This window comes from Lygodium microphyllum, chromosome 14 (genome assembly GCF_053477565.2).
Source record: "Lygodium microphyllum isolate KBCC chromosome 14, Lygodium_microphyllum_v1.1.10, whole genome shotgun sequence".
NCBI classification, from domain to species: domain Eukaryota; kingdom Viridiplantae; phylum Streptophyta; class Polypodiopsida; order Schizaeales; family Lygodiaceae; genus Lygodium; species Lygodium microphyllum.
Genome location: NC_141148.1, coordinates 57,976,920 through 58,049,008, shown reverse-complemented (window position 1 = coordinate 58,049,008; position 72,089 = coordinate 57,976,920). Strand labels below are relative to the sequence as shown.

Here is a 72,089-nt window from a genome sequence, read left to right as displayed (position 1 = left end):
AGTTACTAGCCTTTCAGCAAAGGAGAGGCTATCCAGTGAAGCGAAGGAATTCCAAGCTATCTTAGATGACAAGCTTTCAGCTTTACAGATGGCTAATGACACAGTGGCCAACCAAGCCTCCCAAATCCAGCAGTTGCAAGATCAGCTTGCAAAGTCCCGCTCTGTTCCTCCAAGCCCTCCTGTTCCATTAATTTCTTCTCTTTCACAGCAGGATTTGGCTGCTCTACAGAGACAGGCTACTTTGTGCCCTCTATTCCAAGATAAAGTGGAAAGATTGCAGTCCAGAATGGACTTGTTACGGTCTACCTTTGAACAGTTTCAGGACTATGTCTTACCAGACCATTCTTTCTTTGTCCACTACCACTTACAGAAGTTGGTCTTCTATATGAAGCTTTCCACGATGGATTTACCTTTTCCAGAGGATGGCTGGAGTGGAGCTTGGTCTGCTAAGTTGTTGACAGAGGTAGTCAGAATGGTCTTTGAAGATTCTGTCACGCCAGATACCATGTTGATGTCATACATGTATCTACGAGGAGATTTGTTAATTCCAGATGAGATAGATATGGCATGGTATGTGGGGGATGTGGTCTTACAGGCTGTTTTATATGTCAATCATTTGGAGTTGCGCATAGCTGATATGTTCCAGAGTTATTCCTCCAAAGTGGCTGATTGTCAGGATAGTTCGTGGCATCCCATGATTGATTCGGTGGTCCTAAATCAAAGACAAAACACAGCTCCTACCTTTGCCCAGAGTACTAACCAACTGAGGATGGATCTCTTAACCTATCTTTCCAAACATAATCCATTTGATGCTACCTTCTTTGATACCTATCATAGACGGTCTCTCTTGGGACCTTCTGTTCCTACTCTCCTCTATTACCAACAAATGGCTCACCGCTATGCTATATATCTTTCCCTTTGTCAGTCTAATTCCACAATTATTTTACCTCTTCTTTTCCAACCTTCAAATTTCCCTCAAATTCCTATTTTCACTTACTGTTCCTTTATTGAGGATAGGGTATTTTCCCATTCTCCACCCTGTTCTTCACCCCTCATTAATGTACCCTCCACATTTCCTATTTATCAGTTAACACCGTTCCTTAGTGATTCCTTACAAATTTCTGACACTCCTTCTTTAACCTTTTCTTCCTTTTATGATTTTTCCTATCCTTCCCTTCATCCACTTTCCCTTATTCCACTACCCTCTCCTAACACTTCCATATCTCAACCACCTCAGTTGGTTAATGACTGTGACGGGTTTGATAATCAGATTTCCAGAAGAAGGGGATGGAGTTCGGATGATTGCCTTACAAGACCGCAGATTAATTGGCCAGTAATTCCAGGAGAATGGACAGCTTCCAGTCAAGCTTATCAAAATTATGTTCATTTTGCCCAACAATATTCACAGTCTGCAGATCCCTCAGTGAGATTAACTGCTCACTTTGCTTGGTACCTGGCGTATATGCATAGGCACTCTCATACTGATTCAAAGCCTATTCCAAAGTTGTGCATGAATGTCAATGTTAGCATTGATTCCCAGCAGCTGGAGATACTGTATTTTCATGCCCTCTGTTTGCCTAGCAGATACTTGGTCCTGTTGGAAAGGATGTGCTGTCTCCAATTTTTCCAAAATCCTCCTAAAAACTTTGTAGATGAATCCTTATCTATGGATCGATTCCGACAACATCAATCTTTTAAGAGGGATCATCTTCATTGATACCTTTCCGATGTATAATGGAAGCTTTTTAATGAATAACTCTCTTTTTGAAGGAGTCATTCAGATGGTTGACTCGTGTATTAGTGTTTGTGTTGTGAGTTCCTTTATGTCAAACGAACGTGGTGGTTTCCTATTGGATTTCGTGTACGAGCTATGTTTTGGAGATTTGTAGAGATGGGTTCGTGGATGGAGAGTTGAAGCTGATGCTGATGAAGAAGAAGCAAACTCTTATATCCTTTACAAATTTGTGGTGATTTTTAGTTTGATAAGAGGTGTTAATGTATAAAGAGTTTTCCTTTCTTTATATTTTTCTATCCGAAATAGGTTATAAGTTGGGGTCGTGGTGGATGGATTCTTTGTGAAAAGATATTGAAGATCAAAGTTGAGCTTTTCCCTGAACTTGTATTCCCTTTTTCTTGGGTTGCGAGGACGCTTCTTTATTAAGTGTGGGGATATGTTGAGTGTTGAAATGACTTGTTTTTTGGCTGATTTTTGTTGTTTTTGAGAGCTGAATGGTTGATTTTATGGGATGATTGATTGATTTGGAAGTGGTTTGAGAGTGTTTTAGATTATATTGATTGTGTTTTGGAAGTTCATGATGTTTGTTGATGGTTCTGTGATGTTCTGATAGGTTCTGAATGGTTCTGTATACCTTCTGTTTTGTTCTGTTTTGGTTTGTTTTGTTCTGATTGTCTTCTGTAAGGAGGGATGCAGTATTAATTGATGAAGAATGAGATATTGAGAAATTTTATTGAATGGTTTGTGAGAGTTTGAAATGGTTTGAGAGTGAGTTATGAGGTTTTGATAACCTTCTGTAACCTTCTGTAGGTCTTTTGTAGAGCTTCTGCTTCTGTTCTGTTTCTGTTCTGTTCTGTACTGTAGCTGTTCTGGTATTGTTCTGTAGACTGTTCTGTATGCTTCTGTAAGTGTTCTGTGGAATGTATGTGTGACTTTGGGAAAGTTTTCTAGCCTTGGAAAGAGGTGAATACAAGTGCAAAAGAGCTGAAAGAAGTGGAAGAAGTAGCTGCTGAAGACTCAAGAGAAGACTAGAGTGAAGTGACAGTAGTGAGCTGTGAAGAGACACTGTAGTGGCTCTGGTGACCCTTCATATCAGACATACCTCTTGGGAGGGGTATCCACGACCTAAGAGTGATTATTGAGAGTAATTTTGAGAGATTGTAGTGAGGATATGATGTATTATTGATGGAGTGAGATAGAGAGAGAGTCAGAGATAGCCAATTCTACTCAAACAGAGTGATTGTATATGAGAGATTGAGAGAAAATACTATGAAGATATTGAAGATGAATACTATGTGATGTATTTCCATTCTAAGATGGTGTATTCCTTTGCTTTCTTTGTTCCATTGATGGATTTTGTGAAGATGTTGAAGAATATGGTTGATTCTATTAAAATCCGTGGGAGATCTACATGATGCTGCATGAAGATTTGTTGTGCCTGGTGTTCTTTTCTTCATTGTGATCATATGAAACATGATAAACAAGCTTGTTGATGTTACAAGATAGATTTTCTTGCAAGAGAATTCCCTTTTCCTTGGTGTTCCTCTTGGGGCTCCAGTCGTGTCAAGAAGGCAGATGAAAAGAATGGTACCCTTAAAAGTAAAGGGAAAGAGACAGCCAATACGGCTGAAGTAGAGTTGGAGTTATTCATGGCGACCATTGAGGAGGTGTGCTCCTCGGCACAAGAAAAATCTACCACTAACTCATGGGTGTTGGATAGTGGGGCCTCCCCTCACATGACCAACAAGAAAGGTCTATACAACTCTATGCAGCCTCTACAAGAATCCATCACTCTGATGGTTGGAAATGATGCAAAATGCCTTGCTGCAGGCAGATGTACTATTTCATTTGTTACTGCAAATGGTGATGTCAAAAAGCTTTCAAATGTGTTGTATGTTTCCGAAATTTGGAGAAATCTATTATTAGTTGCTGCCATAACTGATTTTGGTCATGAAGTGAGGTTCAAGAAGACAGGTGCAGAAATTCTTGACAGTGATGGCAAAGGAGAAAGAAGGAAACACCTATATGAGTTAAGTGCTCTTACAGCTACCATTGGAGCGGGCACAAGTAAGCTTTGGTATGAAAGGTTTGGACACATTGGATTTGCAGTGTTAAAGGAGATACGCAAGCATGGTATGGTTGCTCATCTACCTGCAATGACTGAATTGAAGGAACCATGTGAAGCTTATATGATGGGCAAGCAATAGAGAAATGCATTTTCACAAGAAAGTAAGAATAGAGCACAGGCTTCTCTAGAGTTGGTGCATACTGACTTGTGCGAAAAGATTCCTACATGGGTCTTGGGGGGATCTTCTTATTTTATGTTGATTGTCGATGACTATAGTAGGAAGATGTGGGTGTACTTCCTTCATGATAAGGCTCAAGCTTTTGGTAAGTTTAAAGAATGGCTAACACTTGTTGAGAATGAAACAGGGAAAAGTGTGAAGAAATTTAGAATAGATGGTGGTGGTGAGTTCAACTCAAAGGAGTTTCAAGACTTTTGCAAGAGCAAAAGGATCAAGCATCAATTGACGATGCCTCACACACCTCAGCAGAATGGTGTTGTGAAATGCAAGAATCACACCATTGTGGAGATTGCAAGATGCATGCTAAAGGGCCTAACCATTTTTGGGCTGAAGCTGTTAATACTGCAGTCTACATTTTAAATTAGAGCTACACAAAAGCTCTCAAGGGAAAAATGCCTCATGAGTCTTACACTGGTAAGAAACCATCTATCTCACACTTCAGAATTTTTGGATGTGAATCTTATACACATATTCCAAATGAGAAGAGAAAAAAGTTACAACCAAATAGCAGAAAATGTATCTTCTTGGGTTATAGTGATGAGTAGAAGGATTACAAATTATATGACCAAGAGGAAAAGAAGATCATCACGAGCCATGATGTGATGTTTAAGGAGCAGCTACATACAGTGGAGGAGGAGAAGGCAAGTTCTTCCACTTTATCATCAAGCGAAGAAGTAGTCCACTATGAACCTGTCCCGAGAGCTTTCCCTATCCTTAAGGAGAAGGAAGCATAATCTTCATATGATGAGAAAAATTTTCACCAACCTGACATCACCCCACCAGAAAAGCCATTGCCACGTTGGGTGAAGCAACTCTATGACCACAATAATCCTATGCCCACATCTGTTGAGGAGAAGGCAAATAGACTAAGGAGGTCTTAGAGAATAGAGGAACAAAGGAGGGCTTTTGCTCACATAGTCAATATAGCCTTGATGGCTAAAATTATGAGAGAAGTAAAGGATCCAACTGGCTTAGAATAAGTACTTGCAAACCCAGCATGGAAGGCAACTATGCAAGTCGAGTATGATAGCATAATGAAGAATGACATTTGGGAGCTAGTGGATTGGTCAGCAAAGCAGAATGTTATTGGCACCAAGTGGCTCTGGAAGGTAAAGTACAGGCTGATGGTACCTTAGAAAAGTACAAAGCTAGACTAGTTGCACAAGGATTTTCATAAGTTGAAGGACTTGATTTTCAAGAGTCATTTGCCCCAACTGCTAGAATGGCCATTATTCGCACAATACTTGCAGTGGCCGCCCACGAGCAGTGGCCAGTTTACCAAATGGATGTTAAGTCAGCGTTCTTACATGGTGATCTCAAGGAGGAGGTGTACCTGGATCAGCCTCCAGGGTTTGAGACCCCCCATTCTGAGAACAAAGTGTATAAGTTGAAGAAGGATTGTATGGCCTGAAACAAGCCCCCAGAGCATGGTACCAATAGATATATAAGTTCTTTTTAAGCTTAAACTTCAAAAGATGTGTCTCAAATGCTAACTTGTATGTTTACAGGGATGGTGAAAAGTCTGTAGTGATTGTCCTATATGTGGACGACCTTCTTATTATAGGTGACTATGAAGATATGATCAACCAAGCTCAAAAGGATTTGAGTTATGAGTTTGAAATGATAGACTTGGGCTTGCTGCACTATTATTTGGAAATTGAAGTCTAGCAAGAGCCAGGAAAGATCTTCATCTCTCAAAAGCAGTATGCATGGGAGATCTTGAAGGCATTTTGCATGACCGAGTGCAAGGAGATAGCTACACCTATGAAGGTGAATGCAAAGTTATCCGTTGAGGATACATCAGCACTGACAGACATTGGGAGGTACACGAGGATGGTCGGCAGTTTGATCTACTTGTGTAATACCACGCCAGATATCAATTTTGTTGTTGGTGTTTTAAGCAAACAAACCTCATGAGAATCATTAGAAGGCTGGGATGCGGGTGCTTAGATACTTGAAGGAAACTCTTGATTATGGTATCACATATAGTTCCGGAACTTCTCTTGTGGGAAATTGCGACTTAGATTGGACAAGAGATAATGATTCTAGGAAGTCAATTTATGGTTATTGTTTCTCTTTGGGTTTAGGAATTTTCTCTTCGATTAGTAAGAAGCAGCCAACAGTGGCATTGTCTTCTACCAAAGTAGAGTACAAGGCAACTTGTTTTGTTGCATGTGAAGCAATATGGTTGAGAAGGATCCTATGGCATTTGGGAGTGTAAGATGAAAAACCAACTATGCTGAGATGTGACAATCAGAGTTGCATTGCCATTGCAAAAAATCTAGTGTTTCATGCACGCACCAAACATATAGAGATCCAGTATCACTATGTGCATGATTTGATGGAGGATGGGATAGTGAAACAGGTCTACTGTCCAACAGAGGAGAATGGAGCGGATATCTTCACCAAAGCACTTATGAAAGATTTGCTTCAAGTTCATCTTCAGAGATTCGGCATTGGGCCGAGGAGATAGTTCCCCTATGGGTGGACATTGAGGGGGGGCGTTAGATACGCTCAATGCCCCACCCTCATGAGGTGCCACCAATGGTCCATGGTGCTCAAAGTTGTAAGGCCCCCATTATGAGGAGAAGCCAAATGTGAGCCCGGACATTGGTTAAGTCCTGACTTGTATATCAAATGAGGTCTATGTGACCGGATGGAAAAAAGGTGACCATTGTGGGTCTAATCTTTGGATTGGACTAAGTAGTTAAGCTAGTAGCAACTCGAGGCACATTGCATCAAGTTGCGGGATAAGGGAGTTAAAACAGGCCACTATTTTGGGGTTCGGGGGCTGCCAAAGTGGCCCCTAGCTCTGAGGGGTCCCAGAGTAGCCCCCTTGGCGGGGGTTCGGGGGGGCAGCGCCCCCGGCTCGATGGTAAAGGGAATATTCTCTGGACGACTAGTGGATGCTCATATGGTAGGTCGGTCATGCCAACCTAAAACTGCCTTCACGGGTTATAAAAGCTAAACCCCTTCACAACCATCGATCATCTATCTTTCACCCAGTCAGAGTTGTTCCAACTAGCCTTAATCTCTTCACCTATCTTCTGTCTAGATCGCCATCTAAGCTTCATTGTGGAAGCGCACGGGTGGATAGACCCATCTCTGTATCAATTGTTTGGAGCTAAAGAAATTTTCTAATTCTCCTCTTATTTGTTGTGTACTCTCTATCTCTATCTCTTTCTCAGATTCTGTTCGCTGCGTTGTGTAATTTTTACACGTTGTACTCGCCCTTAAAGATTGGCAATGGGACTATATTTGTGACCTATCATCATCAATATTTCCAGGACACATTTGGCTAGGAAGGGGACCTTGATTCACCATTGGGACTTTTGTAAAGAGTGTCAACTTTGATTTTTGCATTGTCTCTTCTCACATACCTTTAGATTTGTTCTAACACTTGCCTCTTGATCCTATCATTCATCAGGGAGTTAGCTCCACCCAATTTGTATGTACTCAACAGAAGGGAATCAGAAGGGCTTCAGCCTCTAAAGAACTCTTGCCAACATTTCTTCTACTTCCTTCTTTTCAACATCTCTGAATTCAGCTTTCATTTCACTACAAATGAAAATATATTCAATTTTGAAGATGTCAAATTTTATTCTTCTGAAGATCACCGTAGTACCATTGCCTTTATAATACCAAATTTAAAGAGTTTCAATAGCATATCTTATGAAGAACACTCTGTTTACTAGCTTCTAGTGAGTTGCCAACTGGACAAGCATGTCAATAGGAGTCTGCCAATCCCCTGAGCTTACATGCCAATTAATCTAAGACCTTGTCAATGAATCAGTCTAGCTCCACCCTCTTTGTCTTTGTATCTACAAATCAAAACTAAAGTGGCTATCAACCAATTGAGAGGGGCTAGAAATAAAAGATATGGATGGAGAACGAGAAACCAGTATCAAGGGATGAATAGAAAATATCATTTTTTTAAAGAATTAAATATGGAAATTTAAGTAATTTAACTAAATCATATAAGAAAGGAGTTTAAGAATACACAAAAAAAGTGAAAAGAAGTATGATAAATAGTGGAGGACAAGGAGTAGGAGAGAAAACACGATCCAAAATAAATGGACAATGAGTAAAGATAGGAATTTGAGGGGGACCTTGCGATTGGAAAAGAAGCACAAAAATAACATAGGGAGTCATTTGAAGTATGGATAGATAAGAATCCAATCTGTGGGCTGATAATAAGCAAGGGAAGGCACTAATGGACCTAGAACAAAGCGACAATTATAAGCTTGAAAGAAGGAGGTATCAAAAAGAAATTGTTTAGGAATATGGGCTAAAAGATTCTCGCTCAGTTGAGCAGTTTTTAATAATGCGGGAGCTTCCAATCATCTCTGATTCAATACCACAAACTCTATCATTGAATGCTAAGAGATCTCAAGACATACATTTATTTTGAAAAAATATGCTTGAAAAATCTCATCCATCTACAACTCCAAGTGTTTGACATAAAGAATAGCTTTCAAGATGACACATCCCTCACATACCAAGATATATCCTCATCATTGGGAATCAAAGACATCATCATGGTGTCTGGGTATAACTAAATCCACAAAAACCATTTGAGCAACTTTTGCTAAGAGATCTAAGGACCAAACACCACCCCATCCATCCTCTCAAGGATGCAAATCCATAGTGAATAGCTTTATATAAAAGGCCACATTTTGTAGTTGATAGTGCACAAAAAAGGAATTATCTAGTGTGATATAATCCATAAATTGTTTAAAACAAGTCCATAAAAGGTCCATTCTAGATTGAAGTCTTTCCACTTTAGTTTGGAACAAAGAACATAAGGTTGCATTACATTGGAGAGTATCCAAGCTAGGCCACATTCCTTAAAATCTTTATGCTTGACGAAGAAATCATGGTAAACCTTTCATTGAGCTTGTGTGGCTTCCATACACTATAAGGTTATCCATTATATTTCGTCCAAATACTCCAACAAGTGTAGGAGGCAGCACTACTTACAAGGACTTAGTATCTTTGAAGCACTTTGTGATAGCCACTCATAAAGATGGTAGTTCTAACTCGATAGGAAAGACGACTTCTATGCCATACACCAGCTGAAAATATATTTGTCATGTATTAGCCTTATAAGAGGTCATGTATGCCCAAAGAGCCTCTCTAAGTTGATAACCCCAATCATGGTGATGTATAGCAATATCCCTCATTAGGATCGAGAAAAGGATGCAATTAGTAACTTTGACTTGGTCCTTGGCTCTAGGATAGTAGTGTGAGAAATGCGAGATCTAGAGTATGGCAAAGGCGGAAGCTATGGAGGATGGAAGATGAAGATACTACTCATGTTGACATTGACAAAGAAGACAACTGTTACACAAGTGAATTAGGTTTCAAGATTGAGACTTGAACTCATAAACACAATCTTGTGTAGGACTGACAATGACACAGAGACTTGACAGAAAGAGACAAGTACTATTGTATTATCATCATATGAAAGTGATAGTCAAGTACATCATTATATAGGAATTCTTGGTAGCACATTTCATCACTATGCCTATGGGATCTGTCTCTCTTCCTAAAATGAACTGCATCTTCCTAGCCTAGTTGTTCCATACAAAGGGGCATACATAGGGTGTGATTGGCAGATTCTTAACACCCCTCCTCAATCACAACCTGAAAGTACAAAGTGTGTAGAGGCTTTAGTGAGAGCTGCACCTGCAAAGTGTGGGCATACCACAAACATGGCAAACCACCAGAGGCTGTCGCAGAAAAGGCTAAGTGTGGGTACCATAAACATGGTGGACATTGAGAGGTTGTAATAGGGGCCTCACAAAGTGTAGAGAGGCTGTAGTACAAGGCTACATGAGGAGTTTACAAAGCTTATGAAAGGAACATTAAGGCAGGTACAATGCTTTTAAAACAGAAAATGAGAGACAAGGACCGATAGGCCCTTGTGGTCTTTTTCAGCATATGATTTCTCTTTGTCAACATGGAAAATCTTATTGTCTTTCATCTTTGGTTCTTCAGCTTTGAATGATGTGGTCTTTTGGTCTTCATGGCTGATCTTCTTATTGTCCTTCTTCCTTTGCTCTTTGATCTTATGGTCTTCTTGGTCTGGTTCCCCATGGACTTTGCTTGCAGCTTTAATCTTCATGTCCATGTCTTTGTCCCCCTCAAGCAAAGACATCTCATTCTTCATGATGGCCAAGGTCACTGGAGTGTCTTCAAAAACTTTAGATGGAATCATTGATTGTACTTTAGTATGAGCAACTCCATGTCTCTCTGCAAGTAGATCACAAAAATCTTCTATGTCGTGTAGATAAGTAACATAGGTCATGTTACTTTTCATGAAGTGCATCCACATATAAATCTTCTTGGTTATCATAGATATGACCAAGAATCTGCTTTAAATCTGTGAGTAAGTGGCAACCAAATTGATCTTCAATGTGTCAAAAAACACAAGTGAAGATAGTGTTAAATCAACACTCTTAAGTATCAAGGGATACTAGAGTTAAAGATGGTGATTCTTGATGCTGATCCTTTGCTTGATGAACCCGTTGTTTGAGTCCCCTCCTTGATGTGTGGCACTGACTTTGGTTAACTTGAGAAACTTGGAACTTGAAGTGAAGTTGAAGCTTTGGAACTCAAGTCTATGAGAGGTCTTCAAATCTTCAATGGATCTTTAAGTGCTTCAGAGATCTCCCCTCCTTGATTTGATGGACAAATGTTGTTGGATACTAATCAAATTAGTGAATCAAAGTGGCAGAGGCTTGGGTTGAGTGTCAGGAGAGAGAAAATGAAGAATTTTTTAGTTTGAAGGATTTTGGCTATGGTGGATTTTAGGGTTTCTGAGACAGGGGCCTGGTTTTTTTAACATTGCAGGAGCTATGGTGGACCATTTTCAAAAATTTTTACATGCCTAGGAAGCTGATTTCATGGGCTATCAAAGCCCTATGAAAATTGTCAATATCGCTGGCTGTACTGCATGCGCAGAGACGAATTCCGTAAACAGGCGCAGTTTGTACAGATTTCCGCGATTTCCGCAATGCTGGGCTCGATGATTACCAATGTTGGACTGTGATGCATCAGGGAGCTTCGCCACGAGTAGAGGAATGTTTCTCCAGAAGGAATCATAGGTTAAGATGGCCTGTAGAGTAAGATATAGAAGCTCCAAGTGCTGTATGTCATGTCTGGCTATGGCAGACACAGAGCAGAGATTGACAGTTTAAGCAATGCTGAGCGATGGAGTGGCCAATGTCAAGCTCTTAAGTGATAGAAAGAAGCCTTGGGAGTCAAGGAACAAATGTCTAGAAGAGAGCAGGTTCAGATATGACCTATGGAGAGAGATCCAGGAGCTTCAAGTTGATAGGGTGCTGCTGGCTATGGCTACCATGGAAGCTTCAGTGAGGATAGAGGTAAGAAATGGAACCATGAGCTGGACTTGAGCCGACCTGAGGTTAAGAGGGACTGAGAGAACAGATAAGGGAGTTATGTCATGCCTGACTGGGCTCTGATACCATGTGAAAAATGCGGGATCTAGAGCATGGCAAAGGCGGAAGCTATGGAGGATGGAAGATGAAGATACTACTCATGTTGACATTGACAAAGAAGACAACTGTTACACAAGTGAATTAGGTTTCAAGATTGAGACTTGAACTCATAAACACAATCTTGTGTAGGACTGACAATGACGCAGAGACTTGACAGAAAGAGACAAGTACTATTGCATTATCATCATATGAAAGTGATAGTCAAGTACATCATTATATAGGAATTCTTGGTAGCACATTTCATCACTGTGCCTATGGGATCTATCTCTCTTCCTAAAATGAATTGCATCTTCCTAGCCTAGTTGTTCCATACAAAGGGGCATACATAGGGTGTGATTGGTAGATTCTCAACAAGTAGAGTGTAGTCTTGCAATGGCATATCTTATAAAGCTCTAATAGCTCTTCCATAATCTTATTCAGAAAGTGAGTGCCTCTGTCTCACTGACCAGCTTTAAGGGACTACCAAAGTAAGCGATAATATTCTTATACAAAAATAGGACTATGTTTGTTGCCATCATCTCGTTTGAGAGCCTCGACTTCATACCACTTTGTCGCATAGTTTGTACACACCAAGATGTATTGATTCTACTTCCTTCTAGTTTGAGGATTGATGGAGTCTATGAAGTCGATGACCCACTTCTCAAACGGCTTCAGGGGAAGGATGAGCTATAGAAGCATAGCACTGGACTTAGTAAGCTTTCCCATCTATTGACAAGCATCATAGTGCTTGCAATAGTCATAGGCATCTTTATGTAGTGTAAGCCACCAATAATCTATGGGTAGAGCCTTTCTAGTTATTGTTTGTCCCACAAAGTATCTGCCACAAGGCTCGTCATGGCAACTTTTAGTATAATCCCGAGCTCATCTCCCGCAACACATCTCTATAGCACTTCATCTTTTCCTCTCTTGTACAAAGCACCACCTAGCAGAGTGTAGGGGGGCTGATTCTAACACAAGCTTCTTCTTCTCTCTACTAGAGATGCCAAGAGGATACTCTTATATGACTATGAGATTAGCAATGGCTGCATACCATGGGGTTACTATTTTAACCAAAAATAAGGAAGCATCAGGGAGGTATGGATCATCCTGCTCCTCTTTTTTAATCTAAGGGATCCACAATGAGAAATGATTGGCCAAAACATGGAAGTGACCAAGCTTAGTAACCACTTCAAAATCAAAATCCTAGAATAAGAAAATCTATCTCATCATTCGACCTTTAACATTTTCCTTATTCATCAAGAATGATAATGTCTCATGATCCAAATAAAACTTAAAGTGCATCAACAATAGGTAGTGTCAAAACTTTTATAAGTCAAATACCATTTTCAAGTACTCTAACTCCATCACTATGTAGTTCCCTTCCCAATGAGTAACCTTACAGCTTGCATAGTAGATAGGCTGATCAAGCTTGGAGAAGCCTTTTTGGCATAAGACTACACCTAACCCTTCTACATATGCATCAGTATGCACATAGAACTCCATCCAATCGAGAGATTGCAGGATAGGTACTTCAATTAGACACTACTTCAAAGTATTAAAAGCTTATTCACAATCATCCATCCAATTAAACTTTGCATATTTCCTTAGGAGCTTATGCAAGAGACTTGTTTTTGTTCCAAAATGTGCAATGAATTGCATGTAATAGCCCACATAGTCGAGAAATCCCCTCAACTATTAGAGGTGCAATCTTCTCAATTTTAGTAGGGTTTGTTACGATTCCTTGTATAGAGACAATGTGTCCCAATATAACTCCTAAAGAGACATTGAAGATGCATTTTTCAAGGTTGAGGAAGATCCCATACTACTTGCATCAATCAAACCACTGCTCCAGGTGTCTTTAATACTCACAGATTAGGCTATAAACACCGAAGTCATCTAGATATACCTCTATGAAATCATGCAAGTGATTTTGAAATGTGGCCACCATCACTCTTTGAAAGATGGCAGGGGTATTACAAAGCCCAAACGGCATCACTCTATGAGCATAGATTCTTCATTCTATTATAAAGGTTGTTTTGGATCCATCATATTCTGTGTAACGTGTCCACCTGTTCTCTTTAGGACACGCCTTAGCAGTCCATTGGAAAGGAGATCTAGAAAGCTCCGCCCGGCACTCCCATGGAATGTTACAAGGTTCGCGATCCAGGACTTTTCGTGTCTGCCACGTAGCGGAAGTATTCTGGTTGTTCCCACTTAGGACCGACCTGAATCAGGGTTTCCTCTAATGGTCATTTCCTAAACGGCAACTAGCGTCGAGCCTCGAGCAAACTACTTTACGCAGAAACGCCAGGGCCGAAGCAGATTCACACTGCACTTGGTTCAAGGAAATTGGAAAACGAGAGGGATGCGAAGCTCGACCTCTCTGCCATAAGGCATAGCCCCATTCCGTTCCCCTAAAACAATGTAAACCGGAAATATTACAACCTAGAGTCTAGGTCAACGCCTTTGCTATTCATTTCCTTTGAGACGATCTTCTTGTTGTCCATTATGATTGAGAAAAGTTCCCAGCCAACCGGGACCACCCATCTGTAGGACGGACCCATGGCCACATCCAACACACTTTCCTCAGGTTGTTTTAGTTGTCTAATTATCTACCACATTTAGTTGGACATGCATCAAGCAGCTTCCTTAATTAGTCTGTTAAGCACCCGTTCATTCACATAATCTTAGCACATGACATAAAAAAGCAGTGTCAAACAAGTTCCTTGTCAACAAGTTATCATATTTATCTTTGGAATACATTTATAAAGTCCAACCCGTAGGCTTATCCATAATCCGCCCGAAGGCTATCCAGCAATCTACAAGGATTACTAATCCAAGATTCTGCCCATACACTAGTATGCGGGCCTCGACATCCAATCCCAAGTCACGTTGGCCTCTTGTGCAGGGCCCGAAAGGCGAGGGATTTACAGCCAGAACCCCCCTTGGCACCCAAGCATCTTCCTACTCCAAGTAGCGCTCAAGGGAGAGATATGTCACGGCAGGTTTGGTCCACCTTCCTGGCACAGTTAACAACCCCCTTGGTTAGGGTCAGGCAAACAGTCGGGGGTAACTGAGGCTGCCTCTCCCTTCATGCCTTCAACCTGAAGCATTAGATATCTTTCATCCTTTAATTCTTTGAGCAAACAAAGCAAACACTACTCTCTAAACTATTACAAGCACAATCATTTCCAGTGGTCGTTATTTTGGCCAACTGCTAAGGAGTGAATCCTTCTTTCCGAATGCATTCAACATTCAATCCGGGATCAATTGCGACTTGGCAAGATTCCTAAGGGTTTGTTTGTTAACCCTTATGTCCTTGGGTTAGGGCCGTACCCTATTAACCCAAATTAACCAATACATTAAGATTATTAGCAATAAATATGTTATTCCAATTTATTGATTGGTCTTTTGTTTCTAATCCCCTTATCTTGGTTCTTTTCCCAAGAAATGTGCTATGTCAGGATTACTACTCATCCTCTTGCAAGATAAACTTGCGCAAGAATCTGCCAATCTCATTCCGAGGAATTTGGCCATTCCCTTGTGATCAAATCATAAGATCATGCGACTCTGCAACATGTTGCACAAGTATCGCATCTAATCCATGGGACTATTTTACCCATCAAACGGCATCTTCTAATCACGGAATCATGATTAGATAGGAAACAGGGTTAGGATGTCTTCATATCCAATCCGTTCTTGATTGCACTAGGTCGACATTGTCGGTCATAGGGTTCCAAATTCAAACCGAGTTTCATCTTTTTAGCGAGCGATCCTTAGGGTAGAAACCCTAGATCGTTTCTTGCAAATATGTCCTATTGTCCCTACACTCCGTGAATGTGGGCAGGTCTTTAGGGATACGAGAGTTTCAACTTGGCAATAAGTGCGACTAGGTCACCTCAACGTGCTAAACCCTAGTTAGCACTTTGGGATATGTTGCATCGATTTAACCCTTCCTAAGCGATTCCTTCGCGGTTTTAGGTGTTTAGGATAAACCAATTTACTTGTCTATTCATGAAGATATTGTCTTGATCAAATAGGGGGAAAACTAGTTGCATTACAATACCATTCTCGTAAGCACACAATTTATTGCCTACGTATGATTAGATTTGCAATCCCTAACTTTTCTGGTTAAGATCAAAGCATATGTTAAGTTATGGCATAATTCCTATTGATCCATCTATAACATGTAATCAAGATTCATGCTACTAAGCTTTAGGGTTTTATGTTTAAAACAAACCATGCAACCTTTTTCTAGTTTCATTTCTGAATGAATTATTCGCATGCTGAATTTACACAACCTTTCGTAACTACTTACGTAATTGATTGAGATTCATGTCAATTTTCTTAGAGATTAATCTACTTCATGCAGCCCTAGAATCATTTCCATGCCTTGCAAATTCCTACGGTTAGTAGCAACCTTCTTTAATGAATCATTGCAAAGAAAAGATGTCTAATATTGCGACACGCGATTTATTCTTTCCATGCATAATCGAAGTGTACTACAATAATTTCGACTTGTAAAGATGGTCATTAGTTGATGTAAATTCGTTACTTTGCAATGCATAATAACCACTTGCTAAGAATGCATAGAGATCTTATGCTCTTTTTTGTTCGTTTCATTGAAAAATACCAATGACTAAATTCTTTAATCGTAAAAGTGCATCTTACTTTCATGAATTAACCATGCATAATTACGATATTCCGCTAAATCAAAAATAGAAAGAAAACCTGGACTTGTGGATTCGGTGAAATGTCCACATGGTTGTTAGGAGATGATCCTCTTGCAGTTGCGCCTTGTGCCTTTTTAGGGGCCATCATGAATTTGACCTTCTTGCCTTGGCCACAAACTTATGATCTTGGCCCATCTCCTTCACACGCAAAACTCCCTTTGAGATTCGACTTCCTTGACCGATTGCACCGTCTTTCAGAATCGGCCTTTAGAAGACCTTATAGGCTTGTGGGAGTTGCAATAGGAAAGATAGTTTTTGAATCCGGCAGTTAGAGTGAACTTGAGGAGAACCAATGAAAAAAAGGTTTAAAACTTGCTAATACGGCTTGAGTGGGAATGTCACGGGAGCCTTTAAGGAACTTGTGGAGAAAAATCCACGGAAGGGGTTAAAAATGACTTTGTGAAATGCAAAGGGAGGATTTAAAAAAATTGGCTATGGTATCTTTTGGAGAAACCAAGGGGGGGAAAAGGGTTTACTTCTCAGAGTAAGTCGAACTCTAAGGGGACTTGGGTGGAAATTGTAAGGAGAAAGGGGACTTGGGTGAAACCCTACGGGAATGGGTGCTTAGATCCCGGGGGGGGATTTATAAAAACCACTTTAGAAGGGCCTTATAAAAGTCATAGGAAGGGGGGCTTTCTAAGGGGCCCTTAGAAGCTTCCCAAGAAGCTTCTGAGAAGCTTTTGGGAGTCGTGGAGAACCATGTGGACGAAGAGGGAGGCGCTGGATATGGCAGCTGGCGGCGATTTTACGAGCTCAGGGGTATCTCCCTCATATCGGATTCAACAGCGCCCTCCTCTTCCAGGCCTTGGCACGGTGGTTGGCAGCTCTTTCCACAGTCTGGCGGCTTGCTCTCCCTCTCTCTGACAGCCTCCGACTCCCCCCTTCAGCCTTCCAACCCCTTCTTTTTTCAAGCCTTCTCTCTCTCTCTCGGCCTGCAATGTTATGGACCTTCCTAAACGGCGGTAGCTGGCGCAGTATTCCTTCTTGATTCCCTCCTCACACTCAATTCACTTTCACTCAGCCTCACGACCCTCACAGCTTCCTCCTTCCTCACCCTTTAGAGGGGGGAGGTATTTATAGGAAGAGGGGGATGAGAGCTAGCTTACAATGCCCCTTTGTCAGGGACTGTACCTCTATTTTCTTAGGAAAGATCTGTTTGACAGCTTCTTCCTCTACTAATATACCATTTGTAACCTTGTTGGAGGAGTCTATTAAGACTTTGATAGAGATGGATCCATTAACTTTTTGCGAGCCATATAACTTTACTACCACCTTGTTGGGTCCTCTATCCAAGGTCAAGGTTCCCTTGAACCAATATGTTCATGCTTTTGCTTGAAAAAGACATGGTTTTCCTAGTAACATAGGATATGAGGTCCCATAGGAAGTTGGTTTTACCACTAGATAGCTCATTCAATAGTCTCTTCTTACAAGGGTTATCTTTACATATGAGAGAATGTCTGAAGGCTTAATTTTGCTTTGGTCTGCCAACCCAATAAGCCACTGTGTAGGCTACATGTAGTATTGCAAGCCTAGATCCTTCATTGTCACATCCATCATTATGTTCACTAATGAGCCTTCACCAATCAATGCATCTATAATAGAACGTACTTCAATTCAAATATCAATCTCTAGGGTACCAGTATCAAGAAAGGCATTAGAAAAACCCACTTTTCTTTACTGCTTTGGGACCTTATTGAACTTGGTGGTAGTTGTGGGAGCAATCCTTAGGCCATGACTTCTTATCAATATGCTTCTAAATTTCTTTTGCCAGAGGTGGAGGACAACATTAGTAATTGTTGAAATGTTAGGTTTGGTTTGAAGGTATCTAGGTCTTTGACCAAGTCAAACTCTTTGATAGGATCTATGAGCTTCTCCTGTCGGCTAGGGAATGGGACAATATCCACTTTTATCTTTCCTCTTTCTTCTAGCAATGGCAACATATGAACTTCTTCTATTACTAGGGATACTTCTACATCCTCTAGGATCTCTAGTCCTATTCTATAAACTATTTATGTATCCTTCTATGGTATTGGACTATCATATATTGTACTATTATGTTTCATTCTATTCTATTTCTCTTTTGAAATATTGAAATTCACCCTTTCGACAGAGGAAACGTTCTCTTTTGGAACTATGGGTTCTCTCTTCTTAGCACACATTATTGGAGCAACTTCCAATTCCACCAAGTTGGAGGCAGGTTCTTGGCTCTACTATTGATCATTACTGGTATTGGCTTTCCCAAGAGCTAGATTGGGACTATATTCTATAGTGTAACATTATTTGCATCAATTGCATAAGAGCTTGTAATCCATAAACTTTATATGGTTTGGATAATTTGGTGAGATATGTCATTTTTCTCCACATCTATAACACTTCTCTTCTGATCTCTAGCCATCGCCAGATTGTCTTTCTCTATAACTCTGGGCAGGAAACCTCCTTGGGCTAAAATTACGACCAAACTCTTTAAGATTTGGTCAAACATCCTAGGTTTTCATCTTAGATTCTGACAAGTTAAATCTTACTTTATCATGTTTTTTCTTTCTTTCATGCATTTCCCTCAAAGAGCATATATTATTTGTATAGTCCTTCATTAAACAATATGAATAGAAGTCACCAAGAATAGTGGCTAAATGTCTCTCTTGATGGCACTTTTCACACCATGTTAGATCGCATCACATCTTTTCCACCTCTTGCAATATTGGATATATTGGTAATATTCATCTTTAGTGTATACAGCTTTTCTATAATCACATTCATTAGCTCTTTCTTTATACTTACAACTAAATTGGACAAATAGTCCTTCAAATTTTCTCCTCTTGGAATACTCACGATAGAGTTTTGGGAAGTCTCTATAATCATTGCATAGACTAGTTTGACTCTTCGAGCCAATGCCCAACCTTGGGGTATAGCATCCCTTTAAGAAAATATACCATGATTGGTGGTTTTAGCTAGCCATGAATTGGGGTGTGAGGTGCCTACCCATGCTCCCTCATTTGGGTGGTAAGTGGAGTCTTCCAAGGAACTTGTTCCTGAAGGAAGTAGCAAAATCATAGGCTAGTGGCATAGGGTTCCGCCTTTGAGCCTCATTAGGCACCCAGCTCAAAAAGCAACAACAAAAACAAAAACTAGTTTAGTTGATCTAGAGGATCCTCTGTTCTAATTCTGATTCAAAGCTCCTATTGAGGTGGGTCACTAGTGGTTAGTTTCAATTGGTAGGATTTCACTTTTATTATTGAGTTTCCATTAGGATAACTATTTGAGACTAGTGTTATTGTGCTTAAACCATCATTTAAGGTACTACTATTTGTGGCCACTATGGATTTGATGATTTGATGCGTTGTACTATAACACTATTTGTATCTCTGAGGGTAGGGATAGGGAACAGTCCATGGAACTCCATTTGATGAGTATACCATTTTTAGCATGGGGGAGGTAAGACTCCTCTTCTTGAGGTTATCGATAGCCTTACTTCAACTTCATCATATAGTCTTGCACTTCCACTACAACTTGCAGGTCAACTAGTCTTCTTAGCTTCACAAACTTACAAACTTTTGATTGTAGGCCTCTAAGAAAAACTCCCTTTTTAAATGCCTTCATCGAAGTGATGATCATCCATCTCTTACGTATAGATTCCATTCTAGAGATATATGCTTCCACCTATTTAGTAGAGGACTGACTTAAGTTCATGAACTCCTCTTATATTTACTCTTCAAAAACCTCCATGCCTAAATTTGGTAAGGAATGTCACTTTCAGGTTATCCCATATGCCAAAATTTTATACTACTTATCTCTCATACCATTGAAACACTGTGCCCTTAAAAGTGACAGAGAATATTACCAACCAATGCTTGGAATTTTGCATTATTGGCTATACACACTACTATAAATTCAACTACATAAAGATCAGGGTCTTCATTGTGTTAGATATACTCAATGCCCCACCCTCATAAGATGCCACCAATGATCCATGGTGCTCAAAGTTGTAAGGCCCCCATTATGAGGAGAAGCCAAATGTGAGCTTGGACATTGGTTGAGTCTTGACTTGTATATCAGATGAGGTCTATGTGAGCGCATGGCAAAAAGGTAACCATTGTGGGTCTAATCTTTGGGGTGGATTGAGTAGTTAAGCTAGTAGCAACTCGAGGCACATTGCATCGAGTTGCGGGATAAGGGAGTTAAAAGGGGCCCCTATTTTGGGGTCTGGGCCCGACGATAAAGAGAATATTCCCTGGCCGACTAGTGGAGGCTCACATGGTAGGTCGGTCATGCCGACCTAACCCCTTCACAGGCTATAAAAGCTAAACCCCTTCACAGCCCATCGATCATCTATCTTTCACCCAGTCAAAGTTGTTCCAACTAACCTTAAGCTCTTCACCTATCTTATGTCTAGATCGCCATCTAAGCTTCACTGTGGAAGCGCACGGGTGGACAGACCCATCTCTGTATCAGTTGTTTGGAGCTAAAGAAATTTTCTAATTCTCCTCTTATTTGTTCTGTACTCTCTATCTCTATCTCTTTCTCAGATTCTGTTCGCTGCGTTGTGTAATTTTTACACATTGTACTCGCCCTTCAAGATTGGCAACGGGACTATATTTGTGACCTATCATCATCAATATTTCCAGGGTTTCTTCAACCATTATGATGAAGAATCATCAGATGCAGTTATCTATGCAACAGCAGCAGTAGTTACATCAACAACAATTAGATGATCAACAATGACTATTGCATCAAGAACAAGAGCATACGCATTGTGTGACCAAAGTAATCAAGGCTGTGGTTAGTGAGAGAAGATTATTTGATGGCCAGAATGTTTTAGCCTACATTAAAGCCTTTCAAAGCTAGATGCACTTTTTTGGAGTTCCATCCAATTGGAGCAATTATTTCTTATGGCTCTTGTCAAGCTTGCTTTGCGGGTTAGAGTGACAGATTTGTTTGTGTAGGAATCTAACTGGAATGCTTTCAAGAGAGCGCTCAAAGATGAATATTTTCTAGAGAATTATGGTATTACTATATGAAAGAGATTCGGAGAGTGGGTCTATCAACCCAACAAAGAACTTGTTGCTTCTGAGTTGTTGGGGGATTTTGAAGAGCAGTATAACCAGTTGGATGCACTAGAGCAAAGAGCTCTAAACCCAAGGAAAGCGCAGTTATTCTTGCCAACAGCTGATATTGCACTTCAAGATGAGTTGGGAGAGCTTCTTGAAGACCATACGTAGCCTATGCGATTGAAGACGGATTGGTAGGATGCTGTCAATGCAGTTTCTACACTTACAAAGAGGTGGAGATGGAAGGCTTGCTTGCAGAACACAATGTAGTCATCATTAGCGATGTCTTCTCCTACCATGACCTCTCCTACTTCTCATGTTGCACCATCCACTACTTCTCCTATTTCTCATCCTGTGTCTATGCCTACGTCTAAGCCTATTCTTGCTGTGCTTGTCAAACCATTCGCAAAACCGATTATCAAAGATATGGTGGAGGAAATTTCAAAGAACTTAAAAGACCTACAAATCAAGATGACAAAAATGGAGCAACAGTCACTTAGTCCAGCTCCAATTTCAGTCCCAACTTCTTCTACTCTTGCAAATTCTTCCAGGAATGATCATGTCTGTCGTTGCATGTGGTGTGATAGTCCAGATCATGAGTGAAAGGACTACCAAGGTTTTAAAGGGACGAGAAGACTAAAGTTGGTAGTCTAGAAGGACAAGATGATATGTTTTGGAGATATAGAGTAGCCAATTAAACCAAATTTTGGTAAGGGTGGTATGAATAAATTGTTGGATGAATCTCTTCTGCGCTCTTCTTATTTGATGCAAGAGGTGGCAAGAGAAGCTGCTACCTATGGTCTTTAGTCGGAGCAATTGTCAAAGGACAAACTTCTTTATGGTCCTATGCATTGCACGCAGAGAAGGGAAAAGCTTCATCATCCAAACTTTTAGCCATAGGTGATGTGATCAGAAAAGGGACTGGATGGGATAATCGAGTTAATATCTTTTCCATCTATGATTATATGGTAAAATCTCAAGGATTTGAAGCACTTGTTAAAGAGAATAAAAAAAGAGATAATGATCAGCCTGAAGGTTCAAAGAGAGTGACTAGGAGGAATGATCTAGCTTCTCAGCCTTCTTCTTCAAGACCAGAGTAGAGTATGGCTAATGTTCAGAAGCCAAAAGTATAGGAATATCAAAAAGCCTCAAAGACAAAGGATCCAAAGCCAAAAAAGCAACATGGATTCAAGCTGCTTTCTAACATTGAGACAACTACGGACTTGAAAAATGCAATTGAGGACTCCTTGAGGATCGGATTCTTAACTATAAAATTGAATTCACTATTGGAGAAGTATTGGGGATTGCCAAAAGTGAATTTCATGACGTTATCATCAACATCATTAAAAAAAAACGATAGATTATTGAAGAGCTGACACATGATATGATCCATCAAGAGGATCAAGAGGCTTTAGCAATTGTTGAGGCTATTATCTATGGGTTGCAAATTGAGGAGATTGATTTTGATGAGGAGATTACTGAGGAGTCTATAGATGGAGCTTTATGTATGCATTCCAAGAAGACTCTTTAGGCTTTACTTTGGCTCGTACAGTATGCAAAGAGTGATGATGTCTCATAGCCATTTTTCTCATAGTCACTAGGCTTGTGCGACTACGGAGACTATAGTCAAGCTTGGTGAGACAGAGACCCCTTGCGTTGCTCTTTTGGATCATGGCTCTGAGATTAATGTCATAATGTGTGGATTACATAATACTGGTAGATGGCCTGTTTATGTGGATCATGGTTGGTTCATGCATGCAGTCAATAACACTACGGGAGATTTGTATATTGCTTGCTCAAACTTGAAAAATTCTATTGGAGATATGGATGAGCCTTATAATTGCTTTGTGCAAAATTATTGTTCTTATCCTATTATTTTGGGGCAACCATTTATTGTTATGTCTTGAATGGAGACTAAGGTTTTGGATGATGGGTCTGTCTGTGCATGAATGCGAATGTCCAGTTCATGACCATCGTTTGTGTCAACCATCAATAGAATAAGGATTCTTTGAGGGATTCCCCTCTCCCATTAGGAGAGCCAGGTACCACTGTATTGCGAGACAACGGTGGTATAAGATAGGAAAAGATCTCGCCTCCTAGTAGTGGTAATTTTTTCTCGTGTGTTTATGGTGTATCTACTGAAAGTACTTTGTGTTTTCAGCATATTTCAGATATGCCTAGAGCTGCCATGTAGTATGTGAAGAGAAAATAGAAAGAATTGAAGCTTGCATGTGTTTTAGAGAAAGAAGACAAGATAGATGGTCCGTATGATGGGCTCTCATGCTCGGATACTATGGAGGATCTTTTAGCATTGCTGAAAACTGATAGTCAAGAGTTGTCATATGTCTTACAGGCCCATTCTCTGGTGATGTATTGCGAAATTGTTGATTTCATGCTTCAAGAAAATTTGGGTGCCTAGAATTCTCAACAAAAAGTGTTCTTTGCCAAAATATTTCAACGAAAAGAGTTGGATGCTACTGTTTATACACATCAAAATTTGTGTTTACCAGGGTATTTACAACAAGGGCTGAAATTTGCACGTTGTAGCAAAGAAGCTAAAGTACAAACAAAATATAAGACAGTTGACAAGAAGGTTAGACCAATTGCAAGACTGCTATCTTTGGACAATGATGAGATGATTAGGATAGCGGCTATGCAACCTCCTTTATGAGATCGTGCAAGTATTGGACACAGGTTTTCAGCTGAGACACTGAAAGAGATGAAGATTGGGACCGAAGATTTTTTGCTTCTAACAAAGGTGAGATGTTTTGAAGAGATTTTCTGCAAACATGGAAGAGCCTTTGCTTTGTTTCGGCATGAGATAGGATGCATTGATCCTAGGGTTGTGATGCCTATGGTTATTTCTACCATTCCGTATGTCCCTTGAAATCTACGGCCTATTCTTGTGCCTAGGGCTCACTTGCCCAAATTGGTGGAGCTTTTGAATGAGCATATTATCATGGGGATTCTAAAACCATCTTCAGCTCCATATTCTAATAGATGGTTCACAGTTCCTACAAATAATGGGACACTTAGATTCATACATGACTTACAACCAGTGAACAGGATCACTATTCAAAATGTTAGGTCTTGTGCGGATGTGTACGCCTCTACAAGGAGCTACTAATTCAAATGCTCATATGATGAATGGGATGAACAGGGTCTTACAGGATTTTATTCTAGAGCTTACCATGCCTTTCATTGATGATCTTCCTATTAAGGGTTGCTTAGAGAAAGAGAAGGATGAGACTTTAGACGATCATGGATGCAGGTTCTTTGTTGCTACACATATTAGAGATGTTTAGAGGATTCTTTGCAGGCTGGAGGAAGTGAATTTGACCTTGTCGTGGTTGAAGTCTTTTTTTGGTGCTAGAGAGGTTTTGATTGTTGGGCATATATGTGGTTATTATGGCAAGAACCCTTCCCTTGCGAAGGTTGATGTCATAGAGAAGATTGCAGAGACTTGCTCTTCTACTTTGGAGGTTTGCAGGTTTCTTGGAGCTTGTGTGTTTTATCTTATTTGGATTCCTCATTTTTCTCATATTGCAGATGATCTCTACCAACTCTTGAGGAAAGGGCAGCGTTATTTTTTTTAAGATGAGATATACTAAAGCTATGCAAAAGTTAAATAGATTTTTGAGAGCTACTCCGACTCTTCAGAAAGAAGATTATGAGTGTGGGAGATTGTTCTTACTATTGATACTAGTCCTATCAACATTGGATGGGCTATTGATTAAGATGACGCATATGGGAATAGATATGCTATTTGGTTTGGGATGAAAGTCCTAAATGAGCAGTAGCACAGGTATCCACAGATTAAGAGGGAGCTCTAAGGAGTTATCATGGCTCTCAATAATGATAAAGAGTACTTCATTGGTACTACTGTGGTAGTCGAGATTGATTGTTTGCCTCTTTTAGGTATGATCATGAGTTGTTCTACTCCAAATATTGCCATGCTTAGGTGGATTGGGTACATAAAATCCATGAATCCTGAGTTCAAGCACATAATAGGTAAATACAACCCAATAGCCAATATGCTTTCACGAGCGAGGTATGATGACATGGATTTTTCTTACATTTATGATGTTGATGATGGGGTTGATCTTTCAGCCATGCATGTTATTCATATTTGTCATGTATTTGCTTTGAAAAGCTTTGATGATTCTTTTTATATAGGAGAGTATTTATAGATCGATCATTATTTGAGTACCATGTCTAAACAGGATGGGTGGACTGATGCTAATCTCAAGAAGATCATGAGAAAATCTTATGGTTTCTTCTTGTGAAGTGGGCTACTTTGGAAGCATCCATGAAATCAAGGAGGAAAATCATTGAGAGTTGTATGTGACAGAGCTTCACAGGTCACGCGAATCATGAAAGAATTTCATGAAAGTCTTTGGGCTGGACATCAAGCTATTTGAGTGACCTATGAGAAGATTAAATAGTGCTACTGGTGGAGAGGCATGTGGAGACATATATTCCAGGTTTTTTGAGACATACATTGATTGTCACTTGTTTTCTTCAGTGAGGCATAGAGATGAGCTTCATCCTACCTTCTCGGTATGTATTCACAACAAGTGGGTTCTTGATTTGATTACTATGCCCATTGGATTATGACAAATGCGTTATATTGTTTTGGCATGAGAAGATCTCACAAATCAAGTGGTAGGAAGAGCATTGAGGATGAAGTCTACTTTAGTGGTTTGTAAGTTTCTATTGGAGGATGTTATTTGCAAGTATGAATGCATTGGAAAAAAATTTCTCTCGCCTTGGCATGAAACTTGCTTTGACTTTAATATATAATCTAGAAGACAACACAAAGAGCAAAAGAGGTCATCCGCCTATTATGAAAGCCTTGGCCAAAGCATGTGGTGGACACTTGCACATCTACTTGGAGTGCTTTACCGTGGCAGCAAGATGAGATGCCAGAGAGAATCTTTTGGCTCTTCCTATTCGTCAGTTGGAGAGGAGATCTGAATATATTGAGAGAGCTATACAGAAGCTCAAAGAGGCCAAAATTTACAGTAAAGATTGATTTGATAGTAGACACAGATAGAGTCCTAGAGAGATTAAGGAGGGAGATTGGGTGTTGGTCTATGATAGCAGTCTAGACAACTAGTATAGTGCTATTTACAAGGTTTTGAGATGATGGTTTGGGCCTTATCTGATGCAACATGTCCATGACAATGCTGCATATTCCTTAGCAGAGCTTGATGGTACAACCTTGCAGAGTCCAATTGCAGGGAAGAGAATCAAATTGTTCAAACGAAGAGATGATGCAACCTATACAGTTGAGGAGTTGGATTATGAAATTTATGATGGATTTGAGCCAGGAGATGATGTTGATGAGGATGTGGAAATTGCAGATGATTTTGTAGAAGATGAGGAGATTGCATTGACTGTCGAGCTTGGCGGTGATGAGGATGGGTAGCTATGGCCCATCCAAAGGATGTGCAGGTTTGGAGAGGGCAGATGTCGTGACAGTGTGCGTCTACCACTGTGAACCTAAGGGCGAGTTTTTCACCAGGATTTTGAACTCATTAGTCAACATCATTAGGAATTTTTCTTATGTTTGCATTTTGCATGACGCACGAGTAAACGTAGTTAGGCTAGGCACATTTTATTCAATGCATTCATAAGTTTTTGTATGAAAGCATCATTTGATTGATTGCATTGTATGGATTTTAATTTGCAAACCACATGAATGATTGGGTACAAAATTCTCTTCCAAATCATATTCTTGAAAGGACACAATTGCATGGAAAAACAGGTTCATATGAAGATATCCATTTTGAAGACTCGAGGATCAAAAGAAAAGGTCAAAAGTTTACTTCATCAGTGAGTGTTTCTTAAAGATGTTGCCAGGGTAGATGATATGTCTCCTTATACGTGAAATTGGTTCAACATTTAGTAGCTTACAAAAGCTATAAGGGCATATTGACAAAGTATGAGGGCTTGCAGTTAGTCCAAGTTTTCCTTACATATTCTCTGTTGGAGATGATAAGCAAGTCAAATGCTGGGACCTTGAATACAACAAGGTTATCTACTCATATCATGGACATTTAAGTGGAGTTTATTGCCTATCGCTAAATCCTTGATAGATCGAGAATGCCAACTTAGCTTTAAATGCTTGGTGCCCTATTGACCTAGTTGTCAATAAGGGAGCTGGATCCTATATTTTGATGAAACCTATGAGGTTTCAACAAATAGTCATGGCAGCTTCTGCCTCAACTCACAATCCTTTCACCTTGAAGGATGACTCAAAGCCTAAGTTCAATAAATCTCTCGTCGACGAGATTTATAAAACAGAGCTTCTTGTTACATCTACTAGGCAGTATATCGAGTAATGGCCAGCAGTTGTAGAGAAGATAAGAAAGTATCATTAATACTACTTACAACTACACTATGTGGATATGATGTCACAGTTCAATTTGCCTTGCTACTGTACGACTGATGTAAATGATGAGGATGGTGGTAGCATATTGCAATGAACACTACTATTGACGAGAAATAATGGTGATTGGACAGTATTGTACATGCAAAATGAAATTTTAATAAACACAATTCTATTACTGAGGCATGCGACGATAGAGACACAAAGACAACATATTCCAAGAGGGTGGTGATAGAAATCATAGGCTATATAAGGCATGAGATTTGGCAGTGTGATGTAGTAGTTTACCAATGATTGAAGGATTAGTGGCAGTCCAGGGATGTTGGCCAATGTAGGCAATGATTGGCAGATGATAGGAAAAACAATGTTTGAAACACCGTGTGGTGGCAATATGAAATACATAATGATTTTATTTTCAAAATGCAAAGAAGTTTAATATTTCATAGCCTTTTAGGCTATACGATTTCATTTCTAAGCCTTCAAGGCTTTTATTTTAGACTATAATGATCGAGGCTTTTAGCTTTAAATAAGGAAAACCTAAGGTATCAAAAGCCTTAAGCTTTTTGTAAAAAATCCAAAAGCATAACATTGCCTAAAAATATATATAAGAGGCACTAGTGGTGCTCTTAGAGAGAAGAGTACGATCAAAATCAAGTGAAAGAGACTAGAGGTGAAGCTTGTATCCCTCACCCTCTTCGAAGATCTTGCCATCAAATTCAAGAGAGAGGCTTGAGGTTGAACTTTGTGTCCCTAGCCTACATTGAAGTTTTCGCCATCGAGTCACTTATAAAGGTGGCTTGAGTTTAGCATTAAGCTTCTCGCCTAATTTGAAGGTCGTCATCAAGTTCCATGGAGTGGCTTTTGATTCAAGCTATGAGCTCGTTGCCCTCTTTGAAGTTCTCATCGTCAAATTCTATGAGAGTGGCTTGAGTTTGAGCTTGATGCTCCTCGCCTTCCTGAAAACCTGACATTCCACCTTCTTCTCTTCTCTCTCAATTCGATATTTCGACCTTGTCTTTCCCGAGATCTTTTGATCATATGCAAGAGTCATTTGAACCTCTATCTTGTCTATATATTTAATCAAAGAATTTGTTTATGAAAAGTATCTTTAAACTTCATGGCCTGTCAATGAAGATTGTGTTCAATAGTGATACTAAATTTATAGCCAACTTTTGGAAGAGTTTGTTCTGTTCTATAGAGACTATTTTTACTCTGAGTATTACTTATCATCCACAAACAGACGGCCAAACTAAAAGGGTCAATAAATGGCTAAAGGTTTATTTGCAACACTTTTACCATGATATATATAATGCATGGGATCGTTGGCTTCATGTTGCAAAATTTGTCATATTAATACTCATCACATGAGTATTGGTACGTCTCTTTTTGAAGAATTATATGGTTACAAAGTTCAAGTGCCTTTCACGTTGTCGTGATGTTATGAGGACACTGTGTGAAAAAGTATGGAATGCATCATCATCCGACTTCTCTATTGATCTAGAGAGTCAATGTGATCTGAGCCATTAGTACTAGTGTGAATTGCATGGATTATCCAAAAATACTAGATTTTTGGATAATTTTAGTCTATTTTTTATATTATTTATTGTAAAAATCCAAAAAAGTTAGAAAAAGCTTCTAGATTAGGATGGCATGCAAAAAGCTAGTTGCTTTTTCAGCCAATTAGGGGATTTTCACAAGGACAGATTGATAAAATCATGCGCGTTGCGTTTGCTGTAAACAGGCTGAAAACTATAGATTGATATCCGTGATTAGGTGTCCTAGGGTTTTACCCCCCTTTCGGAGCCAAAGGAACCATCAGATTCGAGTTCCGGACAGTAGAGAAAGAGCTGATTTTTCTGATCCACGTTTTTGGTCTACGAAGGAGCTCGAGGAGAACTAATGCCTGGAGATTGCTTCTGAGTAGTGCGAAGATTCCAGGTTCTTTCAATACATATTGATTCAATTCATTATGATTTGTTTTTGTAGTGTTTACCACTTGGGTATTCTCTATCTTATCTTCCATCTCCTATCTCTACTTCCTTCTACTTTTGATCCTCGGTGGATTCGACCTTTTGACAAAACCCCTCCGACATTGGTGAACCCGATGTGAAAGGTCGTCACAGAAGAAGGAAAGATAAGATGGGAGAACCTTCGAATACAATCTCCAATGATGTTTTGCAACAATTGGTGCAAAATATGAATATGCTTATACAGGTACAACAACAACAATAGGTGATGCAAGCTTCAGCTCAAACAGAAAGTGTTGTGATGAATGCTTTGCAAGCAGTTGAGCGTGAGGTGAAGTTATGCAATGGCAAGAATGTATCTGCATATGCACATACCTATGCTCAGAAGATGGAATTCTTTGGAGTGGCTCAATCTGCATGGAGCTGGTATTTTGTACGTGTTATTGTTCATGAACTGAAAGCACGGATTACTAAATTATACTTGCAGGATGCAGACTGGGTAGCCTTCAAGAAGACACTCAAGGAAGAGTTTTATATCAACGACACCAATTTGATTACGCGCAAGACTTTTCAAGAGTGGGTTATACAACCCAATAAGGATCTTGTGGCTACAAAATTGTTAAGAGAATTTGAAAGTAGATTTGAGCAGTTGGATCTTGCAGAACAGCAAGCTCTTGCAAGTCAGAAAATTGAATTGTTTCTACAGGCTTGCCCACTGTTACGGGTAAGACAGTTGAAGTATCTAGTAAGCCACCAGCTTCTGTGGCTAACCCTATGGCTGTACCTACTATTGTTCCCTCTGTTAGGAAAGATGTCTTAGATGAATTGGTCAAAGGGATACGAGATCTTCAATTGAAGGTAGCAAAATTGGACGAAAAAGAACAAGAGGAAAGGGAATGGGCAGCAGCCCCTAAGCCTGGAAAAAGATGTATGTGGTGTGACAGTTTGCAGTACGAGAGAAAGGATTGTGCTACCTATTAGGAGGCCTTGGCACGACAGCTTATCTTTTGGAAAGATGGCAAGATCCATGCACAAGAAACGGGATTGCCTCTTGCTTTGAATTTTGGAAAGGGAGGTATGCAGAAGTTGTTGGAAGACTTGGTTGTCCAAAATGCTTATGCGGCAGTACATGCTTCTACTTTTGGTCTACAGTTGGATAGAATGCATGGCCAAGTGATGGTTGGTCCAAAGGCTGAAATATGGACACATGCTTCACATGCAACTGAAAAGAGAAAGGTCACTGATAGTGAAATGTCTCATGCAGGGCAAGACATTTATGGCATAATTGGTTGGGAATCACCGATAGATGCATATTCAGTGTATGCGTATTTAGCAGAGGTACAAAACACGGATATACTTGTGGAAGAAAAACGAAAAAGAGATAAAGATATTGCAGGGACATCTAAAAGAATGACAAGAAGTGTGGATCAGCCTAAAGCTACAAATCAGCCACCTCCCGAGCATGTTATGAAAGAGGTCAGTCATAAGCAAAAACAGGATAACAAACAAGAGGGCAAAAAGAAGGGCAAGCAGCCAAGATATAAGTTGTAATCTGACATTGAGACAGCCACAAATCTTAAGAAGGTTCTTGAAGAACGGATCTTAAACAGTCAGGTGGAATTTACCTTGGGAGAGGTGCTTGGCATTGCCAAACGATAATTTCATGATGAGATAATTGATATAATTAAAAGGAAGCGTCAGTTTCTTGGTGATACCACTAGTGCATTGCTGTAATGTGAAGAGAAAACTGATTTATTGGGTATTCGGGCTGAATATGAGCATGAAGTAAGTATTGGATTATCTATGCAGGATGCTCCTAATCAGTGGACAACATGTGGAAAAGAGAAAAAAGTGGTTAAAAATGCATTGTCTTGTAGCAATAAGTATGGTGGAGTAAGGCAAATGCAACAATATGGAGAAGAGACTCTAGGATTTATTCCTCGAAGTCACTACACAAGAAATCATTGGGCTAGAGCTACCACTGAAACGGTAGTGAAAATAGGGGAGTGTGAAACTCCTTGTGTTGCTTTACTTGACCATGGGTCTGAGATAAATGTCATTGAGCGGAGATTGTATCAAAATGGTGCGTGACCTGTGGATACTGATCATGGTTGTCATATGAGGGCTGCAAATAATTCTTCAGGGGAGCTCTATGTTGCATCTTCTAATGTAAAAGTGACAATTGCTGATGTACAGGAAGGGCAACACTTCTTTGTGCAAGATAATTCCTCATATGCAGTGATTTTGGGACAGCCCTATATTACAGGAGTGCGTATGGAAACAAAGGTACTTGATAATGGTTCTACTTATGTAAGAGTCAGAAGCAAAGATAGGAGAAAAGCAGTCCAATTTCTTACTGTTTGTGTTAATCATCCTAGAAATCGTGATACGCTTCGAGAGTCTCCTTTGGTTCCAAATGCAAGGGAATTCAAAGACCTGGATTTTCATTAAGCACTACTGTAATGCAGGGCTACAATAGTGCTGTTCAGAGGGTGTACTCGCCTCTTGATGAAATGAAGCATGTATTTACTATTGGTAATTCTCAGTTTACAGCAAACAGTTCATGTTGGTTTAAGCCTATGGAAGCTATGTGTAGGGCTAAACGCATATTTATGAAATGGGCTATTAAGAAACTGAGATCATTGGGGCTGCTAGCTAAAAATGATGGCCTTTTAGGCATCTTTTATGGGCTGAATATTACTGACACTATGGCTGAAATTTTAGCAACTATACATGTAGAAAATGAGGCTGAAAACAGAGTATTGTCAATATGTTCTTTGGATATGTATGATGTTATAGCATTGTTTGCTCAACAGGAAGGATTACAATGGGCTGAAGCACTTGTGGAGACAAAGTATAAGACAATTGACAAAAAGGTGAAACCAATTGCTTTGGCACTTCCACCAGAGAGTGAGGGTATGTATGAAAAAGTGTCAACGCATCCAAGCTTACGAGATCCTAAAGATATAGGTCATCAGTTTACATCTAAAACATTACAGGAATTGAAAGTTGGTGCAGAAGGGTTTCTTTTTCCTGCTGAGAGAAACTGTTTTATGCAGATGTTGGCTAGACATGGGAAGGCATTTGCATTTCAGCCAAGTGAAATAGGTTGTGTAGATCCAAATGTTGTCTCTCCTATGGTAATATTTACTGTGCCACATGTACCATGGAACTTGAGGCCTATTCCAGTGCCTAAAGCTTACTTGCCAAAGCTGATGGATTTGCTAAATGAAAAGATTCGCATGAAGATCTTGGAGCCTTCTTCAACCCCGTACTCAAATCGTTGGTTTACTGTGCCCAAAAAGAATGGGGCTTTGAGATTTATTCAAGACATGCAACCGGTCAATAAAGTGACCATAAGAAATGTGGGTGCAGATCTTGTGGTTGATGAATTTGCAGAGGCTTTTGCATGTAGAGCGATCTATTCTTTGGGTGATCTTTACTCGGGTTATGATCAGTTTCAGCTTGCAATTAAAAGCAGGGATATCACAACCATGAATACTCCTTTGGGGTTAGTACGGATGTGTACTCTCCCACAAGGTGCAACAAACTCAGTGGCACACATGACAAATGCTATGAATAGGGTACTCAGGGATTTTATACCACAATTGACTATGCCCTTCTTGGATGATGTTCCAATCAAAGGGTGTACAGTGGATGAAAAGAATAAAGAGATGGATGTTCATGGATGCTGACAATTTGTTGCAGATCATATTGTGGATTGTGAGAGGATTTTGACACGTCTAGAAGAGATGCATTTAACTCTTTCTGGACAAAAGTCTGTCTTTGGAGTTGAAGAGGTTTTGATTGTTGGGCATATGTGTGGGCCGAGCAAAGTCCATCGCCAGCAAAAATAGATGGGATTGATAGAATGCGAGATGTATGCACGAATGTATCAGAGGTGCGTAGATTCTTGGGTGCATGTGTATTCTATTTGATATGGATTCCTCACTTTGCACATGTAGCCGATGCTCTTTATCAGCTTCTAAGAAAATGTTAGAAATTTCATCGGGAAAGGAAGCATCAGAAAGCAATGAAGAAATTGAAGCAACTCTTAAAATCTGCTCCAACGTTGAGAAAGGCTGACTATTCACATGGAAAGCCTATCATTATTACTGTTGATACAATCCCAATCGGGATTGGATGGGCAATTGGGCAAGATGATGAGGAAGGGTAAAGATATGCAATATGCTTTGGTGCAAAAGTATTGACTAAACAACAGAGAAGATATCCACAGGTAAAAAGAGAATTATGGGGAATTGTGACAACCCTTAAATGTGATAAGGAGTATTTTATGGATGCTCATGTAGTCATTGAAACCGATTGTTTGCCGATATTGGGTATGATTACTAGTTGTGCTACTCCGAATATTGCTATGCTCCAGTGGATTGCATACATCAAATCTTTGAACCTTAAATTTCAGGATGTTGCATGAAGAGATAACCCAATAGCAGACATGTTATCACGAGCACGCTATGAGAATGAAGATGGGATGATGGATGAGGAGGAAGAAGATGACTTTATTATGGCTAAAAATGATATTGCAGGAGTGAATATAGCAATGCAAGGTGTTGCTACAACATTAACAGAAGCTTGGAAAACAAAGAGAAGACACTTTAGATGTTTTGCATCTTGTGTAGAAGTGTTTCTGGAAGACAAATATGCAGGAGAGTGGCTGAGAATTGGTCAATATCTCAGTACATTAACAAAGAGAGATGAATGGTCAGATGAGAAGTTTAAGAAGATCAAGAGGAAAGTCTCTTAACAGATGGATACTTATGGAAACATGCTAAAAAGAAACAGGGTATGCCATTGCGAGTTTTGGGTGATAAAGCTTCACAAGTAACTGTTATGCAAGAATTTCATGAAAGCTTATGGGCTGGTCATAGAGGTGTTTGGGGTACTTTTACAAAGATCAAAGAAAGATATTGATGGAAGGGTATGTATAAGGATGTTGCTCACTTTGTGGAAACATGTACGACATGTCAAATTTATTCAACTATGAGACATCGGGATGGATTGCAACCCACATATCCATTGTCTCTTCATTTTAAGTGGGTGGTGGATTTGGTCACAATGCCTATAGGTCTTTGGAAAATGAGGTATCTTGTGCTTGCTCGTGAAGACTTGACTAATCAAGTGGAAGGGAGAGCTCTACGTACTAAGACAACAAATGTTGTGTGTACTTTTCTCTTAGAAGAGATCTTTTGTCGGTAAGTATGGCTGTGTGGGAAAAATTACAGCAGATAGGGGTGAGTTGGATGCAGATGAAGCTCATGATTTCTTTGCACGGTTGGGGATAAAGCTGCTTTAACTTCAGCCTATAACCCTGAAGGAAATGGCAAAAGTGAAAGAGGTCATCCACCTATTGTGAAAGCATTAGCAAAAGCATGTGGAGAGAAGATAAAAGAGTGGCCATGATTGCTCCCTTATGCTTTGTGGGATGACAAAACAACTCATAGTGCTGTTACAGGATATATGCCAGCAGAATTGATGTATGGTCAAAAACCTATAATGCTGATAGAAGAGATGACAGTCACATGGAGTGTGTTACCTTGGGAGGAGGAGTTGAATCGAGAGGAGTTGTTGGCCTTACACATTAGACAATTGGAAAGAAAGTCAAAAGACATAGAGGCAGCAACTGCAAAGTTAAGGGCAGTAAGGATACAGAACAAGAAATGGTTTGACAAAAGACATAGACTGAGACCAAGAACCATACAAGATGGGGATTGGGTATTGGTTTATGATAGTAGTTTAGATAACCAGCATAGTGCCATGCGTAAAGTTTCCAAAAGATGGTTTGGACCCTATGTGGTAAGATAGGTGTTTGATGATGGTACTTATGCATTAAATGAGTTGGATGGGACAGCCATAAAACTTCCGGTAGCAGGGAAAAAGAATCAAATTATTCAAAAGGCGGGAATCTACTACCTATGAGTTGCCAGAATTGGAAGAAAATAGTGGCCATGATACAGGGGCTAGCCAGGAAGATATGGAAGATGAAGAAGCAAAGGATATGGTTGCAAAGGATGAGGAGGACTCAAAATTCGGTGACAACTAGGATTTTGGAACATATCGGAGGATGTGCAGGTTCAGAGGGGGTGGATGTCGTGATGTTATGAGGACACTGTGTAAAAAAGTATAGAATGCATCATCATCCGACTTCTCTATTGATCTAGAGAGTCAATGTGATCTGAGCCATTAGTACTAGTGCGAGTTGCATGGATTATCCAAAAATGCTAGATTTTTGGATAATTTTAGTTTATTTTTTATATTATTTATTGTAAAATTCTGAAAAAGTTAGAAAAAGCTTCTAGATTAGGATGGCATGCAAAAAGCTAGCTTCTTTTTCAGCCAATTAGGGGATTTTCGCAAGAAGGACAGATTGACGAAACCACGCATTGCGATCGTTGTAAACAGTCTGAAAACTATAGATTGAACTGAAAGAAGAAGAATGAGTGATTTGGGAGATCCGTGACCAGGTGTCCTGGGGTGTCCTGGGGTTTTACCCTCCTTTCGGAGCCAACGGAGCCATCAGATTTGGGTTTTGGACAGCATAGAAATAGCTGATTTTTCTGATCCACGTTTTCGGTCTACGAAGGAGCTCCAGGAGAACTAATGCCTGGAGATTACTTCTGAGTAGTGCGAAGATTCCAGGTTCTTTCAATACATATTGATTCAATTCATTGTGATTTGTTTTTGTAGTGTTTACCACTTGGGTATTCTCTATCTTCTCTTTCATCTCCTATCTCTACTTCCTTCTACTTTTGATCCCTGGTGGATTCGACCTTTCGACAAAAACCCCTCCGACAACATTATTTCATAATGATGCAAATCCTCGTGCTTGTGAAGAGTTAGAGAAGATGGAGGCTCTTATGAAGCAATGCAAGGACAATATTAGAAAAGCTCAAGAGACAATCATATCCTATGCGGATGAGAAATGAAGGCATATGAGAAATGCTCATCGATTTTATAGTCCATACAAAATAATCAAGCAAGTTGGAGATCTTGCGTATCAACTTGATTTGCCTTCAACTACTGGTATCTACAATCTCTTTTATGTATCACAATGTAAGAAGTATGTTGGCCCTTAAATTTAAGTCCTTGAAAAACTATCTTCCCTTGATGAATATGGTTTGATCATTTACAAACTCTAAAAGATTTTTGGCACGTAGAAAAAGGTTCTAAGGAATTGAGTTCATGTGAAATATCTCACTAAGTGGAAGGGTTTGCCTATGGAAGAGTCTTCTTGGCAACATGTTTCAATTTAAGAACAATTTTCATGGCTTCTTCAAAATGATACTTCACTCATTGAGTAGTAAATAACTTGTGTTTAATTTCTATGTAAAAATTACTTTTTAAATCTTCTTTAAATTTAAAATTTGATGGCATGGCTGGATACTACATATTGTCATGTACATTTCTATAGTTTGCACATAGAAATCAACCACTTCTACTTCAAGTTATGGCCAAAATTGTACTACAAACTATTTTGGATAAGCCTACAATAATTTCTTCATCACAAATATTTCTCCTTCATTAACTTTATTATCTTCTTCAACTTGAAGTTTCATTTCAGCATGGATCCATATATTTGAAGCTATCCTTGTAAACTTCATTGTATCTTGTTCCAATTTCAGCTTTGAGGACAAAGGTCCTTTATGCCATGATGGCTTCTAATAAAGAAAATGAGTACCTTAGCCAATATTTAGCCTTAGTTCTAGGGTTAGATATAAAAAGGCTACGTTATAACTTGCCAAGCATCTTTTGCTAATTCTAACATTTGTTTGAGGTTTTCACCTCCCACCATCCATTGAGGGTGTATGCTCTTTGGCCACCATGGCATTGGTGGGGGACATTCCATGCCCCTCCATAGCATGAGAAGGATATCATGCTACAACCTCTCATGAATGATTCTTAGCCTTTGTATCAAATTGGTAACATAATTCATGGCGACCTAGCTATCTTGGCTATAGCTTTCTTGGTATTTTTGTGTATTTCTTTTATTTTTAGTCTTTTAGTTTGCTATGGGAATTAGCTTCTTTACATCTGTAATCTATAAGCACTGCATTTTCTTCGTCCTCATATGAGAGATATGGATTGGTATAATCATAATCCTCAGTAGGCTCTTCAACAAAGTGGACTAGGCTATCACTAAGTGGGTGAGTTATGATCGTGCATGAGGGCTAAGGGATGTCAGATGTGTTAATATAAGCCCGAGAAGCTGTAGGTCTTTGATTGGGAGGAGTAGGAAGAGCCATTTTCTAGGGTCTTGGATAAGGGAGCCCAAGATTGGTATATGGTGCAGCATAGGAAAGTCACCTAGCGGCTCTACATGTGGATGCATCATGACCAAACCGCCCACAATTTGTGCAAGTCCTACTTTATCAAGAGCATTCAAATAACAAGTGACCACCACCATAATTTGTGCATTATACATTTTGTCGGTATGGTTTAGTCTTCCCAAATGAGTCTATGATTTTTAAGAGCTCTTGATGTTGTTTCATTATGTCTGTCATGAGATTTTGAGTTTGGGTGTTGCTTGTCTCAAGATTTCATCTCTACTAAATTGGGAGTCAGATTCTAGACATTTTCCTTTCTTGTCGTAAGCTCTCTCCTTATGTAGGTCTTCTATGTGGATTGTTTCATCTAATACTCCATTGATATTTTCTCGACCTAGCAAGCAATTGTTGGCCAATGCCTCATAAATCTTTTGATCCTGGATACCCTTGATGAAAGCCTTCATGACTACTTTGCCAGCTGGTTGTTCAGCTATAGTGACATTGTCATGTAGACGAGTCCTCTCAATCTAGACACACAGTCTCACATGCTCTCTTCATCTTTTTGCTCTATGTTTATGAGTTTGACAATTAAGTTGTCCCCATAGCCTGCCTCTGCAAATCACTTATAATGAAGACAGTCTTAAGAGTTTTGAAGGAAGTCTTTTCAATTGCATCGAGGCTAATATACCAAGTATGCCCCTTTTTGCCCACATAGAGCCCAAAAGCTTGATCTTGCTCAGCATCTCCTATAAGATTATTGACCTCACAAACTTGCTCAAATGGCTCTATGAAGTTGTATGGGTCATCTATAGTATGATACTTGTCAATTTGCTTGGCCACTAGGGGTATCTTGGCTTGGTTTTGCTAGGCAAGTATGTTACCCATCCCAGTTAGCAATGCTTGTGTTATATGCGCTCCTACAATGAGTAGATCTACGTTATCAAAGAGCCTACCTTGAATGAGGTCTGTTAGGGTGTCAATGATTGATCCACATGTTCATGTGTTCAATTGCATGTTCTTGATCCCATCCAATTTGGATTTCATATTTAAAAGTTATTGCTTTGTGTCCATTGTGTATTCAAGGATCTTGCTAAAAGAACTAGTTCTTGGTCTTTAAGGGCCATTATTTTTTCCTCTAAGCCTGTAAGGGAGAGTCAAGCATGATCAAAGCATGCAGCTTATTGGTATTTTTCCAAGGACTTTTGGACATCTCGTGGAAGAGAGTCTAGAAATAAGGGCTCATCCATTGTGTTAAGTTGGAGACCTAAGGTCTCTCGATTGGCTAGGTCAATCACTTTATCAATGAGATCCTTGATGGATGTGGTCTTGAGGATTGATCATGTGATAAGAGAGGATTCATGGTTTGATATTATTTGGATGGGTTTAGGGATAAGGGTCCACTCTTGGGGGGGAGAGGGGACCACCTTGCTGTTTCATAAGTGCATACGACAAAGTCAATTTGAGCCTTAAGTCAAGGCCTAGGAATGCTATGTTTTCCTATGGATCGAGTCTATGATGTGAGAAGGTGTTTTTAGATATACTTGACACACGCTTTTTGTTTTATCCTTAAGGCACTTAAGATGTCCGTTGAAATGATAGCGGTTAAAAGACAAGTTTCTAAGGCACTTAAGATAATTTATCATTGACACAACAGGTGAGTTGTGGTAAATTTATGCTTCCATCATTTCAAAATGTAAGGTGTGCTTGTGCAAGAAAAGACATATATCATTACAATGAGAGATAGTAATCCTAGAGAAAATGAGATGCAATAAATGTTGTACATGAATAGATAAGTGTGTATGAGAAATTGGGGTGTATGGAAGCAGTGTAAGTGTAAGTGTGGGAGTTATGATAGAAAGTAGTATGGAAGTATAAATGTAGATGAGTGAACCCTGCCCTAGATTAGTAAACTCAAGACATAAACCCTAGACAAGTAAACTCAAGACGTGTTAAGTGCAAACGAGTAAACCCTAGATGAGTAAACTCAAGACGAGTAAGTTAAAATGAGAAAATCCTAGACGAGTAAACTAAAGTCAAGTAAAATCAAGATGTAAACCCTAGATAAGTAAACTCAAGATGAGGAATGCAGATGACTAAACCCTAGACGAGTAAACTCAAGAGGAGTAAGTGTATATGACTGAGTCTTATACGAGTAAACTCAAGACGAATAAGTATAGATGAGTAAACCCTAGACGTAAACCCTAGACGAGTAAATGCAGGACAAGTATTTAGTAAACCCTAGATGAGTTAGCCTAAGAGAAGTAAGTGCTAAGATGAGTAAACCCTAGATGAGTAAACTCAAGACAAGTGCATGCAAAGGTGTAAATCCTAGATGAGTAAGCCTAAGATGAGTAAACCCTAGACGAGTAAGCCTAAGACAAGTGCTAAGATGAGTAAATCCTAGATAGTACAAGTCCTAGGTGGGTGGTGCAAGTCATGTTGTGAGTATAAACTATGATGATATTGATCTTTTAGTGCAAAGGTGCTCTAAATCTAGGTATAAGGATCCTAACTATCAAATGATAGCAATCAATAACCAACCAACTAATGAAACAATGGCTGTGTATTTCTCATTCTTCTTCCTTCAATGCTCACACTGTGAATCATCCATAATAAGAAAGTTTTATCTACAACATTGATGCACGGATTGATCAAGTAAAAAGTTGAGTTTGGAGTTTTACATTTTGCATTTTTGTGCTGCTTTGCTTCAATACATACACAATCCAATAAGCATGACAAAGCAAGATCTATCTTTGATTCACAAAAATGTAACATGGTTTTCTTAAGCAGGGAAAGTTTGAATTTTGAGTTTTGAGTTTTGCATTTTGCATTTTTGTGTTACTTTCACTTCAATACACACATCACCCAACAAGCATGATGTATTTTCAAGCCATCAAAATGTCACATGGTTTACTTAAGCAATAAAAGTTTGAGTCTTGTGTTTTGTGTTTTGAGTTTTGCATTTTACATTTTTGTATTGCTTTCACTTCAATACACACACAATCTAACAAGCATGATGTATCTTCAATCCACAAAACTGTCACATTTTTTATTTAAGAAAAAAAAGTTTAAGTTTTGAGTTTTGCATTTTGCATTTTGTGTTTTTGAGCTTTTGAGTGTGTTTTATATCTTCTTCTACTCTACTAAATCCAATCTCTTCAACCTCAATCCAATGAACTAGTTTCTTATGATTCAATCTTTCTAACTTAGCCGCATGGGTTTCGAAAATGCTAGCCACAAATACAAATGATTGATGTCCCAATCATCCCAGCCACACATATGAATAAGCCTCCTATTCTGCCACATGGTAGAAGTGTTAGAACCTCGATGCTTGCACTGTCCCAAGTCCTAGCAATGGAACCAAATTGTTGAGCCAAATGCACCAAGAGTTGAGACTTTAGATAGACTTCTATTCTTTCAAAAGTTGCAACTCACTTCAACAACAATCTCTCACTTTGTCTCTCAACACTCTGCTCTAACTAACCAGGAATCCTCCTCTCTATCTCAAGAAAGCAAGAACATAAGACTAGCTTCGAGGTAAAGTGAACTCACCAACTTAACTTCTCACATTGTAGTCCAAAAGCTTGAAGGCTTGAAGACGATTCCATGATCACGATCAACACGATCCAATGCAATAGCTCCTTCGTATCCACCAACAAGTCAAGAAACTAGTAGAGAAGAAGAGAAAAGCAAGAAGACAACAAAAAGCTTAATCTTTCCTTCATCTATCACTAAATATACCTCTCCTTATATAGACACAAATTAGGGTTAGGGTTAGGTCATCTCTCTAGGATGGCACACTATTTCCAAGTTAGGATTTGTGCTCGAGTTTTCCTTTTAGGGTTTGCGCCCGTATGAATTAGGGTTTACATCCCTTTTGCATTTTAGGATTTTCACCAGTGTGAATTAGGGTTTGCCCCCTCTTTTGAGAATCATTAATCACAAATCCATATGTGCAACACATGCGAGTGCAACACATGCAAGTATGGGTGATAAATACAATATGTGTAGCTGTCACAAAATAATACATCAATGATAACCTGATATCCATGAAGTACAACAATAATACTCAAGTATCCAAAATAATATAATGAAATTCCATCAAATAACAATCCACCAAAAATAGTAGCTGGCACTTGAACTTCTACAACCTTCTCAAAATATTGTTAACAATCCTTATATGTCTTTCATGTTTTAAGCAATATTTTAGTGAAACTTTGTTGCTACACACACTTCAATCCCTCTATTGCTCTAGATCTCTTAGCACCAAGTTCTACTCATACTTAGATTGAGCTAAGCGGAAAGCCATGTTTTGTAGTTTATCCATATTATTTTCCTCCCATTGATTTATCTTTTCCTTTGCCTACTTTGGTTCTTTGTTCTACCAATTTGTGAGGACTTCTAATATAGTTTGCTATTTTCACCAAGTGTGGCCTATAAATTTTCTTTATTAAATTTCACAGTCTAGTTTCTTTTAGAGTTGAATATAGTCATGCATGGTTTTCTCTATCTCATTGTCCAACTCCATGAGTTAACTAGTTTTCTACTATACCTTCTCTCTTGCTTGCATTTGCTTCCTCCAACACTTTCACATGTTGCTCTTGTAATGACTTCAACCCCCTCTAGCTCTCCTTCTATCTAGACTTTCTCCTTCATTGTATGGGTATAGTAACTTTTGAGTAACACACAATTTTATCTTTCAACCACCACATATTGTTCTTGCAACTCTTCATATCCCTTATCTTTGTCATTACTCTCTTTTGGCACAAAGCTACCAAGGCTATCTTTCTCTTCTCATCCAACTCGTCCCTTTGCTCCTCTAGTTCTTTTAGTAACTCTTTAAAGTGTTATGTCAAATTCAGTATATTCATAGGAATGGAAGCTGATGATCCTTCCATCCTTGGTGTTAGATTATTTTTGGCCAAACTCTACATAAAAGTGGATTTTTGGAGATAATTTTAAAGCGCACAAGTGACTCGGGAGGCATAAAAGAGAAAATTTTCATGGAAAATGAAATAGTTGTAGATCAAGAAGCTGGAATTTCCCTAGATGCATTTCAACATTGAGAATTCAAGGCAGGCACTTGTTTGTCAATTGAAGTATGTTTGACCTCCCATTTAATAGTCGCAAGGTTTAGCATTATGGAGCAATTACCAGATCCAGAAGCTAGAAAGCATGTGATGGAGGCCAAGCTAATAGATTTCAATGAAAGCTATTGTCTAGTCAGATCAAAATTTCGAGGTCATTTGCCCCCTCAACCAAGCTGGAACTACTCGACAAAGGGTGAATACTCCAAATTGAACTAATTATTTTAAAGCTTAAGCTTAAAATAAGCTTAAGAAAGCTAAAATCTCTCAAAATGAAACTTAACAAGGAGGAGAGGAATGCGCCATTTTTTCAGTACCTCCTCAAATCCTCCAAAAATAGAAAATTCCGACTCACCATGAATCTCTTCCTCAGGGAAGTTACTATATGTATATCCTCTACATCACGTGCGTTCAAGGCCTATTTATAAATATCATTATCTATGAATTTTTCTAATAAATCATTACATTTTCTATTAAATCTATAAATAGCCCCTATATATTACACCCTTCTATATGTAAAAAAAGTATACAAATGGTATTTGAAAAATACCTTATTTTGAACCCATGTGATGCACACATATATTCATGAGTAACTTACCTGAGCTCTCTTCCCCCTCCTCCTATGAAGACATTGCCATGCACTCTAAGAGTTGTTTTTCAGAGTAATCCTTAGTGACTCTATCTTGCTGGCCTGTTAGGCAGTTGTTTCTAGGAGCTTTTATTGTTGATGTAGATAAAGAAGCCTACCAAATAAAAGAAAGAAAAGAAACAATAAATATATCTAAAAATATACGATATAGAGATGTGTACAAAGGGATTCTAACCCCTAAAATAAGAAAATCAAGAAAAAAAATTTCAAGAGCAAATGATAAATGCCTTGCAAAGGCCTAGTAGATTCCTGGAGATGAGTCAAGGCCAAATTCTTACCTTCCTAGGGTGACTTTTAGCAAAAAAAATAAGTAAGGATGATTGGAGTGAAAAAAAAAAGTAAACGAAAGGAAAAGGAATTAAGTGTCACCTTGTGAGAGCTTCATAGATTATTGGATACCAAGAGACAAGACCTGAGACTGATACCTTATTCTCCTTGGATCACAATATGCTTAGTTCCCTCCTTTTTATACGCCCAAGTATTAGCTATTGAAGAGAAAAATGTGTTCAATGAGAAATATCTAAAAATAAAAGACCAAGCTATAGGAGTCCTTGTGTAGCAAGAGTTCCTGATCCAATTGTCCCCCTTGCCTAGCCTGCCAGCCCCACTCCCCCGCTCTAGATCTCTATCAGATTGTGGTTAGTCTATCTCTCGTGGATTTTATGCTTTGATTTTGTCAAGGGGTAGGGTAAAAGCTGTATTTGTACTCTGTTGTGTATTTGTCTTGTAGCAGCTTGATGCTCTTTATGGTTTATTTATGTATAGATCAATTCGTGGATTTGATGAGCTAAGTTTTCCTGACCCATGATCGCCAATGAGAGCGAATTTTTGGAGCCAATTTTAAAATGTAAAAGTGACCCGTGTAAAAGAGTAATTTTTCATGAAAACGGTTAGAAATCAATGAGCTTGAGTTTTCTTAGATACATTTCAATGCAAGAACCCAACACGAGTATCCCTTCATTAATCAGAGGCCATTTGACCCTCATTTAATGGCCACTTTGTTTGGCATTCAGAAGTAGCTATTGGATCTGAAAGTCGAAAAGCATGTGGCATAGGCCAAGGTAACATATTTTAATGCTAGAAAGCTGCTTGTCCACTCAAATCAGAATTTTGAGATCATTTATTCCCTTAATCAATCTGGAACTACTCATGATCAAGTGTGAACACTCCAAATTAAACTAGTTATTTTAATCTTAAGCTTAAAAGAAGCTTAAGAAAGCTAAAAGCTCTCAAAATGAAACATGATGGGGGAGGAGATGAGGGTGCCATTTTTTCAACACCTCCTCAAATCCTCCAAAAATGGCAAATTCTGACTAGCAACGACTCTCTCTCCCCTCCTGGGTATTGGTTGTACAAATTTTTTACTCTCCATCACTCCAATTCTCACAAAGAATGATGTAGTACTTAGCAAGTTAAAAATTTAGTCTCTCTCTCTGCTCTTTCTTTCTCACTGTAAACGTGGTTCATATGGGCTAAGAGTAAGGCACAATGGATGCAAGTTTGCGATGGAATGCAAGAGATAAATCAAGGAAGTGCTAGCGATTGTAAATGAGCATCACCGACTTTTCATTTTTGAATTACAAAGCAAGCATATGTGATTTTTATGAGTAAGTGGACTTTCTCTCGATTTTATGATGCATATTGGTTTCCTATGGTTGAAATTGATTTCTAGTGGTTGAAAATGATTCATTATTTTAGAAATATCAACATGAATAGCAAGTCTTACTCGTTTATACACTTTATTCAAAACATGCAAAAGTGCGATTTTATGCGAAATCGTAAATTTTATGAGTTGTATCATGGAAAATTGTGTTTCCATGGAGAAACATGAAGAGTAATAATGAATCTCGGTATTCTTGAGTGTTTCACATCAAAAACTACATAAAAACTAAAATTTTAATTACAAATAATTGTAAAATTTTAAAAAATAAACTTTAATTGAGAAAAAAATTAGATATCACGAGTGAAAATTTATGAAAAACTAGAGCTATGTTTGTGCAAGTATAATAGAGGTAGAGCATAAGGACTTGCCTCAACTTACCCCATTTGTATATTCTAGTATGCATTTATGGATTATATTATGAAGAAACATACATGAAAATACCTCTTAACCTACCCATCACAAACAAAACCCTAAACGATAGGGAAGAGGGGGTTTTATGAGTTGGATATGGTTCAAAATCTAATTTGTTGCTACACTTTCATATAGGCTTTGATCTTATTTTAAGTATTAAGAGATACAGTGGCACAGAGTAGGCCGATACTACTTTAATGTTTGAGTACATTCACAATGTTGGTTTCATTTAAGTAAAATGTTTGTGCACTCAAAGTCATCCACTTTGCATTGCATTGCATCGACATGGTATAAAGAGAACTATCTCCTAGATGCATAGCACTTAGTTTTAAACTATTGATCCACAATGAGTGTGAGGTTTCCTATGTTGTCAATTTACTATAATCATTTCCTTGGAGCCAAATCAAGAGAGAAATATACTATTTCCTAGAACGAATATTGTAAAGAGTGTACTTTGTATGTATATATTATTTGTTGAGACATTGCATTCTCGGGCCAATCCCTGGAATGTAGGAGAGTCATAGTGGGGCCACAATGATAAGCTAGGGCTTCTCCCTTTGTGTGTGTTACGAGGTGCTAGCCACCTATATGTTTGGGTACTCCCTTCCTGGCCCGAGATAGTGGGGTTGTTTGGGTAAGCATAGGAGGTTCGACTAGAGTCATAGAACCAGTGTTAACCATTTTTTGTCCTGACACTACATCTACAAACTGCTGATCTTTTATTATATATGGTTATAGTTGCTTTTGATCTCACCTAAGATGGTACAATGACTTGTATAGTGAGCTCATAAACCATACTCTCTAGTCTTTTTATAGCTAGGTCTTCTAGTTTGGAGACCAATATGGGTAATATGGTTGCTACAATTATTAGAAGAGGCATTTCTATTGGAGCCTTATCCATGCTAGGCAACCATCATAATGGTCATATAGTACTAGTGCCTGCTTCTACAAGCTTTCTAGGTTGAGAATAATTAATTCTAGCTCTTCCACTATTGAGGGTAATTTTAGCGACCTTCTAATGGCTAGAGCTATAACTTTCTCCTCTTGAGACTTATTCAACTAACCTAATGGCTAGAGCTATATCCTTCCTCCCTTTTTTTTAGCCACTCCTACTGTTTCTTTAGTCTTCATTCCTCTTCTTTTCTCCTAGATTCATTTTTAGCTCTCTCTAAGTCTCTATCTTCTTTAGCCATGCCCTTTCCTTATTTAGCTAATACCTTAATGATAAACTTTCCATTACTTTTTAGATATGATAGATTTTGGCTTCTTTGATTGCATTTTTTGTCGCTTTGTTGGGTCTCAAGATTCCAAAATTATGGATTTTGGAATATCTTGCTTCTAAGCTTTGTGGTCACTTTAGTATGCTTGAGCTTAAGCCCAAAGGTTAGTTATCATGGGCTCTGGTTGAGTTGCTTCATGTTCTCTAGTTGAGCTTGTTGTGGGAACTTTGGTTGTTGCTCTCATGCTAGTGTTCAACTTTTATCTTATTGATACAGGCCTTTAGGCAATTTCCTCCACATCCAACTACAAATTTTTGAGCTCTTGTTCATATAGGTCTCCCAAGATGTCATGCTCCAATATTCTTGTTCTTTCGGGTTTCGTGAGGTTTCACGGTCCAATGTCCTCCTATGTGTGGGTAATACCTCCTATATTGCTATCCTTAGGGATTCTTGGGTGGTTTTTTTCTCTCGTGTGTGTAGATCCTTGATAACCACTTGTATGATTAATGTTAGCAAACCTCTTAACCCTACCAATGTGGATTCAATCGCCACATTTTTCCTCTTTTTCTCTCTGTTGTTGCTACTGATATGGGTCCTTTGACTCTTATGCCCTAGATCCAAGCGCCTTGTTGTACCATGGATAGCACATGAAACTACACTTTTTAGTGCGGCCACGTGGATCCTACTTATCTCATATAATTGTACCTATTTCCCAAGTACTTTTTTATTTAAATAGATAATTAATTTTATACTTACACTTATTTATTATTGTGTGAATGATAAGTGAAGCACTTATGTATCTAAAAGGATAATGTGGTGTGTTTCAATTATAACCTCACTCTGCATGAGCACTTATTTATATACAAAGAGATGCCTAGCTAGGTTTTTAATAGCCAATCATAGAGGTGTGCATTATGGATGATACATGTCAAGACATCAGTGATAAGCAGGTTATCAAAACCTATTCAACTAACATATACAGCTCTTTGTCACTAAGGATTTAGTCCATATATGGATACAAAATCACATGATCTTCTAATGGGTAGTTATAGATTAAGGCGTGTGCTTGAAATGAAGTGGGAGTGGCATAAGTTGGGTCATATTTAGATGTCTTTATGGCATGACATAGATCAATGTTGACCATGATTTGATATTCCACTCTTTCTCACTATGCTTGTAATATAAACGATCACTGCAAAAATGAGGACTCAAATTGTGTGAGACAATTGAAGTTAGCAATATCATCATGTGTTGTCTCAATAAAACTATGTTTGAAGGAGGTGATTATGCATCCTTTTAAGGCTTTTTTGTGTGAGATTTTGGTTTCCTTAGTAAATATGAACTCAAATTTCTCTCATGAGTAGGGTAGAGACTTCACATCATTGGTGGTATTCTCATTAAGGGGGTCTAGGTCAAGTCATTCATAGCTACACACAAACAAAGTAAAGATATTGTCTAACCATTGAATATATGTAACTATGTCATCTTCTATATTTGCAACCATATAGGCAACTTGTTCTAAGAGGGATTTTCTCTTGTAAGAGGTCATAGTCTTAGGGGCAGACTCAGCTTCATTGGGCTTGTTTGATTGAGAGATATGGTTATTTGATTCTTTCTTGTTTTTGGTGATGGGATTAGGGAATTGTTAGAACTAGATGGGTTTCTCCCAAATACTAGTTGGTGTTGGGCTTGAGGATTAGGGTGCATTACAATGTTAGCAAGCATTATCTTTACCTCATAGTCATGTATGGCTAGTATGATAGTGAGGCAGTTTGATTTTGACAACTGAATGGTTTGTGGCTTATTATGCAATTTGTTTGATAAATTTAAGAGTGTGGACTCTTCATGGGATTGATTGTTGATGAGTATAATTCTTTCCTTTTGTAGACTAGTTGAGCACATCACTTTGTTGGTTGTAGAAGTCGTACCCTTTTGATCTTAGATGGTTGGCACACTATGGGAGCATTATGTGAGAATTTCAACAACCACATCCATTTGTCGCTAACATAGTAGCCTTGGGCCTTGAGGAGAGCCTTAGGAACCCATCTAGTTAGATTGGGGTTGTGATGTTGGCATCATTAGTGTGCATTGGCTAGGGGTTGATTTTTGCAAGTGGCAAGTACATAAGTGGACCTCTCCCTTTTTTTCACAAGTTCTTGTTATCCACTTTTGGTGGTTCATATTTTGTTTAGATACACAAATAATCATTCTTCTATGGTTTGAATAATATTTGAGTAAATCTTTGATGAGAATCCCACTATTATCCTTGAGAGGTGAACTGAAATATGTTGAAAGAATTGGTGGCATTTCTTTCATGGTTGAAGTACCAGCACCCTTGCTTAAAGTTGTGAAAAACTTTACGTTGGGTAACTCTGAGTGAATGTGTTACATTTTGAAATTGAGTAGACTCTTGGTTAGTTTTTTAAGTGGGTATCCCAATAGTACTTTATTTCCAACTACTTTGATTTTAGATAGTAAGTAGAATATAGTTGGTAGAATTTCAATCTTGAAGGTCAACATAATTTAACATTTCCCCAGCAGTACATAAGATCTTCCATTATTCACCTTCATAGTTTTCAAAGTTAGTCAAGGTTGCTTGATGCTCATCTAGTCTTTATATATCATAACATTACAATGAACACCTTCGTCAATTAGGGCATGGATTAGGTGGGATTTCTTTGTGGTCAATGTAATCCTCAAGCAAGTGTCAAGTTTAGTGATTTAGATAGTCCTTAAGGAAATAGATAGTAGTGCCATTGGGGGTCCATGCAACATATGTGCTACTGGATAGATTTTTTTGATTCCACTGCCATTGAGAAAGTGTATATCTTTGTTGTCCAATGTGCAAGCCCAACATTACTAGTTCTACAAATTAGATATACTAGAAAAGGACCTAGACCTCCAAAATTTTTCTTTTTCTTATGCTCTTTGATGGAGCAAAGAAACACAAGGTCATATTTCTCAAAGTCTTTTTGTTTGATGTGTTTTTCAAACAAGCCTTCCATCCTTCTTTGAGTAGGTTAGGATGTCATCGAAGAAGACAAGAACAAAGTCATCAATATAGGATTGAAAAATGTCTTGCATCAGCCCGTTAAAGGTTGCGACTGCACTAGTTAACCAAAAGACATTACAATGAATTCGTAATGGTTGTACCTTATATTGAATGAAGTTTTTAAAATGTCCTCTTCTTTAATCCTTATTTGATAATAGCCCGATCATAGATCAATCTTTGAAAAGATTTTTGCACCTTGAAGATGATCAAGTAATTCATCTTTCCTTGGGATTGGATATTTATTCTTGATTGCCACTTGATTTAGCCCATGCTAGTCGATGCAAAGACGGAGGATTCCATCATTTTGGAACGGCACCAGTTTTGCCCATTATGAATTTCTCAACTTGATGTATCCTTGATCAAAAAGTTGGTTGAGTTATTCTTTCAACTCAATGGCTTCCAGAATGGACATACAATAGGGTTGCTTTGCTATCAATACAACTCGTGGTGCTAGCTTGATCTCATTATCAAGTTCTCTTCATGAAGGAAGCTTTATCAACTCTTTAGAGAATCCATTTACATATTCTTTTAGCCAAGATAGCTCTTTGTCAAATTCTCTCTCTTGCTCAACCTTATTAAGTTTGAATAGGTAAATAGGTAGTCCCTTTATTAACCCTTTCATGATCCGAGAAGCTTTTGCTAGCTGAATTCTAAGATTCCTAGTTTCACCTTGAGTGGTTACTACTTTTTCTTTTTGATCCATGAACATGATTTGACCTTTCCTATAATGAATGTGAACATCATTAGGAATTAGCCAATCCATTCCTAACAGGCACTTGTAAGTTCCTAAATTCATGATTCTAAATCCCATGTTGGAAAGATTGCCTCAAGTTAAAATCCACCCTCTTAGTGTGTTGAGTAAAAATTACATCCTTTCCATTTGCCAACTCTACTAATAATTTAGATACAAGTTCAGTGTTTACTCCTAGCCTCTTTGAAAAATTCGATGAGATAAAGGAGTGGGTACTTCTCAATCAAAATCTTAAAGATTTTACCTTGGTAGGTTGTTGGCATCTGATTTATTGAAAATTAATGGTTGGGGCCCTTCTTATTAGCAGTAGCATGTATCGTTGCTCTCTCCATGTTTGCTTCTAAGGTGGGATCTTCTCCTTCTTCCATCTCGTTGTTCCTTCCCTTGAAGGTTATTCTGGCAACCTTCCCTTTGGTGGCTAATATTACTTAATTCTAGCCATAAAAGTGTCCTTTGTGGATTGGTTACTCTAACTTCAAACATTATCTTTTAAAGTGACCAGGCTTGTTGCAATGGGAACATCTTGGTAACTCCTGATTGCCAACAATAAGTACGAAGTGTTCAACTATGTTTATCTTGGTCTTCTTCCTTTGCCCAATTTGGTATTATCCTTGTATCCACTTGACATGTCCTCACAGTCCTTTGTATGAAGAACTTTGTCCCCAAAATCTTGGATATTAATTACAATTCATGTATAATGGACCTTGCTTCAAATAATATATATTCTAAGTCAAATGAGCACATTGCTTCAAGATGAGTATCCAATGAGGAGTTTAGCCTATGACAAAACTTTGACACTTGCTATTATGTAATGTCCATGGATGGGGGCATACTTCAACAAGATATAGATATGTATGAGGCCCGGCGTGTACTAGCCTTGGCTGGTGCAGCCAAAGCAGGGCCAAATGTAAAGAGAGAACGAGCAGCAGAGGCTGACTTATCGTTGAGTGAACTCATAGCCAAGCGGCTCATGGACAATACATCTGCTGAGCGGAGCGCAACAGCCTTAGCCACCACATTACTCTCAGGATTAGGAGTCACGCAAGGAGCAAAGAGGCAATCTAGAATCCCTATTGTAGCAAAGCAGCTAGACAAGTATGAACCTAGCAATGACCCATATAGCTTTGTGGAGCAATTTGAATAAGTTTGCGAAGCAAACGGTCTCATGGACCTTGCACAACGCTCTCAAGCTTTCGGTCTGTGCTTAGATAATAAGGGGAGAATTTGGTACACTAGTCTAGATGCAGCTAAGCGCATGAACTTTGCCCATCTTAAGGACCTCTTTATCAAGAGATTCTCGAGGCAGGGTACTCTGACAATCTCATCGTCCAGTTGATGAATGTCAGTCCGAGGGAAAAGGAAGACGTAAGGAACTATCTCACTCATGTGCGTAGCCTCTTCAAGAGGATCCCTGCAAATGAGCGACCTAACAAGAAAGTTGTGTCTATCGTATTTATAAATGGAATTCAAAGCGAGGAGCTCTACAAGGCTTTAGCTAGTAACTCCACTTTACATCAAGACGTATTAGCTAGAGACTTTCAAGAGGCAATAAGGATGGATGATCAGCTTAGGGAGCGAAGCCTGAGGAACACCAATCCAGACAGTATAAGTCAGAGCTCCAGAGCGGTCAACAGTTTCAGGAGAGAGAGAGAACTCTAGCATACAGGATAAGGGAAAGAGTGTTGACCAAGGCCAGGAGCTGGATGAGGTAAGAATGGAGCTTGCACGATTGCAAGACCAAATGAGGAAACTTGTGCGGTCGCATGTGCAGTGTATATACTGTGGCGATAACCACCTTCCAACCGAGTACCAAGATCATAGATCTAGGTCGTGCTCAAACTGCGGTAGGTTCGGTCATGATGCATTACATTGCAGACTGCCAAGGAGATTCCTACATGCACAGCAATAAAACCCTCCATACTTAGGCAACAGGCCATCTAACCTCTTTGGCAGGGGAGCCCAGTTGGCGCTTCCAGCACCAAATGACACAAGACCGGCCATTCCTAGGCTAGAGATGAACCCAACTGGCATACCCAGACCACCAGGGCCCTATGTAACCCATCCACCGAGTGACGCTCCTATTCATTATGTGGAAGAACCTAGTGAAGAGGAGACCTACGTGAACCCATACATATCCTATGATAAGGAAGGTAATCTAGTCACAATGGACTACTGACTAGTACCGGTGATGGCGCTAGGTAGAGGAAGAGGCAGAGGCTTTGGAGGACCAAGCCAAGATCCAATCTCATGCTGGACTTGCGGTCATCCAGGCCATATTTCATCATGTTGCCGGAAAGGAAACATGCAAACAAGGACAAAGTTGACCTTCGATGCACCGAGTGTGGAATCACACCCCTATTTCCTGACTGTCCTAGACGGAAACCATCAACTAGTTCTGCCAACGGCACGCCCTCAATACCCTAGGGACTGTTTGGTGTGGAGACCTTTGATAGTGAGGATACATCCATCCCACTACATGTCATGAAGCGAGCACAGACAAAATAAGCAGACATCTCATTGCCTGGGCCAAGTAACTTGGATGCAGCCTCGTTGGGAAAGAAAAGCCAAAGGAGAAGGAGAAAGAGAACAGACGCAAAGATTACATGTTGAGATAACAAGCTCAACACATGCGGACATTAGTGATGGACCACCTTGTTAGATGGGTCCACACATCTACACTTAGCACCTCGGTAGTCATTATGACTCTCACATGGCTACTGACTCATTACTTACTATATTCAGGTTGTTACACCTATTTACAGCTAGTATAGCTATAGTGCCAGTCGACTAGTGTAGTCGGTTATACATTGTTTGACTTAGTAGGCCACTTTCCTTTATATTGTATATTATCTATACTTTGTGTACATTATAAAGTGTGTGGAAGAAGAAGAAACCAATAAGAAAACGTTTTGGCTCTTCTTGTCTCTTGAGTGAGCTTCTCCTTGTGCATTCTGTGTGTGTTCAATGCAGCATCTTGAGCAAGTCCCCCCACCATGCAATTCTTGACATGGTATCAGAGCTGCACCACTAATTGAGGCTAGTTTTGAAGGCTAAAGCAAAGGAGAGGAGCCAAGGATTTGAGCAAGCAAGCAACGAGTAAGAAGCTCTTCCATTCTCTACTTCTTCTCTTGGACAGTGCATATGGAGGCACCGGAAGCAGGGCAAAGCAAAAATCTCAGATTGCAGTGAGATTTGGTGTGTGCGAAGAGTGCTGTGTATTTCTGCAAATAAGCCCTTCAAGGCTTTTTCCGCTGCTATTTTGGCCATTCGAGGCCATTTCAGGCCTCGTTTTAGACTCGCAAGGTTACGGACAGCAGTTCGAGATATCCTGCAATTTCAGCTGTGTCTACCGTATACACGTGCATAGGTTACAGATTTCAGATCTGTAAGTTCAAAGGTGTTTACCAGGTAATAAACATAAGTTTTATCTGAAAACTGGTTGCAGATTGCATGTATTGTTGAGCAGACAGTAAAAAAGACTGTCTGGTGTATTGTTGTACACTACAGGTCAAGGGTTGCAGAAGATTTACTTGTTGTTTGGTATTAGTTTTGTGATAATGGCAAAGAACAGTGGAAACCCCATCATTGAGAAGCTCGACAAGAACAACTACCCTTCATGAAAGTTCCATGTCACAAACTTTCTTATTGAAAAAGGCCTCTACGAGTTTGTTTCAGGTGAAGAAAATGAGTCGGAGGTGAGTGATCCTCCAACTACAGAAGAGACAAAGGCACAAAAGGAATGGAATGCGAAAAACAAAAAGGTCATGTATTGGCTGTCTATAGTAATTGACAATAATATGCTGGGACATATTAGAAATGCAGAGAATTTATATGTAACTTGGACCATACTTGAAAGTATGTTTTCCGTAAATACAAAGGCACGAAATATTCAACAAGCAAGAGTTGAATATATTGAAGAAAGGAAAGATGCCTATCAATGAGTATGCACTGAAGATAAGAAGCATTGCAGATGCCTTGGCAACGATTGATGCAATGCCCGATGATGATGATTTAGTGTCATCTACCTTAGGTGGACTTAACAATGAAAAGGTTTGGAAGTCTTTTATAACTTCCGTATATGTCAAAAAGCCATTTTCAGATTTCAATGAGTTAGTCTCCCTTATGATCACTGAAGAGATCAACATGCAGAGTGAGACATCTGAAAAAAGTGGTGAACAAGTCCAAGCTTTCTATTCGAGTTCAGGAAGGGAATGTGGCAAGTCCTCTTCAAGAGGTCGTGATACAGGACGTGGTAGTGACAACCAGCAAAACAAATTGAATCAGTAATTTGGCGATATGCAAGTTTCAGGAGGTCGTGGTAACTTTAGAGGCAGGGGGATCTTTAGAGGAAGAGATAGATGGCAGAACAAAGATTCTAATAACTTTGGTATTGTGTGTCACTACTGTGGCAAAACAGGTCATATTACAGCCCAATGTTATGCTAAGAAAGATGATATTTGCAGTGGTAAGTTGCAGCAAGAAAACTATGCATCATCTTCATAACAGAATGAAGACAAAAATGAACGTCTGTTTGTTATGCAGCATATGTTGAATGCTGTTACAGGAAATGGAACACATGATGTTTGGTATGTTGATTCAGGTGCATCCAATCATATGACCAGCCATGCAGAATGGTTTGGAGAGAGACAGGATTTGCAAAATACAGGTTATGTGCAAACGAGTGATGATTCATGCCACCCAATTTCACACATTGAAAAAGTTCCCTTATCCTTGCATGATGGTAAGACAAAGAGTCTTTCAGATGTATTACATGTGCCATCTATTACAAAGAACTTGGTGTCAGTCGGTCAGATGGTAGAGCAAGGGCTACAAGTCAGATTTAATGCAAAGGGTTGCTTTGTAGAAGACTTCAATGGCAAGTGCAGGTTGGTTATAAAGGGAAGTAGAGTTGGACGTATGTTTACTCTAGATGCTGAAATTCCTACTATGAATGCTGTTATGTATGCTAAAGGAAAATGTGTTATTGCAGATATTGAAATTTGGCACAAACGCATTGGATTGCAAATGTACAAAGGTTGAAATTAATGCAGTCCAAAGGGTTGGTTACAGGTTTGTCTACATTTAGAATTACAGAATTTCACAAGGTATGCGAAGCATGTCAGTTTGGTAAGCAGGCAAGACAACCCTTTTCACATGATAGAGATGTAAGCAAAAATATCCTTGATGTTGTGCATACAGATATTTGGGGGCCTACACAAAATGTATCTCTTGGAGGCAGTTCATACTTTGTCACATTCATTGATGATTGTTCTAGAAAGCTGTGGGTATATTTTATGAAGGAAAAGAGTGAAGCGTTTGAGCACTTTAGAACTTTCAAGGCTGCAGTTGAAAGAGAAACAGGCTTGAAAGTAAAGTGCTTGAGGTCAGATGGAGGGGGAGAATATCTCTTGAATGAGTTCAGTGATTTTCTGAGGTCTCATGGGATAAAGAGACAGTTCACATGCAAGTATACCCCACAGCAAAATGGGATTGCAAAAAGAAAAAACAAGCATATTGCAAAAGCTGGACACGCCTTGATGGTTGAAAAGAATATGCCTAAGCATTTCTGTCTGAGACTGTTCATACTGCTGTCTATATTATGAATAGAACTCCCACAGCTGCAGGTCATGATATGACCTCCAAAGAATATTTTACAGGTAAAAAGCCTAATATCTCACACTTGAAAGTGTTTGGCTATATTGCATATGTTCATGTGCCAGATGAATTGCGAAAGAAACTGGATCCAAAGGCTGAAAAGTGTGTCTTTGTTGGATACTCTTTAGAGCAAAAAGAGTATCGTTGTTATAACCCTGTCACATGTAAGTTCAGAGTGAGCAGGGATATCATCTTTGATGAAATGAGCAATTGGTATGCATCTAGTAGTGATGCATTGAATGATGATGATGATCATAACACTCATGTGCAGGCTGGAAAGTAAGAATCACGGACTCTTAGTGGACCACAGACATCATCTAGTAGTCCTTGGTCTGGGAGACTAAGGAGTAGCTCTACATCTTTAGGTGCATCTAGTAGCACTACAGGTAAAGACAAAGGAAAGAATAAAGTGTCAGATAGCATTGATGCAGTTCTTGATGGAGACTCTAGTGGCTCAGAGAGATTGGATGATAAGCTTAGCATTCCTTCAATGAGGACTCCAGGTGTACAAAGAGCATGCGTCAATGCAAAGACTCCATTGAGTGATCCAGTGGTACGCAGGTCTAGTAGGGTGAGATACCTTATTAACAGATTTGGTTTTGAAGGTTATACATCTTACCATTATGCTTATATGGTGAAAGTGATTGAGGATATTAAGCCCACATATTTTGAGGAGGCTGTTGGTCATGCTCATTGGGATGCAGCAATGGATGAGGAGATGGCTGCATTAGAGGCCAATAAGACTTGGGATCTAGTATCATTGCCGAAGGGCAAGAAAGCTATTGGATGTAAGTGGATTTATAATATTAAGCACAATGCAGATGGTTCTATTAGTAGGTACAAAGCTAGGCTAGTTGCAAAAGGCTATGTCCATACATATGGCATAGATTATGAAGAAACCTTTAGTCCAGTTGCTAGGATGGCAACTATTAGATGTGTGATTGCTTTGGCAACAGCCAAAGGTTGGAGGTTACAGTAAATGGATATGAAGAATGCCTTCTTACATGGTGATTTGCAAGAAGAAGTGTATATGGATCAACCATCAGGTTATGAAGATTTAGAGCATCCCACGTATGTGTGCAGGTTGAAGAATACACTCTATGGGCTCAAGCAAGCACCTAGAGCATGGTCTGACAAGATCAGAGAATATCTTGTCAATATTGGCTTTTATGTTTCTGATGCTGATCACTCACTTTATGTGAAAAAGAGAGATGCAGGTTTGGTCATCATAGTCATCTATGTGGATGACTTGATTATTACAAGTAATAGTGATAGTGAGATTACTAAAGTCAAGGACTTTTTGAAGAAGAAGTTTGAGATAAAGGACTAAAGGTACTTCCTTGGCATTGAGGTGATCAAATGTGATGATGATATATGGCTGTCCCAAAGACAATATGGCTTGGATATGTTATCCAAGTATGGTATGACAACATGCAAACCACTTTCAGTCCCATTGGAGCAGAATGTAAAGTTGAGTGCTGATGTTGGGGATGAGATAGAAGACCCTACTATGTTTAGGAGGATAATGGGGAGTTTGATCTACATGGCAATTACAAGGCTAGACCTGAGCTACGCTGTTGGTCTTGTGAGTCAGTTTATGCAAGTACTTAGAAAGCCACATTTGGATGTAGTCAGACACATATTGAGATATGTGAAGTCCACATTATGGACTTTTCTATGAGGCTAGTACAAATGTACATGTGTTTGGATACAGAGATGCAGATTGGGTTGGTAGTATGTCTGATAGAAGATCTACCAGCGGATACATGTTCTCTCTTGGTAGTGCAGCAGTTACTTGGAGCAGCAAAAAGCAATCTACATTTGCTTTGTCAAGTACAGAGGCTGAGTATAGAGGTGTTGCTATTGCAACATATGAGGTAGTATGGCTGCAAAAGTTATTGGCTGATTTAGATGTGCAGGTGGAAGGTCCAGTTGTCATTTATTGTGACAACATGAGCAGTATACAGTTGGCTAGGAACCCTATGTTCCATACCAAGACAAAGCATATTGAGGTACACTACCACTTTGTGAGAGAGAAGGTACTAGCAGGTGAGATTGACTTGGTGTATGTCAGCACACAGGATCAGATAGCTAACACCTTCATGAAGGCATTGGATACAGAGAAGCTTCAAAAGTTTCGAAGCTTACTTGGAGTTGCAGAGATGCAGTTGAGCTTGAGGGGGAGTGTTGAGATGACAAGCGCATGCGGACATTAATGATGGACCGCCTGGTTAGATGGGTCCACACGTCTACACTTAGCACGTCGATGGTCATTATGACCCTCACATGGCCATTGACTCATTACTTACTATATGCAGGTTGTTACACCTATTTACAGTTGACATAGTTATAGCGCCAGTCACCTAGTGTAGTTGGTTATGCATTGTTTGACTTAGTAGGCCACTTTCCTTTATGTTGTATCTTATCTATACTTTGTGTACATTGTAAAGTGTATGGAAGAAGAAAAAAAAACTAGCAAGAAAACGTTTTGGCCTCCATCTCTCTTTTTGTCTCTTGAGTGAGCTTCTCCTTGTGCATTATGTGTGTGTTCAGCATAGCATCTTGAGCAAGTCCCCCCACAACGTGATTTTTGAAATTACCCTTAAGACTGAGGAAGCTACAACACTAGTGACAGGAAAGAGGGTCATTGATGCAGAGGCAGAGACCTCAGCTCCTAAGACGGCAGAACTAGGGTGTGCCAAGGCAGGGGAATACCCCCACCCCAAACAGCAACTTGAGGCTATAGCCAAAGTTAAGGAGTGGGTCAAGGACGCCCAAGAACACCTTAAGGATGTAGAGCTCATACTGGAAGATAAAACTGAAGATCTCTCTAGTGTGAGTACACCCGTTTCACCATCGCGACCTCAATCGGGGAATGCACCCATACCACATGAGTTGCCACAAAGGTAAGACCAGGAAGAAGCATGTCAGCAAGCTAACCAAGACATATAGCCAAAGAGTGCTGACCAAGGAGAAAGGCAACCACCCAGCAATCTCCTCACCACTTTAGTAACCACGCCAGTAACCTTGAGCCTAGGAGATCTGCTTCGGTAGCACATTTTCTTATGGCAAGAATTAAACCACTGGGTGAAGGGAAAAGAGGAGCACACTACCGCTGACTTGCAAGAGCAAGACGCAGTCACGCAGATTCCAACAAGCCTAACACTACACTCAGTTCCAAGGTCACTGCACGTCAATGCTTTCTGGGAAGGCACTGAGATGCATGCAATCTTACCTATCTTAGCCTTAGGGGATGTAACACGAAAAGGAATCATAGACACAAGCGCCGGTGTCAGTGTCTTGAGCCACACAATTCTACAGGCCTAGGGAAACCCACCCATGGAAAGGGCTAGGTTCAATGTCACATTGGCAAACGGAATGAAGGTCAGACCATTCGAGGTCCTAAAGAACTGGTCAATGAAGGTCGCAGAGGTACAGTTTTCCATGAACTTCATTGTCATGAAGGGAGTGGACTACGACATACTATTAGGCCGACCCTCGATGAGGAATACTCGAGTTATTGAAGATTTGGGTAACAATCTCATATTCTTGGGAAATAGAACAGAAGCACAGTAAGGGTTGAGATGGATACCTGGAAGACTACTCCAGTCGACCTTGATGCTATCTCAACCATACTAAAAGGTGATGCACATGCAAGCAAACCCTATGGGTCATTGACCAAGTGCATCCCTTGCCCTGAGGACGAGCGGGATTAGATGCACGTCTTGGCAACCATTGACCTACCGTTCTCAGATGAGGAAGAGTTATATAGGCAAGTTGCTAAATCCCCAAGCATGCTAACAAGGTAGCCCATCGTACCACTTTGCATAATGGAAGGAAGCTCATGTAACCCAGGGAAACTGGTCTCATTCCATATCCCCACCAACAAGCTTGAGCTTTAAGAAATCATAGAGTACCTGACCGATAAACTAAAGGACAACATGGCTGCCAATCTAAAACCCCTAAGTGATCTTTTGGCTAAGCCTGAGTGGAAATTGACCAAAATTCACGATCTGAACGTATGATACAATTTGGCTTTAGTCACTAACGAAAAGGAGATTGGAGAGGAAAGCCTTGGGGATGACGAACAGTCAGAGGGACAAGACTCTAATGATGAGTACGAGGCCTGCCGCTCTATTGGAGATAAGAGTGAAGAAGAGTTAGACACGATAAAATATGACACTAAAGGGAGAACGATCAAATAGATCAAGGCAAACTCTAGGCCTAGAAGGGAAAGAGCAAGCTGGAATGAAAGAGTCATGTGGATGGAGTGCGATAGATCTTGGTTGGAGCACATAGGAGCCATGGATTACGAGCAGGTAGGAGTGGTGGAACCATTGGTAGTTCTAGTGCTTAAAACGGATACACCTACTGAATTATGACCCCCTGGCAAAACTCCTTCCTCAAGCGAAGGATGTGAGTTTAACTTGGAATCAGAAGTCAATACGGAGAGTGGTCCCGAAATACCCCAACCCTCTAAGGTCAGACACACCAAAGGGAACTTGCCAGTCCATCTAAGGCGCAGACGGCTAAAGGAGGAGGCCAGGAAGTGCACTAAGGACTCAAAAGCAAAGAGGCAAAAAAAGCCGCAGGATCTCCCCAAACGCTTCACAAAGTTTAAGAAGGCTGATAGAGTGGTGATTTTGCTAGGAGCAAAGAGACAAGGGTAAACTAGTGAGCCAATTGAGGGACCCGCCAAGGTCAAGAAAGTCAACTTGGCAGGGAAAGGTGAGAAGCCTCAACCTGTGTTCATTGCTAACGACTTGACCAAGGATGAGGAGGCTAAACTTATTGCTCTCCTAGGAGAGTATGTCGACGTGTTTGCTTGGTCCTTGGAGGAACTTAAAGGAGTCGATCCTAAGGTTGTGACCCATAATATCTCAATGGTTCCAGATGCGGTGCCAACAAAGTAACAACCTTACCCTATGAATCCCAAACACGCCTATGCATTGAAGGAGGAAATCGATAAGCTCCTAAATGTAGGATTTATATATGAGATTGAGTACACGGATTGGGTATCAACTATAGTGATCGTTATGAAAAAGAATAGTAAAATTTGAGTGTGCGTGAATTATAAGAAAGTTAATGCCGCTACGAAGAGGGACAACTATCCTTACCGCATACCGAGTACATGCTGGAGAGAGTAGCAGGCAAAGAAACCTACAGCTTCCTGGATGGCTTCTCTGGCTATAATCAAGTGTAAGTGCACCCTGATGACAGGCACAAGACTGCCTTTACCATGAAGTGGGGTGTATTTGTCTACTTCTCGAAAGTCCATCATTAGTACCCTCTCCCTACCCATTTACCTTAAGGAAATTCAAGAGACGAGGTTATCCAAAGGTACCCTTGACACTAAGCAAGATTTTATCATTTTAAATATAGACTCTAATAAAGCTTATGGAAGGATTGAAAGGGGATTTCTATTTCAATCCAACAATGCTTCAAACTTTGAAAGAAGAAACATCAAGTTTGTGAAAATTATGGTTTGCAATGTCTTCTAGAATGTCTCAAACTAATATCCTTACCTTCCCATTTCCCGTAAGAAAATTCCACAAGATAGGTTTTTCCAACTCCCACTTTTGCTTTATACTATTTTTTTTGCCAACTAAGGATGGCTTGTCCACTCAAAAATTGATGCAAGAAACCTAAAAGGGATTCCTCTATCTACTTGTAATAGACTAATGGTCTTCACCTAGTTGTAGAGGATGATACAATGGAACGGTTTGCAATGATGATCGCTCAAGTTACATATATCTCAAGCAAAAATCCTTGCGACCACTGAAGAGGAGAGAGGTCCATGGTCGCTCAAATTTCTCCAAATTTGTGAAAGAAGGGGAATTTACCTTCTTGAAAATATTTGCTTCTAGTTATTATTTTGCAAAAACATATAGAAAAGACGGATAATCCATTCATTTGAGGTGAGACAAGAAGGATCCCTGCAGGATTTCACCAAACAAATTATTTCCCGAACCTGCTTGCGATGCGAAATTCTAATGTCGGTAGTGGGTGGCGTAGCTAGTCGCTGAGAGCCACTCGGTCGGGGACCCTGCGTACAAGAGTAACGATGGAGGCAAGCTCGCCCGTGTCCCACAGCACGATGTCAATGAAGGCTTGAGATCTATCGACAGACAGGAAGTAGATATATTAAAGAAAGTGAAAACAGGCGACTACACTTCGACGCTCGACAAAAGAAGAGGATGTATATGGATTTTATAAGAAAACAGGCGACAAATTACCTTCCCAAATACGGCCTTCCTCCAACCCAGTGTTTGCATGCGCCATTAGAAGTTCTAAGACAGAGAGAACATGGGTCCCCATTAGACAAACTGATTCTGCATGCGAATCACAGACTTGAGGAAAAGGAGAAACAGGACGAATCCGCGACTCGAGAATAATGGCGCTGACGGGTTTTCTTCTTTCAGCGAGCTTTGGGGTGGAGCTCCCTTCAGTCCAATCCAGGAAAGAAAATCATCACTAATTGACGAATCTGCAGTGACTGAGTTTTGTAATACAGCGATGATGTGCATCGTAAGCGACGCCTGCCACCTCTGGACAGAAGGAAGCTCCATCGCAAGGCAGGCGGAACTCTGCGCTTATATCAGCTCTTGTACCTAATACAGCGTAGAGGTGTGACACAGAGAGAGAGAGAGAGAGAGGGATGCGTGCGACCATGACGACCCATTATACATAGGCTACAGTAGAGCTATGGTGAATGGACAAGGTAGGGGTTTGTTCTCATTACCAGTGGAAATTCGTGTTGATAATTTTACCCGCAATATTATGAAGGCAAGGAAACGTTACGGAACATCCAGATAGATCTTCGTCAAGATCCTTTCCTGCCGCAAAATCATTGTTGCCGTTCTTATTGTTCTTGTCATTGTCATAGTTATCATTTTCTGCTCAAATTAATGATATTGTATATGTCCCGAAGAAAAGTATGATATTGCAGCGTCAGCCGAGATTTGAGGGAGACCTGCTGCTCAAGACTTAGCTCACAAGAAAGCGCCACCACTCCAAAAGCAGCAACGATTGAGACCTCCCCTCTCTCTCTCTCTCTCTCTCTCGTGATGTACAACCACACAGGTCGGATGCTTTGAATCCATAGAATCTACACTTCTATTATATGCTTTTGCTGTGTGTACGACTTTTATGCAGGTGTGTACATCGATAGGCGCCTCGTGAAGACATTTTGTTAGGAGCGTACGCAAAGAAAGCTTTTTCCCTTACTTTATAATCAAATGATGACCATTGACTAGCAAAGAAACCTTCAACTTCAAGGATTTACAAAGCTTTTTCCCTTACTTTATAATCACATGACTAGCAATGAATGGCTACCGCTTCTATAAGCAAGTATAGTTTGTAGTTGTCTTGTCCATCGTCACGCTTGGCATAGGAAAGCTGTATATATTTGAACAATCTGGTTCGGCATAAGCGAGAAAGAACCTTAAATCCACTTGGGTGTCCTCTCAATACATGGAGAGAGAGAGAGAGAGAGAGAGCATAAATTTAGAGCTAAATTTTCTCTATCTTATTTCTTGTAGGTTCGTCGGAAAGCCCCCAACTTTCAAAGGGCTTTCCGAACCTACCTTTTTTTCCAAACCTCTTTTTTTCAATTAAAACCCCCTCCTCTCCCCTCTCTCTCACTTGTAATCTCTTATTTTCTTTTTCTCCTCTTTTTAATTAAAATCTCATTTTTCCCCTCCTCTCTTTCTCTCTCTCTCTCTCTTTTAAGTTAAAACCCACTCCTCTCTCTCTTACTTATAATCTCTTTCTTTTTTCCCTCCCTCCTCTCTATCTCATGTGTAAGGTCAAGGTTCTCTCTCTCTCTCTCTCTCTCTCTCTCTCTCTCTCTCTCTTAATTAAATCAAACTGTTTTTAAAATCAAAAGTCTCTCTCAGTTAGATTAAATTTTTCCCTCCTCCCTCTCTCTCTCATGTATAATGCCTAGGTTCTCTCTCTCTCTATACTTCTTAATTTAAACTTTTTTAATTAAATAGTTTTAAAAGTTTTTTAGATAATTTTTCACACATTTTGAGAGGGAGATAGAATAAAAAAAAGAAGAAGGATTTTTATAAAAAAGAATAAGAAAGAGAAAGAGAGAGAGAGAGAGAGAGGAGAAAGAGAAAATAGAATAGTCTTTTTTAAATTAAACATTTTTTAATTTAGTTTTTTATTTAGAGAGAGAGAGAGAAATAGGAAATATAGTAGTGAAATCATAAGCTAGTGGTATAGGGTTCCACCTTTGAGCCTAATTAGGCTCTTGGCTCAAAAAACAAAGAGAAAATATATAATTTGAAAGGGAGAGAAAATAGGGGGAGAGAAAGGGAAAAAGAGGAAAGAGACTAAGAGGAAAAAACTTGAAAGAGAAAGAGAGAGAAAAAGAAAAATAAGTAGAGCGAGAGAGAAACCAAGAGAAAGATACAGAGAGAGCAAAAAAGAAAGAAGAAAAGAGTGAGGGGGAATAGAGAGAAAGAGAATTATAGAGAGAGGAAATATAAAATTTAAGAGAAAAAAAAAAGAGAGGAATGAAGAAAAGGGGGGAGATATACATAGTTAAAAAAGGAGAGAGAAAAGAAGAAGAATTCTAGAGAGAGAAAATATAAGATTTAAAATAAAGAGAAAAGAAAAAAATTCAAAGAGAGAATGAAGAGAGAGAATAAGAAAAAAAGTAAAAAAGAGGAGGAGAGAGAAGAAAAAGAGAGGAGAGGGGGGAGAGAGAGAAGAAGAAGAAAAAAAAAAGAGAAAAAAAGAAAGAGAGATGGGAAAAAAGAGGAAAGAGAAAAGTCTTTGTTAATTTAAATATTTTTTGAGGGGGAAAGAGAGAGCGTGAGAGAGAGAGAGAAGATAAAATTTAAAAGAGAGATGGAGAAGAAAAAAAGAAAAATTAGAAGAAATGGAAGGAGAAGAAAAGGGGATGGCGAGAGAGAGAGAGAGAGAGAGAGAGAGAGAGAGAGAGGAGAAGAAGAGAGAGAATATGAACATAAAGAGAGAGAATTATATATAGAGAAAAAATAAAATGTACATACTTTAAGAGAGACTAAGGGGGCGAGAGAAAGTGAGAGAAGAAGAAGAAGAGGACACACAAAGAGAGAGAGGGAGGAAACATGAAGAGAGAATTATAGAGAGAGGAAAGATAAAATTTAAAAGAGAGAGAGAGAGAGAGAAGAAAAAAATAGAAATTAGGAGAAAGGGGAGAAGAAGAAAAGGAGGCGGAGAGAGAGAGAGAGAGAGAGAGAGAGAGAGAGAGGAGAAGAAGGGAGAGAATATGAACATAAAGAGAGAAAATTATATATAGGGAAAAGATTAAATTTACATACTTTAAGAGAGACTAAAGGGGGGAAAAGAAAGTGAAAAAAGAAGGAGAGAGAGAGAGAGAGAGAGAGAAAGAGGAAAGATAAAATTTAAAAAGAGAGAGAGGGGAAAAATAGAGGAGAGAGAGAAAGAAAAGAGAGAAAAGAGAGAAAAAGAAGAAGAGAGAATATAAACACACACAGAGAGAGAATAATAGAGAGAGAAAAATTAAAATTTAAAAGAGATCGCGAGAGAGCAAGAGAGAAAAGAAAAAATTTAAAAGGTGAATGACGAAAGAGAGAAAAAGAAAAAAAATGAAAAAAGAGGAGAGAGCGAGAGAGAGAAAGAGAGAGAGAGAGAGAGAGAGAGGGAAAAGAGAGGAGGGAGGGGGGAGAAAAAAAGGGGGAGAGAGAGAGAGAGAGAGAAAAGCGAGGAGAGTGAGTCGAGAGAACCAGGAGAGGAGAAAAAATAAACTAAAATAGAAGGCGGAGAAAGAGAGAGAGAGAGAGAGAGAGGGGTAAAGAAAAAAATTAGAAATAAAGAGAGAAAAGAGGAAAGAGAAAGATGAGAAATGGATTCTTGAGCAAAGTTACCACGTGATAGCACGACAACTTCACTTGCCACTTCGAGGGGTAGCAAAGCTGCTGTAAAGCGGCCTAGCATTTTGTGCACGTGAAGCGCGTGTGGAACGCTAGTACTTTTTACAAAGACATACTTTTGTCTAAAAGTTTATGCAATCCATTTGGGATCATCCCACAAGTGCCACATAGATAGATAAGAGAGGATTCCTTAGGCTTTCCCTCACATATTTTATTTTGTGTGTGTATACCGCCCCCCCCCACACACACACACACACACACATATGTATGTGTGTGTGCGCGTGCGCGTGCAGACACACTTTTGAGTTTTTCTTGAAAATGTTATGTTATCAAATGTTAGGACTATTTTGAATAGGGAAGAATAGGGGAAAGAGGGCAACAAGCTATCCTTTCTCAACAACATCTTCTATTGAGATTTTCTCTTAATCTATCAATTGATTCCTTGGTCTCTCTCATTGAGAAAACCTTCATTGAACATAAAATGAGTGTTTTGTGTCAATTAAGAGCTACATGTGAGCTTTCTTTGACTATGTAGAGCACTGAGAAACATGGAAATAGCTATCCTTTAACTTTTTCACATTTTACAAGGTCTTGGATGTGATTATTCACTTGATTCTTGGTCCTAAACCTTGGGAAACCTTCCTTGATGATCATCAAAGAAGAGTTTTGATAGGTTTATGCTCTTTATGTGGATTGTTTTGGGCTATGAATAATAGTTAAGAACATGGTCGCATGCTATAATTGGAGTTTTGATACTCCAACATTGTCTCTTTGGTGGTTTACCGATTGGATTATGCACTCTAACAATGACAATAAAACTTGGATTTTTCTTGGATTTGGAGCAACATGAATACCATGTCCTGAACCTCAGGAAACCTTCCTTGATCATCAAATAGGAATTTTGATGGGTTTATACTCTTTATGTGGACTATTTTGGGATGTAAATAATAGTTAAGAACATGGCTACATGCTCTAATTGGAGTTTTGATGCTCCAACAAAGTCTCTTTGGTGGTTTACTGATTGGATTATGCTCTCTAACAATGGCAATAAAGCTTGGATTTTTCTTGGATTTGGAGGAGCATCAATACCATGTTTTGTTACTATAAAAAAGCTATAATGACAGGATTGAAGTGCTTCTGAAGGCTTGTATAGGGTATTTTCAAGGATTTATACATTCCTACTCATATTTCTTGTTTATGGTGGATGCTACCTATCATCTACCATCAGTGGATTGATGTATGCATGAGATTTTGAGGGGTTATATATAACTTTTAGATTATGTTCAACAGAGATTATTCATGTATCAATGTGTATACTAAGCCATAGTCTTAGTTTGTGTTGGGCTATCCTCCTAAGTGTGTGCATGTGCCTTTGTATTAGGCATATCTATTAGGTGTACCAAATGTATTGTGGATTTCTTGCTCTACTGAGCCATATGAAATGAAATCATTAGGTTTCATTTATATATGTCTCTATTAAATCTTCCAAATTCTCAAATCTATCTCTTTCTTCTTGTTTCTTCTCTCAATCTCCCTACACCCTTTTGTCGCTTACCCATGTGGTAGATCTTTATCCTACATGATTCGACATTAGTGAACCCAATGTGAAGGTCAATGGAAGAAGTGTAGCTATGGAAGATCCATTAGGTTTGGATCTAGGTGATGTATTGTAGCAAGTGGTATTATTGTTATCATCACAGCAAAGCAATAGTACCAACAATTACAAAAGAAGACAAGATTCTAAAAAGCTTCATGCTACAACTGTGAGTGCTTTGTAGGCAATAGAACATGAGATGAAGTGGTTTAATGGGTAATGTAATGGCATTTATACAAGTGTATGCAAGCGAGATGCATTTTTATGGGGTTTCTCAATATGCATGGAGCCAATATTTTTCTCCGGCCTTGTTTTATAGGCTCCACAGGATTGACTAGTGAATTGTATAAAAGAGATGCACATTAGGTTGTCTTTAAGAAAGCTCTCAGAGAGGAGATTTTTCTCGAAGACACAAGATTGGTCACACGAAAGACTAGTGATGGGGTAGAGAGACCTAACAAAGGTCTTACAACTCTACAACCTTATTGCATGAATTTAAAAAGTTGGTATGCACAATTGGATATAGATGACCAGCGATTGTTGAAAAGTTAGAAGGTTAAGTTGTTCTTGAAAGCTACAAATCCTGTGTTACAGGAGAAATTAATTGATTGTTTGGGAGATGAGGCCATGAGGCCTCAAAATGAGGCTGAAAACTAATTGGGCATATATTGAAAATTTTGTAAATATGATTGTGATGCAAGAAAGGATGAAATTGAGTTTTGGAATAGGGTCTATGCTTGTAGTTTCTATAAAGGCATATGCAATAGCAGCAAAGCCATTTGTTTCTATGGTTGAAAAACTTGTTATGTCTAGTGCTCTGACTCTAAAATGGGATGCTTTGGATGAGATAGTGAAGGACTTACATGAACTTCACTTGAATTTTATAGACCTTCACTCAAAGGTTGTAAAATTTGATGAAAATGTGAAAAAGAAGGGAAAGGTAGTAGCCCAAATGCCTGTCAAAGAAGGATGTAAGTGAAGATGTATATAGTGTGATAGTTTACAATATAAAAAGGGTAATTTTATGGCTTATTATGATGCGGAGACCAAGAAGTTGGTGTTTTGGAAAGATGGTAAAATTCATGCAAGTGAAACATGATTACCACTTGAGCCAAACTTTGGCAAAGAGGGTATGTAGAAGCAATTGGAAGAATTAGCAACAAGAAATGCATTTGCAAGCATAGATGCTACCATATATGGGTTGCAAATTGAAGACTCTTATGGCTCTCTTAATGCATGTAATGCTAATGCAAAGTCTAGAGTATGGCGGCATGCTTTAGACTATGCATAGAAGGAAAAGAAAGTAAAGGTTGAATCGGCAGATGGAGTATGATTGGTTGAATTGGTCCGAGTACATGGGGTATGATTGGATGGGAGGCACACGTAGATTCATTTACATCCTATGCATATTTGGTTAAGGTGCCTAACATGGATGCTATTGTAGAGAAAAAGAGAAGAGGAGATGAGAATCTCCTTGGAAATGCATGACATGGAGCAAAATGGAGTAGCAGAAGGCTATTGAAAAAGCCAATCCTCCTGAGCATGTAATAGAAACTATGTTACATGAGAAGAAGCAAGAAGGCAAAAAGAGAATGAACTTGGTTATAAGTTACAGTTTGATATAAAGACTACTATTAACATCAAGAAAGTTATTGAGGAATGCATTTTTGGAAGTAGGGTTGAATTTATGCTTGGCAAGGTTCTTTGCATTGCTAAGTGTGAATTCCATGATTGAATAATTGATCTTATCAATAGGAAAAGGCAATTTGTGGGAGAATCTACTCAAGCAATATTGCAAGTTGTAGAAGACATGGATTCATAAGGGATTCTATTGGAAACTGTTGATGCATCTACTATTGTTATGAAACAAGTTGAAGCTGAAAATGGGCTAATTAAGAGTGGTAAGAGTGTGATGTGGCTAAAAATGTTATGATGAACAACACTACATAAAGAGGAATTATTCAATAGTAGTCTCATGAGGAAGAAGAAGCATGCTTCATTCCTAGGAGTCACTAATCTCACACCTACTAGGCAGGAGCTATAATGAAAACTATTATGAAGATAGAAGAGCAAGAGATACCATGCATTGTTTTTTTGGACCATGGGTCTAATATTAATGTTATGGCACACAATCTACATGAGAATGGTGGTTGGCTAGTGGATGTGGATCCTAGTTGGCATATGGGGTTGCAAATAACTTATTTGGGGATCTCTATACTACATGCCAAAAAGTTCGAGTGACTATTGGAGATGTCCATGATGATCTTCAATTCTTTGTGTAAGATTCTTGCAATTATCTAGTGATTTTAGGGTAGATATTCATTGTGTTAACAAGGATGGAAGCAGAAGTGATTTATAACAGTTTTTCATAAGCTCATGTGAGAAGAAGAGATGGTAGAAGAGCAATTCAATTCTTAACTATGTGTGTCAATCATCCTTATAATAGAGATACTCTCAAAGATTATCTTGTTCTATTTGCTACTGGAGAATTTAAGGGTTTTTACATGGCACTACTATAAATAGAGGCTATGGTTGTGCTGTTTAGAGGATGTTTTTGCCTCCAAGAAAAGGGAAAACTGTCAGGCAATGTAGATTTGAAGATGTTGAAAAATATTTTAATTAAAAGTGGATTAATGGTTATCAACATATCTAGAATGGGCTTTGATACATGGGGAAGGCCCCTACAAAGTTTGGTTGGCATCTAGGTTCATATGCGAAAGTTGCAGGGTTGGAAAGGGCGATGTCTAGCTAGGACTACATGCTATAAAGAATAGTTGTAGGCTATGCAAAAAAATTTAGGGGTTGATTTGAGCTTGATTTTCCCAGAAAATTAGATCGCATGCTAGAACATATTGGCTATTTGTGTTATAATTTGGAAGTTACAAGAAATTTTTTACAGGGTAGTCCCTGTAGGACAGTTTTCCGGTCAAATTGAGACTAAGCCTAATGGATCTAAAATGATAGATGGAACATATACTTTGATAGAGTTGATTATGGCTGACATGAATGTGCTCAAGATAGGAAAAATGATCAAGGGATGTAAGAAAATTGATACAGAAGTGGCCTATTGGTGCACAGATCGCTCACCGTATGCGCGCATAGTGAGCGTCAGAAAGTCCCCAAGAACAAAAGAAATCTACTTTTTACACAAAAACCAATTAAGAAAGCTTGCACAACATGAACAAGAGACCAATTGGGTGCAATCTCCCCCCATACCTTGTGTGAGCGCTCCACAAAGCATGTATTTAATATATTATTCATCTTCAAGCTCAAATAATAGCCCAATTTACAAAATAGCATGCTTTAGCTTTTGAGTTTGCTTTTGTGCCAATAAAGAATTAAAGCTAATGGGCGCCCAAGAAGTCAGGTGGTACCCAAATACAATGTCCAATACAAATATTTAAATCGTGCGCCCATGCGCATACAAAAATAATAAATAAATATCAAGCGCTTTGATAAATAAGCGTGACAAAATATAGGCGCCATGCCTAAGATATGTGCCCATAAAAAATTGACGATAATTTGAATACACGCTATCCTCCAATGCTTCCCAATGCCACCTCTGCTTGCTCTACACATCAACTGAAGCATTCACAATTGTTAAAACAATAATACAATTAAACCGAAAAAAGTGAATACCTAGCAGTCTTCAACTACATAAATAAATTGGTTAGAAATCAATCCTAACCTTAATTTATTACGAGTGCGCACTCTAAACTCATAAATATTTATTAATTTAAATATGTATTTTGCGGAATCACCTGCTATGGAATCACCCATGTACACATAAAATTAACAAAACGCCCGAAAAGGATAGGCGTCCCCATCGACTTCTCGCACAAAGCATCCACTTTGTGTATGAGCCTTGGTAATAAAATTTTACGAAATCCACCGCAAAACCTCACGGAATCCACCGTGGAATATGCCTCCTGGCATCACCTATGCAATGGTGAGACTAGGAAAAGATGAGCAGATTGACAAAGATGAAAAAGAGGAAAAGGAGTATGCATCGTCGTTAGAGCTTGGGATGCCATATGATCTAAAAGGATTTACAAGAATTGGGATGCTACAAAGATTTGCTAAGCTATCATTGCCAAGGATGGATTTAGAGAGTTAGATGATATGTGGGATATCTAAGCTTCTGATGCCTTAT

The 72,089-nt window shown here is 39.2% G+C and overlaps 1 long non-coding RNA gene across 6 annotated transcripts; it reads right to left on the bottom strand.

Moving 5' to 3' along the window:
* Positions 1–40,763: 40,763 nt before the first annotated feature.
* On the bottom strand, positions 40,764–63,207 carry LOC148025624 (uncharacterized). 6 transcript variants are annotated; one of them, XR_015693128.1, is made up of 4 exons: positions 62,689–63,205; positions 62,424–62,570; positions 41,517–41,605; positions 40,764–41,261 (listed from the first exon to the last, which is right to left on the bottom strand). It is a non-coding gene; the product is annotated as an uncharacterized LOC148025624 (long non-coding RNA). The 6 variants fall into 6 exon arrangements; XR_015693131.1 differs by having other exon boundaries at positions 40,765–41,261; positions 41,517–41,632; positions 62,689–63,207; XR_015693127.1 differs by having other exon boundaries at positions 40,771–41,312; positions 62,689–63,204.
* Positions 63,208–72,089: the final 8,882 nt, after the last annotated feature.